The sequence below is a fragment of the Hibiscus syriacus genome, unplaced genomic scaffold, assembly GCF_006381635.1.
Source record: "Hibiscus syriacus cultivar Baekdansim isolate YM2019G1 unplaced genomic scaffold, ASM638163v2 tig00112349_pilon, whole genome shotgun sequence".
Classification (NCBI taxonomy): domain Eukaryota; kingdom Viridiplantae; phylum Streptophyta; class Magnoliopsida; order Malvales; family Malvaceae; genus Hibiscus; species Hibiscus syriacus.
This window is the reverse complement of record NW_024063310.1, coordinates 468,058-540,146: the sequence shown is the minus strand read 5'-3', so window position 1 is coordinate 540,146 and position 72,089 is coordinate 468,058. Positions and strand designations below refer to the sequence as shown.

General features: G+C 33.3%; 2 protein-coding genes and 1 pseudogene across 2 annotated transcripts; all 3 read right to left on the bottom strand.

Moving 5' to 3' along the window:
• Positions 1 to 29,770: 29,770 nt before the first annotated feature.
• LOC120178391 (probable receptor-like protein kinase At5g18500) lies at positions 29,771 to 32,931 on the bottom strand. Its single transcript, XM_039184247.1, has 8 exons — positions 32,658 to 32,931; positions 31,676 to 32,320; positions 31,482 to 31,586; positions 31,225 to 31,347; positions 30,967 to 31,137; positions 30,743 to 30,872; positions 30,428 to 30,640; positions 29,771 to 30,069 (listed from the first exon to the last, which is right to left on the bottom strand). Exons 2-8 carry the CDS (start codon positions 32,299 to 32,301, stop codon positions 29,953 to 29,955), a joined length of 1,485 nt encoding a protein of 494 aa, XP_039040178.1. The 5' UTR covers positions 32,302 to 32,320; positions 32,658 to 32,931; the 3' UTR covers positions 29,771 to 29,952.
• An 898-nt stretch (positions 32,932 to 33,829) lies between these two features.
• Positions 33,830 to 49,721, bottom strand: LOC120178418 (annotated as a pseudogene).
• Positions 49,722 to 52,926: 3,205 nt separating this feature from the next.
• Positions 52,927 to 56,702, bottom strand: LOC120178390 (putative deoxyribonuclease TATDN1). Its single transcript, XM_039184246.1, has 12 exons — positions 56,637 to 56,702; positions 56,515 to 56,535; positions 56,280 to 56,380; positions 55,339 to 55,396; positions 55,192 to 55,235; positions 55,030 to 55,110; positions 54,284 to 54,354; positions 54,062 to 54,172; positions 53,865 to 53,947; positions 53,567 to 53,783; positions 53,327 to 53,410; positions 52,927 to 53,181 (listed from the first exon to the last, which is right to left on the bottom strand). The coding sequence occupies exons 1-12, from the start codon at positions 56,656 to 56,658 to the stop codon at positions 53,112 to 53,114; spliced, it is 963 nt and encodes a 320-aa protein (XP_039040177.1). The 5' UTR covers positions 56,659 to 56,702; the 3' UTR covers positions 52,927 to 53,111.
• Between the last annotated feature and the right edge of the window lie 15,387 nt (positions 56,703 to 72,089).

Below are 72,089 nucleotides of genomic sequence, written 5' to 3'. Positions count from 1 at the left end.
ATCTGCATGATTGGTGATTGATATAGCTAGTAATTTTTGTGATATCTCATTCTTTTGTCGATAGAGATGAACTTGACTCAATGCATATAAACTTTGCTTGTGAGATTTGAGCCTAACGAGCATACATTTTCTTTCTTGCTCATTGTTTGACTTGTGTGTGCCGAACTAATTAGGATATTCTAGAACTTGTAATCACAATGCATATCGAGACTACATGTTGAACGTAATGTTTTAATGTGATATGGGCACCTAGGATAAACCCATTTTTCTCTAAAAGCCTACTCGTTTATATATCCACTGGTGAATCACGTTTGAGCCTATTTCCCTTTCTTTATTTTACACCTCATAATTAAATCCAAAGCCTTTCTTTTTATTTTTCCTCTCTTTTCACACCCTTGTCGAGACTTGAGATATTGTATCATTGTTGTTCCACAAAAAAAATTCAATGTCTAAAAAAATCGAAAAAAGTTGTTCACTGTTTCAAACAGCAAAAAACAAAGAGAGAAAAAAAGATCATTTATTCGGAAAAAAACAGAAAAAGGGAAGGAAAAATCGATCGATTCAATTGTCTTTCATCTATTCTTTTTCCTTGTTTTGTTCTTCATTACGCTTCATATTAATTCGTAGATTGTTCTTAATTATTTTGATCTATTGTTTTGGTATTTTAAACCTTTCTTTTAGCCTTTCCCTACCCTAACCTAAGCCGCGTTACACCTTGTTTAAAGACCCCTTGATTATTGCATTATGTTCATTTTTCGTAGTGGATACACGATTGGATTCCAAGCCTATGGTAATATTGTGGTTAGTTTTGGTTTGAGTGATTTCATTTACCCCAAACACTTTGAGAGGATATGTGTGAATCTTTATGAGGTATTGAGTCATGTTTCATTGAAGTTGACAATTAATTGTGATATCTTGCTTACTTTAAATTTTCTTGGTTGTATCTTTTCTTGATTGTAACTTGAATTCGAAAAATATCATGGACTTAGTTTGATTGAAAGTTTGAGGAATAAATTGAAATTGAAGATGACAACTTATGATTTTGATATGTTAATTGAGGAATGCTTGAGGACAAGCATTGAATAAGTGAGGGGGAATTTGATAAGTGTTTAATTTAGTTAATATTTTACTTTTAAATTACTCTTTAATCATTGATTTTTTGGCTTATTGTTTCATTTTAATTCATTTTCTGTACAAGATGTAGGATTCTGAAAATTGCACAAAAAAGACACAATTCTGCAGTTTTTTATTTTCGGAATCAAAGCGGCTAGAATTCAGATTTAAATTAAACTCAAGTTTAGGATAATATTTTAAACATTATATTTTATCTTTGTATTTTAGTTTAAATAGGTTTTAGTATTTTAATTAAGTTTTAGAATATTATTTTTATATTTTATATTTGTTTTAGGTATTTTAGTTTAAATAGGTTTTAGAATTTTAATTAGGATTTAGAATATTATATTATTTTTAGGTATTTTAGTTTAATTAGTTTTAAGTGTTTTAATTAGGATTTAAGATGTTTTAGCTTGTTTTTTAGGAATTTGAAGGCTATAAATACCCTCTAAGGGTGAGCCTATAAACATGTGTCTCATTTGAAAATAAAATTTCTTTTTCTCTTTAGCTTTCTCTATATTTTTCGCTTGCTTTTCTATTATGCTATGTATGACTTTGGTTATGCTTAGCTAATTTTCTTTCAAGCTGAAGACTAAAGCGAAGGCTCAATTCCAAACATGAGAATTGTAAGGTACTTAAATCGCTTCGATTTTTCTCTCTGTTTTTTTATCTTACTTTTCAAATCAAAACGATTTCGACATTGATCTGGATATTGTTATGGTTAACGTTTGAAGAAAGATTGCTTATTGAAGCATATTCAACTTCCGAGAACACAGTTAGCAAATTTTTTTGCTAAAAGGAAACTGAGATCGGAATCAGTTATTGTTGAAATGACACAATCCGAGTTGGCAGCGAAGAATTGTTCTTGCAGAAACTGACGTAAATCTTGAAGTAAAAATCAGTTTCGATTATCTGAGGAATTTGACACAAAGCTGAAGTCTGAGGCTTCTTTCACTATAATTCTCTTTATCTCAATCTCTTTAATTTATTTATTTATTTATTTTCTTTTATTTAATTATGATCTTTTATTTTAAAAACAACTTTTAAAAACCCCTTTTATCTTTACTTCTATTATTTATCATTTTATTATTTTATTTATTATTATCTATTTTATTTTATTAAATCTTTTCAACTTCACCTGGAACTCTATCTTCCTCTAAATCAAAAGAGTTTTACTAAATCACAAAAACCATAGTCCCTGTGGATCGACCCTGCTTCTCTATACTACATTTTCCTTTCTATTAAGAAGCCATGAATTATTTTGATAGCAAAACGACGGTTATCATAGCTTTTATACAAAACTCCTTCACAGCTATTACACATCCTTCTTACTCCCAAACTATAACCCAACTCCAAACTCTGCCCATATGTCATCAGAGGTCCCCTAGTGGGCTGCGCATATATCGGGCATATAAGGAATCTCAGGATTCCTCATGGAATCATAGTTTATCTTATGTATTACAATTGCTAGGGATTTATGGTGGATGTATTGCATTAAAAATAAAATCAAAATAAATTTGCCCCACATTATATTCAGTCAACTAGTGGACATCATAAACATTATTCCTTCAAAACATGTTGAAACATTGATTTATGGATATCTTCTTAGTAACCTCTTTATCAAACTTGGTTTAGACGTCTCTCTCGACAATCTTATCCCACTCCAAAATCAAATCAATCTTACTTCCTTGAAGAAAGTGGATTGGAAGCAAGATAAGGAAACCGATCTTTGGGTATTTCGACCCGGTAAGCAAACCCCGAGAGCTAGCTCTTCACGAGCTGCTCCTAGCTCTTCTCGTGCTCCTCCTCCTCCAACGGCACCGGCCGTTGACGATGATCCAGAGTTTCATCAACTTATGCAAGATATCGACGATCACGTTCCAGACGATGAGCCTGCACCGGAACCGACACGACAAAAAGATCAAATGCCACCATATTTTCGATCCTTCTTGGAGTCGTTTGATCTGAGGTTTGCCTCCATGGAGTCTCAGATTACTAAGTTTCAGCGGGAGATGCGTGAACGTATGGACGCTCTCACTCTTGAAGTTCGAGCTCATTATCCTCCTCCTCCCGACCCTCCTATGGATTAGACCTTTTTCATGGAGTTGTTTGTTTTGGATTGTTTAATGTTTGAATTTGTTATGGTTTGGATGATTGAATTTTGAACTTAATTTATATATATTTGGTTTGGTGGAATTTTCTTTTTTTTTTTTGCATCATTAGATATATATATGACCAATTATGCCATTTCACATTTACTTATGAATATTGTTTATGGAACTAATGGCTAATCTCTCTTTTGATTATGATCTTAGCAGCTTTTAAATCGTTTTTTAAGTCTTTTTGATTTAACAAAAAGGGGGAGAAATGTTAAGTGTTAAAATGTTTTAAAAGGGGGAGTAATTTTTCAAAATTGATTTCAAATTTTTAGAAAATCTTAAAATAACACAAATGTTTTGTTATATCAAAAAGGGGGAGATTGTTGAAAACATTTTTGTGTTTCGATATAACAAATTAGTTTAAATGAATTTTAAGATTTTACAAATGATTTTCTAAGTATATTCGATTCAATTAATCGAATAACAAATTATTACTCCAAGTCTTTTAAGATCAATTTCAAACCTTACTAAATGTGTAAAATTGTGTTTTATACTTAATATATTTTTGAAACAATTTTCACAAAGTATTTTGAACCAAAATCAAGCCTAAAATCAATTTTTAGAGTGATGCACCGATGCACCAATCCATGCAACGATGCACCATGAATTAAATTGAACATCAATTGCATTTCATGCATCGATGCACATACCATGCACCGATGCATTGAGGATTTTATGAAAACATCGAATGCATTTCATGCATCGATGCACCAGCCATGCATCGATACACTCTAGCTATTTTGAAACATTGAATGCACTTGATGCATCGATGCACTCTTAGTGCACCGATGCACTGAGAGTCCAACGATCAAAATATTTGAATTTTACATTGATGCACCTAGGGTATACATCGATGCACTGACGCTCCCAACTGCTTTAATTAATTATTTTCACACTTAAACGGATCTATTGACTCCACTAATCATCCCCAATGTTCATAATCATTTGAAGGTTTATTTAAACAAGCTTAGAAGCCATTGACAATAACAAGAAACAACAAGCAACTAGAATCAAGAGAGAATCAAAGAAAAAGCATCAAATCTCAAGTTTGAGCATTTCAAGCCTATTTTTCATTCAATATTCATTTTTTTTTCAAGAACACTACTTGTACTCAATTGTATTCATTCTTGAGTGTTCTTTTCTTTGTTCTAGAATTGTGCAAACAATTTACCTTGTGAGAATTTCCTTGTAAGTTTGCAAATTTGTAATCTTCTCTTTGAGAAAGAGTGTTCTCAAGAATTGGGTATATTCTTGAGGGTGTTGTAAGGTTATCTCTTTGACCTCAAAAGAAAGAACAAATTAGTGAATTTGTTGGAAAATTCTTAGTGTGGATAGCTAAGGTAGTGGACGTAGACTTTGGTTGAGAAAGTTGAACCATTCTAAATCGATGTGCAAATTTTTTCAATTTTCTGCAAAAGCTTCCACCGAAATTTTTAATTGCCAATTCACCCCCCTCTTGAACGATTCTGTCGATCGATTAACTCAACAATTGGTATCAGAGCTTGACTCATTTGAAGGTTTAACCGCCTCTAGAGTAGATCCTGGAAGAGTACATCGATAATCAAAGTCATCAATGGCCTCCACTTCAAACGTCAACTTCGGTCTCGATTCGATGCCCGTCAACAAGCCTCCTTTCTTCAATGGAGCTAATATGCCTATTGGAAGAATAGTATGATGTATTTCATTCAAGCAAGTGACATGGGAGCATGGAATATTGTAGAAGATAGATATATCAAACCTCTCACTCATCCAAGATTATGGAGTGAAGGAGAGACAAGAATGTTCCAACTCAACTCCAAAGCCATCCATATCATATTTTGTGCTCTTGGACCAGATGAATATGAAAGAGTTTCATCTTGTACAACCACCAAAGAAATATGGGATAAACTGCAAGTCACTCATGAAGGCACCGACGAGGTAAAAGAATCTAAAATAAGTCTTCTAACACAGCTATGAAAATTTCAGGATGAAACCAAATGAAGATATCAAAGCTATGACAGATAGATTTTCAACGATTGTCAATGGTCTCAAATCATATGGAGAGATCATTCCAAATGAGAAGCTTGTGAGGAAGTTAGTTTACTCTCTTCCAAAATCATGGCAATCCAAGAAGATAGCAATCATCGAGGCTAAGAACCTAAAATCTTTAACTCTTGAAGAGCTAATCGGTTCCCTCCTCAAATCCAAAATCATGGCAATCCAAGAAGATAGCAATCATCGATAAGATTGAAGAGACACCAAAGGAGAACGAGAAGAAGAAAAACCTTGGAGTTGCTCTCAAATCCACAAAAGATGAGAGCGATTCAGATGAAGATGATGATGACGAGGAGATGGCATTGTTTGCCAAACGGTTCAGAAAAATGATGAGACCTTACCGAGGAAGAAAATCCAAACGAAATGAAGGCCTCAAAAATGAACCAAAAGAGAAGGACCCAATCATTTGCTATGAATGCAAAAAGTCGGGGCATGTCAAATATGATTGCCCACAATTGAAGAGGAAGGGTCAATCAAAGAATAAACACAAGGCTCATGTGGCTACATGGAGCGATGAAGAAGGTTCCGATGAAGAGGACAAGAAGTAGCAAACTTGTGTTTGATGGCATTCGGGAAAATTTCTAAGGTAACCTCTAACTCATCTAAATTAGATGATTTGTCGTATGATGAGTTATTAGAGGAATATAATGGGTTGGCTTCGGTTTATGAGAAATTGTTTTTAAAATATAAAAATGATATTTCAAAATTGAAAAATGAAAATAAACTCATATCCAAGGCCAACAATGATATTGAAAGTAAAATCAAAGATTTGCAAATCAAATTAGAAGAGTTTGAAAAGAAAATTTGGATTTGCAAAATTTACTTTCAAAGGTTAATGATAATCATCAAAAGAAAATTGATGATCTTAAAGCTTCTTTTGATAAAGTTGGAACAAAACATTTTGAAAAAGGAGAAAATTAAAAAACCAACTTTGTTAGAAAAAGTTTTAAAAACTACAATCATAGAGGTCCCCGAAGAACCTCTAATGGAAAAATCGTTAGAAGTATGTGGGTTCCTAAAGAACTCATTACTACTAAAGATAAAGATATCCTACACAAATGGATACCTAAGGGGACTAGGATTTTGGAAACTAATGAATATGGACCCAAAAAAATTTAGGTGCCAAAACTCAAAAATTAATCTATGTTTGTAGGAAAAAGAGCATTGCTACAAGGCACGAGAAACAAATTCAAATTCATGGTACCTTGATAGTGGATGCTCAAGACACATGACTGGAGACAAAAGCCGGTTCATAGAGCTTAATGCCAAAAATGGAGGAGAAGTGACTTTTGGTGATGATTCAAAAAGTCACATTGAAGTATAGGTACTATAGGTAATACCTCTTCCATACAAATTAAGAATGTTTTATATGTCAATGGATTAAAGCATAATCTTTTGAGTATTAGTCAATTTTGTGATAAAGGATTCAATGTCATGTTTGAAACTAATGGTTGTAAAGTTATTGACATTGCATCTAATCGGATTATGCTTGTTGGTCATAGAATAGGAATCATTTACATGGTGAATTTAGATTCTATTAATGTGACTAATTTATGCTAGTTGCAAAAGATGAGCATGATAGTTGGTTATGGCATAGGAGACTAGGACATGCTAGCATGAGTGTTTTGCAACGGTTAATTCAAGGAGACTTAGTAAGAAGGCTGCCTAAACTGAAATTTGATAATGATAAAATCTGTGATGCTTGTGCTAGAGGAAAATAAAAGCGAGTTTCTTTTAAATCCATTAATGACGTATCAACTAATAGAGTATTACAATTGATCCATTTAGATCTTTTTGGGCCATCTAGAACTACTAGCTTGGGTGGAAAACAATATGCATTTGTCTTGGTAAATGATTATTCTAGATATACTTGGGTTCTATTTTTAAGTACTAAAGATGAAGCATTAGAAAAATTCATCACGTTTTCAAAAGTAATCCAAAACGAAAAAGGTCATTCTATAACTAGTGTTAGGAGTGATCATGGAACTGAATTTGAAAATCTTGGATTTACTGATTTTTTTTAATTCTAATGGTATTAGCCATACTATATTAGCACCTAGAATGTAACATCCCAAATCAGGGTCAGTGACTAAATTGCAAATTTCATGAATTATGTGCTCGATTTTAAAACAAGTTAAAAGTTCAAGGACTTAATTGAAAATGTTATTTAAGAGGATTATCTGGTAAATATGAAAAGAGTGGAAGGGTATTATGGTCTTTTTCCTTTAAAATATTTTTCTCCTTTTATAAGAGTGAAAAACGTGGGAAGAGAGCTATCTGGAAGCTTTCTTCTTCTTGCTTTCTCTTCTTCACTTGGGGCTTAGCTACAATAGGTAAGTTGGGTTTTTATAGTTATTTACTTTAAATATTAAGTGGATTTTGATTCTTTGGGTATTAAATAAGCTTAAGGAAAGCTTATATGGGATTTAAACAATAAGATAAAGGAATTAAGAAGGAATTTGTAATATGAGTTTTAAGATGAAATTTTGATATGGTATGGTTGTTGAAGTTTTATGGATGAATTTGACTTGTCATCAATCTAATTAAGAAGTATAAGTGTTAGAATTGGAATTAGAACACATTGAAAATTTAGTGTGATTCTTGAATGCCATGTAAATGATGGAATTTTGGGTTTAAAGAAGTGATTATGGAATAGAAATGAGTTTAAATATGTGTATGGAAGTTAGGAATATTAAAGGAAGTAAAATATGAAGGTTTAAGCTGAAATGAAGTGAATTTCGAGCTCAAAATAGGATTTCTGGGCTAGGGGAATCGATACCCATTCAAGGGGAATCGATACCCCCTCAAACAAACATGGAATTCCAGAATGCCAGAGGGGAACCGATAACCCCCACAGTAGGGAATCGATACCCCCTAAAGTAAAATGGAAATGTTGATTTCTTAAAGTCGTTTAAGCTATTAATATCAAGTTATAAGGTTAGATTTTGATAGATTGCCTTAAATTGTATATTTGTGTAGATACCGAGCCTAAATCAGTTCCGGAATATTTGGCAAATAAGACCGATCAAGGGGAAATATGAGAGATCGGTATTAACTTAGTGAGGCCCAGGTGAGTGCATCTTATTTTATAGGATTATAAGGAAATTGGACTTGTGATAAGTCTATTTCCGATAGTTATTTTATTATGCATGAAAATGCATGAAGTGTGGATTATAAGTAGGTGAATGACATGAAATGTATGTATGATTGATTATATGAGTTGATATGTTTGTATGTGTTATATAATTTATGTAAGTATAAAGAATATGTCATATGATAAGATCTACATGATATATATAGAATTGAAAATATATGTCTATGAAGAGTTATAAGAGAATCTACATAATTCATATGATAAAGGGAGTATAGGATTATGAAATAAAATATGAAAAAAATAATAATAAAAGAATATGATGAAAGTGAATCCACGAGAAACGATAGAAACTAGGTAATTATGTGGAAAGGTTATATGAATAATAGGATTATGAGTTGTACATAGTGGTATAATTAATTATGAGAATTTAATATAATAGTGTTATATGATTTAATGTGAATTGAAAGAAACTAAATAAGATTGAATTATAGAATGAAATGAGAATGATGTATCAATTAGGAAACTTGAATATGGAGTGATATGAGAAAAATTATAGGAGTTATATGAAATTGAATTAAGTAAATTGATTAATTGGTATATAAAAGAAATAATAGAAGTATATATATATATATATATATATATATGTTTATCAGTATAAAATAGGTTATGTAATATAAGTACATACCAAGGAATAAAGAATAAGATAGATGATGCGATGTAAATTATATTATGAATTAGTGATATATGAATGTGATATAAGTATGTAATAAAACTTATGTGGTGTATGATAAATATGAACATATGAGAAGACGAGATAAGATAAGTGACTTGTAATAGGAATTATATGACCATAAATTATGTAAATTAGAAATGATTTTTGTAAACATGTTTGATATGTATTACATGTATGTGAATATAAGAGAATAGAACATAAATCATATGAAAAGATATAAGTCCTATGATATTATCTATGTGAATATATGAGAATATGAGTGAGTTTATGTGTTATTGATAGGACATATAAGAATATATAAATGTATGATGATATGAAAAAAGGGAACTAAGTTTAATGATGTTGAACCCTATGAGTAGAAGTTATGTGATTATAAGTAACATGATTATATGATCACAAGATATGATACATGATATGAGATATATGAAAGAGAAAATATATGTTATATGAAATATTATATGACTACGTGATTATATGAAAATGTTCTACGTGTAGGTAAACCATGTGTTTATATGTATATGGAATATGTGATTTATATGACAATGAGCTATGTGAAAGGATTACATGACTATGTGTATATGTTAATGTATGTTAACATAAATATTAATGCCCATGTTATGTGTCATGAGAGCTAGGGGTATAGTTGGCATGCCAAGAGTCGAGGGTCTATGTGGTCTTTCGGGACATATATGTATTCTTTGGAACATGTGTGAAGTCTAGTGAGACACATACTTGATCCTTGGCATATGTATATGATTCTTAAGGAATGATATGTGGTCCTTCGGGACATATATGTATTCTTTGGAACATGTGTGAAGTCTGGTGAGACACATACTTGATCCCTAGTATATGTATATGATTCTTAAGGAATGATATGTGGTCCTTATGGACATTATTATATGGCACTACGGTGCAATTCTATGCGGCACTCCAGTACAATTATATATGGCACTTCGGTGCAATTATATGAGCTGTGGTGACAGCATTAGTGCACAACCTCTATGTACTCGCATATCTTTAGTTCTCACATGTGTATCATGGGCTAGTAAATAGATAATATTAATAAAAATGAAGATGATATTATAGTTGCCTGGGTGTACGTGTTTTATGATAGTATATATGGTATATGTTATATGATGTACATGAGTACATGTTAAGGTATATGTGAATGAGTATAATTGATTGAAATGATGATATAATAATAAGTTTATAAGATATATGATATGAACATAAGAGATCATAGGAACATGATATAAGAGATATGAATGATAATGACATATATGTATGTATATATATTTGTTACATGTAAAAGTATGAGTTGTATGAAATGATAGTAGTAGTTGTTTATGTATGATTATTAGTTACCGTTTACCTTATATGTTTATTGCCTCACTAAGTCTTCGACTTAGCGTGTGATTGTTTCACACGTAGGTTACAGAAGCAAGAAGAGTAAGACAGGTCAGCACCTCCCTTACAAAATTTCAGATCAGAAAATAGAGAATTTAAATGTTTTTGGTTATTTTGAGTATAGTTGGCATGTACTAATTGGTTGAATTAAATATGCTCTGATTGATTTTGGTTATTGTGGTCAGTTTATATAACTAAACCGCTTTTACTTTAATGAAATGTTTAAAAATTTCTTTGAATTTTGTCAAGAGTCAAAGTTTGAAAAGTCAATGTGACACCTTATACTCGTATCCGGGTCGGATACGGGTTGGGGTGTTACATAGAATCCCTCAACAAAATGGAGTTGTTGAGAGGAAAAATCGAACTTTAGAAGAAATGGCTAGAACCATGCTTTATGAAAACAATTTGCCAAAATATTTTTTGGCATAAGCCACAAATACCGCTTGTTATGTTATAAATCGAGTAATGATTAGACCTATTTTAAAGAAAACTCCATATGAACTTTTCAAAAACAAAAAGCCTAACATTAGTTATTTTCATCCTTTTGGATGTAAATTTTTTGTGTTGAAAACATTTTGATATTTTGATATAACAAATTAAGTTAAATGAATTTTAAGATTTTCCAAATGATTTTCTAAGTATATTCGATAGAATTATTCGAATATCAAAACATTACTCCAAATCTTTCAAAGATCATTTTTAATCCTTACTCAAAGTGTAAAATTAAGTTTTAATCTTAAAACAATTTCAAAATAATTTTACAAAGTATTTCGAACCATTTCAAAGCCAAAAATTCCAGATTGCTCAGAGGGAACCGATTCCCCCCTAAGGGGGTACCGATTCCCCCTGAATGGTTTGGCTCTGAGAATTCCAGTATGCTTGGAGGGAACTGATTCCCCCCAGGGGGTACCGATTCCCCCTTGTATAACGGTCGAAATATTTGAATTTTACACTTAGGGAACCGATTCCCCCCACGCTCCAAACTGTTTTATTAATTGTTTTCACACTAAAACGGCTATATTATTTTCTCTAATTATCGCCAACGTTCAGAAGTGATTCAAGGTGTATTTAAGCAAGCTTAGAAGCCATTGATCAACAACAAGAAACATCAAGCAATTAGAATCAAGAGAGAATCAAAGAGAGCATCAAACCTCAAGTTTGAGCATTTCAAGCCTATTTTTCATTCAATATTCATTTTGCTTTCAAGAACACTTATTGTGCTCAATTGTATTTATTCTTTAGTGTTCTTTCTTTGTTCTAGAATTGTGCAAACATATTTGCCTTTTGAGGTTTTTCTTGTAAGTTTGCAAATTTGTATTTCTCTTTGAGAAAAGAGTGTTCTCAAGAATGGGGTATATTCTTGAGGGAGTTGTAAGGTTATCTCTTTGGCCTCAAAAGAAAGAACAAATTAGTGAATTTGTTGGAAAATCCTTAGTGTGGATAGCTAAGGTAGTGGACGTAGACTTTGGTTGATAAGGTCAAACCACTCTAAATCGCTATGCAATTTCTTTCAATTTTCTGTAAAAGCTTCCACCAAATTTTTAATTGCCAATTCACCCCCTCTTGGCCAATTCCGTCAATCGATTAACTCAACAATTAGTATCAGAGCCTAACTCATTTGAAGGTTTTATCGCCTCTTGAATCGATTCAAGAAGAGTTATATCGAAAATCAAAGTCATCAATGGCCTCCGCTTCAAACTTTGACTCCGGTCTTGACTCGATGCCCGTCAACAAGCCTCCTTTCTTCAATGGAGCTAACTATGCCTATTGGAAGAATAGAATGATGTACTTCATTCAAGCAAGTGACATGGGAGCATGGAATGCTGTAGAATAAGGATACATCAAACCTCTCACTCATCCAAGGTTGTGGAGTGAAGGAGAGACAAGAATTTCCAGCTCAACTCAAAGCCATCCATATCCTTTTTTGTGCTCTTGGACCAGAGAATACGGAAGAGTTTCATCGTGTACAACTGCCAAAAATATGGACAAACTTCAAGTCACTCATGAAGGTACCGATGAGGTAAAGAAATCTAAAATTAGTATTCTAACGCATAGCTATGAAAATTTCAGGATGAAACCAAATGAAGATATCAAAGCTATGACTGATAGATTTTTAACGATTGTCAATGGTCTCAAATCATATGGAGATATCATTTCAAATGAAAAACTTGTGAGGAAGTTAGTCTACTCCCTCCCAAAATCGTGGCAATCAAAGAAGACGGCAATCATCGAGTCTAAGGACTTAACGTCCTTAACTCTTGAAGAGCTAATTGGGTCACTCCTCACTCATGAAATGATGCTCGAAGATGAGGTGGACCTCGACAAGATTGACGAGACATTCAAAGGAGAAGGAGAAAAAGAAAAACATTGGAGTTGCTCTCAAATCCACAAAAGATGAGAGTGATTCGAATAACGATGACGATGACGAGGAAATGTCATTGTTTGCCAAACGGTTCAGAAAAATGATGAGACCTTATCGAGGAAGAAAATTCAAACGAAATGAAGGCCTCAAAAATAAACTGAAAGAGAAGATTTGCTACGAATGCAAAAAGCCAGGGCATGTCAAATATGATTGCCCATAATTGAAGAAAAAGGGTCAATCAAAGAATAAGCACAAGGCTCATATGGCTACATGGAGCGATGAAGAAAGTTCCGATGAAGAGGAACAAGAAGTAGCTAACTTGTGCTTGATGGCATTTGGGGAAGATTCTAAGGTAACCTCTAACTCATCCGATTTTGATGATTTATCCTATGATGAGTTATTAGAGGAATATAATGGGTTGGCTTCGGATTATGAGAAATTATTTTTAAAATATAAAAATGATGTTTCAAAATTAAAAAAATGAAAACAAACTCATATCCAAAACCAACAACGATCTTGAAAGTAAAGTCAAATATTTGCAAATCAAACTAGAAGAGTTTGAAAAGAAAAATTTAGATTTGCAAAATTTACTTTCAAAGATCAATGATGATCATCAAAAGAAAATTGATGATCTTAAAACTTCTTTTGATAAAGTTGGAACAAAACATTTTGAAAAAGGTGGAAATTCAAAATCCAACTTTGTTAGAAAAAGTTTTAGAAACTACAATCATAGAGGTCCCCAAAGAACCTCTAATGGAAAAATCATTAGAAGTATGTGGGTTCCTAAAGAACTCATTACTACTAAAGATAAAAATATCCTACACAAATGGATACCTAAGGGGACTAGGATTTTGGAAACTAATGAATATGGACCCAAAAGAATTTGGGTACCAAAAATAAAAATTAATCTATGTTTGTAGGGAAAGGAGCATTGCTACAAGGTACGGGAAACAAATTCAAATTCATGGTACCTTGATAGTGGCTGCTCAAGACACATGACCGGAGACAAAAGCCGGTTCATTGAGCTTAACGCCAAAAATGGAGGAGAAGTGACTTTTGGAGACAATTCAAAAGGTCACATTGAAGGTATTGGTACAATAGGTAATACCTCTTCCATACAAATTAAAAAAGTTTTATAAGTGAATGGATTAAAGCATAATCTATTGAGTATTAGTCAATTATGTGATAAAGGATTCAATGTCTTATTTGAAATTAATGGTTGTAAAGTCATTGACATTGCATCTAATCGGATTATGCTTGTTGGTCATAGAATAGGAAACATATACATAGTGTATTTAGATTCTTTTTATATGACTAATTTATGCCTAGTTGCCAAGGATGAACATGATAGTTGGTTAAGGCATAGGAGACTAGAACATGCTAGTATGAGTGTTTTACAACGGTTAATTCAAGGAGACCTAGTAAGAGGGTTGCCTAAGCTTAAATTTGATAATGATAAAATTTGTGATGCTTGTGCTAAAGGAAAGCAAAAGCGAGTTTCTTTTAAATCCATTAATGATGTATCAACTAGTAGAGTTTTACAATTGATCCATTTAGATCTTTTTGGGCCAACTAGAACTACTAGCTTGGGTGGAAAACAATATGCATTTGTCTTGGTAGATGACTATTCTAGATATACTTGGGTTCTATTTTTAAATACTAAAGATGAAGCATTAGAACAATTCATCACGTTTTCAAAAGTAATCCAAAATGAAAAAGGTTACTCTATAACTAGTGTTAGGAGTGATCATGGAACTGAATTTGAAAATCTTGGATTTACTGAATTTTGTAACTCTAACGGTATTAGCCATAATTTTTCAGCACCTAGAACCCCTCAACAAAATGGAGTTGTTGAGAGGAAAAATTGAACTTTAGAAGAAATGGCTAGAACCATGCTTTGTGAAAATAATTTGCCAAAATATTTTTGGGCGGAAGCCACAAATACCGTTTGGTATGTTGTAAATAGAGTAATGATTAGGCCAATTTTAAAGAAAACTCCATATGAAATTTTCAAAAATAAAAAGCCTAACATTAGTTATTTCATCCTTTTGGATGTAAATGTTTTGTTTTAAACAACGGTAAAGAAAACCTTGGCAAATTTGATGCTAAAGGTGATGAAGGAATTTTTCTGGGTTATTCCTTAAATTCTAAAGCCTATTGTGTATTTAATAAAAGAACTTTAGTTGTAGAAGAGTCTATACATGTTGTTTTCGATGATAATCCCCTTCCGAGGAAGGATTCTTGTGTGAATGATGATGTAGGTGTTATAAATACAAATGACGTTAGACATGACGTTGGAGAACCATCATCAAAGGAAGAAACGAAAAATGAGGAAACTCATGATCCTCTTGAGAATCCAACCATTAAGAAAGGGAAGTATCTTATCCAAGAGAGTACAACTATGTCAAGGATGGTGAAATTATAGGTGATCCATCCAAAGGGGTAACAACTCGATCTTCTCTTAGAAATATTTGTAATTATGTTGCATTTATCTCATGCATAGAGCCTAAGAATATTAAAGAAGCATTAAATGATGAACATTGGATTATGGCTATGCAAGAAGAGTTAAATCAATTTGAGAGAAGTAAAGTATGGACATTAGTTGAAAGGCCTAGTAATAAATCTACTGTAGGTACTAGATGGGTATTTAGGAATAAGCTTGATGAGAGTGGTAATATAGTGAGAAACAAGGATAGACTTGTTGCTCAAGGGTATACTCAAGAAGAGGGCATAGACTATGATGAAACATACGCTCCCGTAGCTAGGATGGAAGCAATTAGAATGTTATTAGCATTTGCATGTTTTAATGAATTTAAATTATATCAAATGGATGTTAAAAGTGCATTTTTAAATGGTTTTATAAAAGAAGAAGTGTATGTGGAACAACCTCCAGGTTTTGAAGATTCAAATTTTCCGGATCATGTTTTAAAATTGAAAAAAGCTCTTTATGGTTTAAAGCAAGCTCCTAGAGCTTGGTATGAAAGATTTCAAATTTTTTAATTGAAAAAGGTTTTTCAAAATGGAAGGTTGACACTACATTGATTTTGAAGCATAAAGGTAAAGATTTATTAGTAGTTCAAATTTATGTTGATGATATAATATTTGGTTCTACTAATGATGTTCTTTGCCAAGAATTTTCTAAGCTAATGCAAAGTGAGTTTGAGATGAGCATGATGGGGGAGCTCTCATTTTTCTTGGGACTCCAAATCAAGCAAAGAAAAGATGGCATCTTCATCAATCAAGCTAAGTACGTCAAAGATATGCTCAAGAAGTTTGGACTGAAAAATGGGAAACCTCATGACACTCCAATGAGCTCGCTTGACTTAGATGAAGGAGGTAAATGTGTAGATGTTAAATTATATAGGTCAATGATTGGATCTCTACTTTATCTAACTGCAAGTAGACTGGACATTATGTTTAGTGTTTGCTTATGTGCTAGATTTCAATCATGCCCTAATGAATCACATTTACTAGCTGTTAAGAGAATCTTTAGATACCTTAAGGACACTCCTAGTTTAGGACTTTGGTATCCAAGAGACTCTAGCTTTAGCTTGCATGCTTTGTCTGATGTGGATTATGGAAGATGCAAATTAGATAGGAAAAGCACCTCCGGTACTTGTCAATTCCTTGGAAATATGCTAATTTCTTGGTTTTCAAAGAAACAAAATTGTGTTGCATTATCTACCACTGAAGCCGAATACATTTTAGCTGATAGTTGCTGTGCACAAGTTTTATGGATGAAACAACAACTTTTTGATTATGGAATTGAAGTAGGTACCATTCCTATCAAGTGTGACAACACTAGTGCTATTTGTCTCACTAAAAATCTCATCCAACACTCTATAACTAAGCACATTGAAATAAGACATCATTCATTAGATACAATGTCACTAAGGAATATGTAGTTCTAGAATTTGTTGATACTTTGCACCAATTAGCGGATATCTTTACAAAACCTTTAGACAAGGAACGATTTTGGACACTTAGGAGAGAATTAGGTTTGACCAATCTATCTTCACTGAGTGTTTAAAATAATTTTAGCACTTTTAATAATAAATGAAAAATGCTTATAATAGTAATTTTTGATTGCATTCATTGCTATTAGTTAGGGGGAGTTTATGATTCTTGATGAAAATTTAATTTTATGTTCAAATATCGTTTAAAGATTAATTGAATTGTTTGAACATGATTAATTTTCAATATATGAGTTGCCAAAACCACTAGAGGAAATTAATTTAGCATTTTGGATGTTTAAAATCGGATTTTAGTATTTTGGTGCAGAGGGAATCGATCCCCCCTTGAGGGAACCGATTCCCCCTTTGAAGGGGAACCGATTCCCCCCACAGGGGAATCGATACCCCCTGGGGTTCTGGTTATACATGGGCAGAACCCTTCAAAATCCTCACAAAAACCCTCTATTTTCTTCCTTCCGCCGTTTCTCACCCTCTAAGCATTCAAATCTCCATTTTTGCCTCAAATCAGCATTTTTAATCGGAATTCACTTCAAATATCATCCTCTAAACCTGTTGGAATCATCAAAAACGTGCAAACTTCATCAATCTCACTCAAATCCGAAATCATTCAAGGTATTTTTCAAAACTTCTTTTTATCAATTTATGAAGATAGAATTAGTTTTAATTAGTTCTAGGTTGAATTTTTGATCGGGCATTGATTATTTAGTGATTAGAAACTAGATATTACAACTAATTTCATCAAAAACACAAGATTTTTTCAAAATTTTCTAAATTTTCGAAATAAAAAAAATTTATTAATTTTCAAATTATTGTGTTTTGATTAAATTATGTTGTTATTATGAAAACTATACATTTATTGTTTCTCAAAACCATATTTTTCAAAAGTTTTTCAAAAACTTTGCCCATTAGGATTGATTTAGAGAACCTTGAAATATTGAGGACTCAATTGAGTTTTGGGATTGGGTTGAATTGCATACATGTGTTTTCTAAATTGCAGGTTATCAATTCTATTCCGATTTCCTAAACCATGTCCAATCCTAAACGTCTTAGGTCATCATCTAGTCGTTCACACCGTCAACCAAATCCACCTCCAAATCCTCCTCCTATTCCAATTTCTAATCCTAATCCCAGTGATCCTAACTTCACCATCCAAAATTCGTGTTTCAATCATCCTGGTCCTAGAAATCATCGTTTTTTATATTATCAATATTTTGACTCTTACAAAATCTGGGAAGAACGTATTCCTTCTCGTCAAGCTATGTTAGCTAACAATTTTAAATATCTTCCTCTTTTACAAGAGTGGAATTTTGATAAACTCTTTGACCTTGAACCCATCGTTTACCATCAACTTGTTCGTATTTTCTATTCTAATGCCGTTTGTGTTAAAAACCAAACTGAAACCGAAACCATAGGAATTTGTTCCTACCTTCTAGGACAATTCTTATATATTGACTCGGCTTACATAGTCAATAAATTCGGATTAGATAATGATGGTATTTCAAATGAAAAACAGGTTTTAGGATCTCGTTATAAAAGAAGGGATAGTGCAAGTGTCCTAGACCTTCATGAACATTTTCTTCATCTAATGATTTCTTGGTGGTTTCGACCATCCGGAGGTCGTTATTCTACTCTTAGAGCCTTAGATCTTTGGTGGTTACATTGTTTCGAAAATAATATTAAAATCAACCTACCTCAGATTATTTTTACTGAAATTGTTGAAACCGTAAATCTTGTTCCTAACAAAAAACTATGTTCATCTCTTGTTTACGGTTGCATTTTGAGTAATCTGTTTTCCAAAGCTGGGCTTAGAGTCGGTCTAGATGTCGTTTTTCCCCTTAAGAAACAAATTAACCTTCTTTCCTTAACGAGAGCGAGATGGATTAAGGATAAGGAAACCGGTGAATGGGTTCAATCTTCTGCAAATACTCTGGGACCTAGTTCTTCACAAGCTCCACCCGAAGCTGACGAAGATCTCGAGCTTGAGCAATTAATGCGAGATATCGATGAAGCCGAAGATGAGCCTGAGCAGCCCGAGGAGCAGCCCGAAGAGCAAGCACAACAAACGCATCCAATGCCTCCATATTTCCAATCCTTTATGGAGACATTTGATTTTCGATACGCTACTATGGATTCGTGCTTTACTTCTATAGAGTCTCATTTATCCACAATGGGAGCTAAACAATTAGAAATTCTTCGGGAAATGCGTGCAAATAATGAAGCAACCAACGCACGTATTAATGACCTCACTAACGAAATGGCCGCTATGCGAGCTCGTTTTCCTCCTCCTGATCCGGATATGTGATTCAATGTTTTTGCTTTGAACTCCAAACTTATTGTTTTAACATTTTGAATATTTTGGAATGTTTAAATTTGTGGATTGATTGACTTTGAATTTGTTTGGATTTATGAATGGTTAGAAATTATCTATTTGGTGTGATTAAATTTATTCATTATTGCATCATTTACTTCATGATTAGATATATGACCAATTTCGCCATTTCAAATTAATTATGAATATTGATTATGAAACTAATGGCTAACGTTTCTCTTGCTTGTGATCTTAGCAGCTTATATTATAAATAATCAATTGGCTAAATGATTTCAAAATCTTGTTTAAATTCTTTAAAATGTCTTTTTGATTTAACAAAAAGGGGGAGAAGTGTTAAAGTGTTTTTAAATGATAAATGAGAGAAGTGTTAAAGTAAGGGGGAGTAATTTCAAAACTTGATTTCAAAATCTTAAAATTACTAAAATGTTTTGTTAATATCAAAAAGAGGGAGATTGTTGAAAACATTTTGATATTTCGATATAACAAATTAAGTTAAATGAATTTTAAGTATATTCGATAGAATTATTCGAATATCAAAACATTACTCCAAATCTTTCAAAGATCATTTTTAATCCTTACTCAAAGTGTAAAATTAAGTTTTAATCTTAAAACAATTTCAAAATAATTTTACAAAGTATTTCAAACCATTTCAAAGCCAAAAATTCCAGATTGCTCAGAGGGAACCGATTCCCCCCTAAGGGGGTACCGATTCCCCCTGAATGGTTTGGCTCTGAGAATTCCAGTATGTTCGGAGGGAACCGATTCCCCCTCAGGGGGTACTGATTCCCCCTTGTATAACGATCAAAATATTTGAATTTTACACTTAGGGAACCGATTCCCCATAGGGGGTACCGATTCCCCCCACGCTCCAAACTGTTTTATTAATTGTTTTCACACTAAAACGGCTATATTATTTTCTCTAATTATCCCCAACGTTCAGAAGTGATTCAAGGTGTATTTAAGCAAGCTTAGAAGCCATTGATCAACAACAAGAAACATCAAGCAATTAGAATCAAGAGAGAATCAAAGAGAAAGCATAAAACCTCAAGTTTGAGCATTTCAAGCCTATTTTTTATTCAATATTCATTTTGCTTTCAAGAACACTTATTGTTCTCAATTTTATTTATTCTTGAGTGTTCTTTCTTTGTTCTAGAATTGTGCAAACATATTTTCCTTGTGAGGTTTTTCTTGTAAGTTTGCAAATTTGTATTTCTCTTTGAGAAAAGAGTGTTCTCAAGAATTGGGGTATATTCTTGAGGGAGTTGTAAGGTTATCTCTTTGGCCTCAAAAGAAATAACAAATTAGTGAATTTGTTGGAAAATCCTTAGTGTGGATAGCTAATGTAGTGGACGTAGACTTTGGTTGATAAAGTCAAACCACTCTAAATCGATGTGCAATTTCTTTCAATTTTCTGCAAAAGCTTCCACCAAATTTTTAATTGCCAATTCACCCCCCTCTTGGCCAATTCCGTCAATCGATTAACTCAACATTTTGTTTTAAACAACGGTGAAGACAATCTTGGTAAATTTGATGCTAAAAGTGATGAAGGGATTTTTCTGGGTTATTCCTTAAATTCTAAAGCTTATCGAGTATTTAATAAAAGAAATTTGGTGGTAGAAGAGTCTATACATGATGTTTTTGATGATAATCTCCTTCGAGGAAGGATTATTGTGTGAATGATGATGTAGATGTTATAAATACAAATAACGTTAGACATGACGTTCGAGAATCATAATCAAAGGAAGAAACGAAAAATGAGGAAACTCATGATCCTCTCGAGAATCCAACCATTGAAGAAAGGGAAGTCTCTTACCCAAGGGAATACAACTATGTCAAGGATGGTGAGATTATAGGTGATCCATCCAAAGGGGTAACAACTCGATCCTCTTTTAGAAATATTTGTAATTATATGGCATTTATCTCATACATAGAGCCTAAGAATATTAAAGAAGCATTAAAATATGAACATTGGATTATGGCTATGCAAGAAGAGTTAAATCAATTTGAGAGAAGTAAAGTATGGACATTAGTTGAAAGGCCTAGTAATAAATCTACTGTGGGTACTAGATGGGTGTTTAGGAATAAGATTGATGAGAGTGGTAATATAGTGAGAAACAAGGCTAGACTTGTTGCTCAAGGGTATACTCAAGAAGAGGGCATAGAATATGATGAAACATACGCTCCCGTAGCTAGGATGGAAGCAATTAGAATGTTATTAGCATTTATATGTTTTCATGAATTTAAATTATATCAAATGGATGTTAAAAGTGCATTTTTAAATGGTTTTATAAAAGAAGAAGTGTATGTGGAACAACCTCCAGGTTTTGAAGACTCAAAATTTCTGGACCATGTTCTTAAATTGACAAAAGCGCTTTATGGTTTAAAGCAAGCTCCTAGAGCTTGGTATGAAAGATTGTCAAATTTTTTAATTGAAAAAGGTTTTTCAAAAGGGAAGGTTGGCACTACATTGTTTTTAAAGCATAAAGGTAAAGATTTATTAGTAGTTCAAATTAATGTTGATGATATAATATTTGGTTCTACTAATGATGTTCTTTGCCAAGAATTTCTAAGCTAATGCAAAGTGAATTTGAGATGAGCATGATGGGAGAGCTCTCATTTTTCTTGGGGCTCTAAATCAAGCAAAGAAAAGATGGCATCTTCATCAATCAAGCTAAATATGTCAAAGATATGCTCAAGAAGTTTGGACTGGAAAATGGGAAACCTCATAACACTCCAATGAGCTCATCAACAAAGCTTGACTTAGATGAAGGAGGTAAATGTGTGGATGTTAAATTTTATAGGTCAATGATTGGTTCTTTGCTTTATCTAACTGCAAGTCGACCGAACATTATGTTTAGTGTTTGCCTATGTGCTAGATTTCAATCATGCCCTAAGGAATCACATTTACTAGCTGTTAAGAGGATCTTTAGATATCTTAAGGACACTCCTAGTTTAGGACTTTGGTATCCTAGAGACTCTAGCTTTAGCTTGCATGCCTTCTCCGATGCGGATTATGGAGGATGCAAATTAGATAGGAAAAGCACCTCCGGTACTTGCCAATTCCTTAGAAATATGTTGATTTCTTGGTTTTCAAAGAACCAAAATTGTGTAGCGTTATCTACCACTGAAGCAGAATACATTTCAGTTGGTAGTTGTTGTGCACAAGTTTTATGGATGAAACAACAACTTTTCGACTATGAAATTGAAGTAGGTACCATTCCTATCAAGTGTGACAATACTAGTGCTATTTGTCTCACTAAAAATCCCATCCAACACTCTAGAACTAAGCATATTGAAATTAGACATCACTTCATTAGAGACCATGTCGCTAAGGAAGATGTAGTTCTAGAATTTGTTGATACTTTGCATCAATTAGCGGATATCTTTACTAAGCCTTTAGACAATGAACGTTTTTGGACACTTATGAGAGAATTAGGTTTAACTGACCTATCTTCACTTAGTGTTTAATATAATTTTAGTATTTTTAAGAATAAATAAAAAATAATAATATATGCTTATAATGGTAATTTTTTATTGCATTCATTGCTATTAGTTAGGGGGAGTTTATGTTGCTTAGTGAAAATTAATTTTATGTTAAGATGAAATTTAAGAATTAATTTGATTTATTGAACATGATTAATTTTCATTATATGAGTTGCCAATACCACTAGAGCTAATTAATTTAGCATTTTGAGTGTTTAAAACAGATTTTTGACATTTTTGTGATTCATGCATCGATACACCTAACAGTGCATCGATGCATCCTTGAATGTGCATCGATACACCATAAAGGTGCACCGATGCACACCTTGAATGTGCATCGATGCACAAGGCCATGCATCGATGCATCCATCGTGTTTTTGGATAAAAACCCTATTTCTTCCTTATTTTCTCAAAACTCTCTTAAAACTCTCTCTTGGTCACCGCTCTTCTTTCTCTCTTCACTATCAAAATTGCTCCAAATCCTTGGTTTTTTATCGAAATCTTCAAGATTTTCAATTCCTTATCCTGCTTCTATCATCAATTCATGCAAAACAACATCTCATTCTCATCAATCCGAAATTTTCAAGGTAATATTTTAAAAACCTCTATTTCATTTATTTTTGATCTTAGGACTAGTTTAGGTTAGTTCTAGGATGAACATTATATTGGGCATTGATTGTTTGATGATTATAAACTAGATTTTACAACCAATTTCATCAAAAACTCACAAATTTTCAATAAATTTTTGAATTTTCGAAATTAAAAAAATCGAAAATCTAAATTTAGTTTTTAAATTTGATCTTTTTGATTTAATGATGTTGACTTCATGAAAAAACTATACATATTATAATTTTCAAACATTGTTTTCTAAATAGTTTTTCAAAAACTATGTCCATTAGAATTTGGTTTAGAGAACCTTGAATTGTTGCGGACTCAATTGAGTTTTGGGATTGATTAAATTGCATACATGTGTTTCAATTTGCAGGTTATATTTCTTATTTCGATTCCTAAACCATGTCTAATCCCAAACGCCCTAAAACTTCGTCGAGTCGTTCTCGTTCAAATCAACCTCCTAATCCCATTCCTCAACCTCCTAATCTCATTCCTCAACCTCCTAATGGCTATTAGGATCTTGCTTTAACATGCCTGAGCGTCGTAGAGACGAATTGTACTCTAGGTACAGAAATTCTTTCCAAACTTATAGAATCTGTGAAAAGCGTATTCCTTTGCTTCAAGCCATGGTTGATATTGACTTCGAATACCTTCCGATTCTTAAAGCTTGGAAGTTTGATAAATTGTTTCAGCTTAAACCTATCGTCTATCAACAATTGGTCCGCATTTTCTATTCCAATGCGGTGTGTATTCAAAATGAAACTCAATGTGGAACTATAGCCATTAGATCATATCTTTTAGGCCAATATATTAATATTGACCCCAAGACTATAGCTTTCTGATTTGGGTTAGATGATAGTGGTATATATAATGAGAGTGAAAATGTTGAATATCTCTATATTGCAAACTCCAGTGTTAGTACTCTACGATCTCATCACGATTGTTTTCTACATTTGATGATCTCTTGGTGGTTTAGACCATCCGGAGGTAGGTACTCCACACTTCGTGCTAGGGATTTATGGTGGATGTATTGTATTAAAAATAAAATCAAAATAAATCTGCCCCACATTATATTCAGTCAACTAGTGGACATCATAAACATTGTTCCTTCAAAACATGTTGAAACATTGATTTATGGATGTCTTCTTAGTAACCTCTTTATCAAACTTGGTCTAGACGTCTCTCTCGACAATCCTATCCCACTCCAAAATCAAATCAATCTTACTTCCTTGAAGAAAGCGGATTGGAAGCAAGACGAGGAAACCGGTCTTTGGGTATTTCGACACGGTAAGCAAACCCCGGGAGCTAGCTCTTCACGAGCTGCTCCTAGCTCTTCTCGTGCTCCTCCTCCTCCTACGGCACCGGATGCTGACGATGATCCTGAGTTTCATCAACTTATGCAAGATATCGACGATCATGTTCCAGACGATGAGCCTGCACCAGAACCGGCACGACAAGAAGATCAAATGCCACCATATTTTCGATCCTTCTTGGAGTCGTTTGATCTGAGGTTTGCCTCCATGGAGTCTCAGATTACTGAGTTTCAGCGGGAGATGCGTGAACGTATGGACGCGCTCACTCTTGAAGTTCGAGCTCATTATCATCCTCCTCCCGACCCTCCTATGGATTAGACCTTTTTCATGGAGTTGTTTGTTTTGGATTGTTTAATGTTTGAATTTGTTATGGTTTGGATGATTGGATTTTGAACTTAATTTATATATATTTGGTTCGGTTGAATTATTTTTTTTTTTTTGCATCATTAGATATATATATATGACCAATTATGTCATTTCACATTTACTTATGAATATTTTTTATGGAACTAATGGCTAATCTCTCTTTTGATTATGATCTTAGCAGCTTTTAAATCATTTTTTAAGTCTTTTTGATTTAACAAAATGGGAGAGAAATGTTAAGTGTTAAAATGTTTTAAAAGGGAGAAGTGTTATAGTAAGGGGGAGTAAATTTTCAAAATTGATTTCAAATTTTTAGAAAATCTTAAAATAACACAAATGTTTTGTTATATCAAAAAGTGGGAGATTGTTGAAAACATTTTTGTGTTTCGATATAACAAATTAGTTTAAATGAATTTTAAAATTTTACAAATGATTTTCTAAGTATATTCGATTCAATTAATCGAATATCAAATTATTACTCCAAGTCTTTTAAGATCAATTTCAAACCTTACTAAATGTGTAAAATTGTGTTTTATACTTAATATATTTTTGAAACAATTTTCACAAAGTATTTTGAACCAAAATCAAGCCTAAAATCAATTTTCAGAGTGATGCACCGATGCACCAATCCATGCATTGATGCACCATGAATTAAATTGAACATCGAATGCATTTCATGCATCGATGCACATACCATGCACCGATGCACTGAGGATTTTATGAAAACATCGAATGCATTTGATGCATCGATGCACCAGCCATGCATCGATGCACTCTGGCTATTTTGAAACATTGAATGCACTTGATGCATCGATGCACTCTTAGTGCACCAATGCACTGAGAGTCCAACGGTCAAAATATTTGAATTTTACACTGATGCACCTAGGGTATGCATCGATGCACTGACGTTCCCAACTGCTTTAATTAATTATTTTCACACTTAAATGACTCTATTGACTCCACTAATCATCCCCAACGTTCAGAATCATTTGAAGGTGTATTTAAACAAGCTTGGCAGCCATTGATCAATAACAAGAAACAACAAGCAACTAGAATCAAGAGAGAATCAAAGAAAAAGCATCAAACCTCAAGTTTGAGCATTTCAAGCCTATTTTTCATTCAATATTCATTTTGCTTTCAAGAAATCTACTTGTACTCAATTGTATTCATTCTTGAGTGTTCTTTTCTTTGTTCTAGAATTGTGCAAACAATTTATCTTGTGAAGATTTTCTTGTATGTTTGCAAATTTGTAGTCTTCTCTTTGAGAAAGAGTGTTCTCAAGAATTGGGGTATATTCTTGAGGGTGTTGTAAGGTTATCTCTTTGGCCTCAAAAGAAAGAACAAATTAGTGAATTTATTGGAAAATCCTTAGTGTGGAGAGCTAAGGTAGTGGACGTAAACTTTGGTTGAGAAAGTCGAACCACTCTAAATCGCTGTGCAATTTTTTTCAATTTTCTGCAAAAGCTTCCACCGAAATTTTTAATTGTCAATTCACCCCCCTCTTGGCTGATTCCGTCAATCGATTAACTCAACAGTTTTTAATTTTCATATTCATTTGCCCATGACTTACATTTGTCAGGAGCATCATGTTCACGGGATTTTGTGACATGAATTGAACACCATCTTCAATTTCAACAGCTTGTCCATTAGGGTGGACGATTGTGAGAAACTTGTTTGCCATCTTCAGTTTCAGAAAGATATTGATTTTTTTTGTTCAATACAATTGAAAAAAGAAGAAGCCTTGTGAAAATTCATCTGAAGTGAGCCAATTTAAAACAAATACGACCCCACATTAATTACCTTCCAACAACTCTCTAGTGAAATGTCATCTCAGTATTCCATGATTCAACTACTTTTCGGTTCTCAATCAATGCACCATTTCAGCTACTTTTCAGAGTTCATTCATTGCAACATTTATGCACCATTTCAGTTTTTTCAGAGCTCATTCAATGCATAATTTAAACAATTATTCAGAAAACGGGTGAAAATAGTGGTGCATTATCATCTTCTGCAATTTTTTAGTCATATATCAACTCAAATCAAAAACTTTTCAGTGTTGAATTATTACTTAAAATCATTAAAATGTGTATTTTAACAAGGCCAAATGTTTCACTGATTCATCTACTTTTCGCTGCTCAATCGATGCACCATTTCAGCTATTTTTTTAGAGGTCATTCATTGCATCAATAATGCACAATTTCAACTTTTTCATAGCTCATTCAATGTAGAATTCAAATAACTATTCAAAAAAATGGGTGAAAATAGTGGTGCATTATCATATTCTGTAAATTTTCAGTGATATACCAACTCAAAGCAGAAACCTTTTCAGTGTTGAATTATCACTTCAAATTATAAAAAAAAATCGTGTATTTTAACTAGGCCAGATTTTTCAATGTTTCACCTACTTTTCGGTGCTCAATCAATGCATCGTTTCAGCTACTTTTTAGAGGTCATTAATTGCAGTAATAATGCACCATTTCAGCTTTTTCAGAGCTCATTCAATGCAACAATAATGCACCGGTTGGCTTTTTCAGAGCTCATTCAATGCAAAATTCAAGCAACATTTCACCAACTATTCAGTGCTCATTTAATCATCTTCAGCAACTATTAATGTGTTAGTTGAATGCCACTTTACTATGATATTGAAGCAAAAAAAACCTTCAAACTTTCACTTCAAAAAACATGTCAGTTGTTTGTGCAATTGTTTTTTACGATTGCAAATCTATAACCATGTGTTTCCCAAAAAACATTCAACTACACGAGTTGAAGTTTAGCATAGAAACAAGAGTTCTACTTGGAAGCAGTAGAAAAATATCTTCCTTATATTATAAATTTCCAGTATCATGCACGAAATTTCATCTAAGCGATGATGTAAACCTTGTTGGCATAATTAAGACATATTTCTATTTATTTGTTTGTAGAGTTCAATGATCTCAACCTTCCTCGTACCATTGAGGATGTTTCTTCCAACTTGAATATCCCACAAACTCAGACAAACGACCAAGAAAAAGACATAGATGATAGAGACCTTGAAGCATGACTCCAATTCGTACGTGAACGACAACAACAAACAGAATGAGGAATTGAAGAATTAATCTTACTTCTAATGAGTATATTGATTACGAATATTAAAACTTCTTAATCAATACTGCTATGTTAATGATTTTATTTAATGTTTATGGTGTTCGTAAGGTTAATCTTATTTATGTCCTTATGTTAATGTATTAAGTTTGTAGTTTTTTCTTACTAATGTGCATTTCTGAAGGTCTACTATAATGTTCATAGTTTATTGTTCTTTTCAGCAAACAAAAAAATATTTTAAATAGCTCGTCACCTCAGGGTGACGATTTCCGCTATATTTTTTTAAAATAAAAATTCACATATTATTTAAAATTTTTAATGCAATTCAAATAAGCGGAAAAATTTTTTGTGCGGAAGTTACAAAGTTCTCTGTGGAAGTTTCAAAGCGGTTTCCAAAATCTCTTCGTTCATGGCAGCAGTCTCCGACCACCACCCTATCATATTTAGTTCTAGTTTATCGTATTTACAATAATAATTTCTCTTAGCCCTTTTTCTTGTAAAAAGTATCATGGTTACCATTTTTTTGGACTCTCGGTGCAGTTTTTCATTGGTCTTCTTCTCTGTTTTTTATTTTCCCTGCATACATGGTTGATTGCTTTCCCGATGTCTGGTTCCTTTGTTCGTTTGTGCAAGACGGTTCGTTAGTTGTCACATATATGTGCTTGATGAGATTGTTGTTAAGGGGAGATCGTTTTTTTCCATTAGCCATTAAAGATTCTCTTTACCCAGAATGTCTTTAACCCGAAAATATATCAATACTTTCTTAAACTCCACTTTAAAAACTCCTTTCATGCCATTAAACTCAACTACACTTAACAAAATTAACTCATATCTCTTTAACATACTTAAACATCCAAAATTCCACATAATCGCTTGAAACTAAAAATCTTACCAATTATTCAACATGTTCTAAATTCAATTCTAATACTTTAAATTTCTTATTTCAGCTCATGACAAGTCAACTTTAACTTAAAAATTCACTTACAAACTTTTTCTCAACAATTCACTCAAAAACCTTTTATATTCAATATTTCCTAACTTATCCATCTTTGAATTTTAAACAACCATAAGCTTTCCTTAAGTTTTTCTAACACCTCAAGAATCAAACCCATTTATAAAGTGCAAGAAATAACCCATTAGAATCATCCTTACCTTAGCTACGGAGTCACGATATAGAGAAGGAAGAAGGATAAAGAATTTTCTAGATATCTTTTGTTCTTTCTTTTTCCCACGTGTATATAAAATATCCTACTATAAATTTTAAATTCATTTCCTTGCTAAATGACTATTATGCCCCTTTCTCTTTCAAATTTTGCAAATCAATCTACATCAATAATTTCAAATTAACTGCCTATACTTTTCAATTTTTCCAAAATTAGACACAATTTTAAAATCTTACACTTTAGTCACTAACCCGGTTTTTAGGATGTTACAAAAAGATCCAAGCACATGGAAACACAACTTAGATAGTAGATTAGTACTTAAGACCATAGGAAGAAAAGATATTGTAAATCTGCACATGGCCGTTCCCATAGTCAAGCAGCATGCTCCATAATTTTAAGCTTCAATTATTAAGCACACAACATAACCACAGCCATTATTCGGACATATATTCGTATCCAACACTCGAATTTATGCGACCACACACACATGTAAGATCCGAGCTCTGCAACACGAGTTCATAAATGAAAACACTAAAACAGCGGGTAAAAATTTATATTGAATCCATATGATAGACCCTGTACATAAAATCTCATGACTGAACAATGCCATTTATGGAAAATAATCTAATCTTCACTACAATCTACAAGTAGATACGTAAATCGAATTTCCATAATAATTTAAAAAGGGGAAAAATCCCTCGCTTGCCTCGTCTCTCATACGGCATTCCAAGTCTAGGTGGGGTTGTGGTACATTCTGTTGTCCGACCTTGAATCCGGATTGTCACTCCTATCAGCGTCTGAGTTTCTTGGTTCTGTGTTCGCTGTCTGATTCCTTCTGCGCCTTCTATCCTGAAAATTTTAGCCACGGTTACAACCTTAAACCGGACATTCTCCTAAAGACAATCTAACTAAAAGCAAAGAAGTTGTGAGAAAGGGGCCATTGATGGCAAGAAATGAAGAACAGTTGGTGTGCGTGAAGAAGTGATGAGCGGCGGTGGTTGTGTTTTTCTAAATGTGAAAATGAAATACAAAAAATGCTTGATTTAATCCACTACATTGCTAGGCTTATATAGCCCACTAATAATATGCTAACCAACTAACTAAAATCCTAACAGAATAACAAATACTAACTAATTGTATTAACATTCTAATATTCTAACAGAAGTTAATATACTTATTAACTGGTTTTAAGGTATCACAATCGAACCTCCCGAGGAACTGGATACTCCTCCGATTCAAGCATCCGAGCAACCTGACTCATCTTTGGTCTTTTATCAGCATCGGGATCGACACATCTCAAAGCAGTTAAAAGAGCCCTTTTAAGAGCACTGGTCGATGGTCTAGCCTCTATGTTAGGGTCAACTACTTCCTCCGAGCGGAATTGTTGAACCATTATCTTTAGCCACTCGATCATATTTACCTGAGAGTTTACCATTCAAACAGATTACTTCAAATGAAATTTTATATCGAGCGTACTATTTCCAGAATAATTGGCAAAAGCATCAGACATAACATTGTGTACCTCAGGCTGAGGGCGACCGTAATCTATGGGGTATCTTCCAGTAATAGCTTCTAAGAGCACTACACCAAAGCTATAAACATCACTCTTCTCGTTCAGGAGGCCGGAGTTGGCATATTCCGGAGCAACATAACTGGAAAATTGTGCAATCGAAGAAAAAGACTTGATTAATATTTTTTTTAGACTCTGTAAGGATACTAGCAAAAATTAAGGCGGCCAAGGCTCACCCAAAGGTACCCATAACTCTTGTCATGACATAACTTTTCCCGTCGCCTAGCAATTTGGCTAGACCAAAATCAGATATCTTAGAATCATAGTTTTCATCAATTAATATATTACTTGATTTTATGTCTCTATGCACAACTTTCGGTTCAATAGCTTCATGCAGATAAGCCAACCTGCAACATATAGTTTTCAAGCAACAAAAATGAGATTAAACCAAAAGTTATCATTAACAACCAAGATTTAGTTAAATGCATACTTACGCCTTGGCTGTACCAAGAAGAATCTTTATACGAGCTTCCCAAGTAAGATATCCTTTCTGAGACATATCTCCACGAAGCCATTGCTCCAAATTGCCATTGTTGACATATTCATAAACCAACATCCTGGAGTTATAGCCGAAAATTTACAAAGCATTGGTAAAGATATCTTTGCTTTTTATTCAACCCGGATTATAAGAACCATGGCATAACAATTTATTAATCTTAATAATATGGACTACATAAAACGATAAGAGTACCTTTGAGTTCCCTCGATGCAGTACCCAAGAAGTCGAACCAAGTTTTTATGCCGCACATGACCAATGGCTTCAACTTCCACTCTGAAATCCTTGTCAGCTTGCCCCCTAAAAGAACATAGAACACATATGAGCGAACCTTAGAAGCAATAGACAACAAAACACGAACAAAAGGACAAATCTTCTATGCAACATACGGATTGTTAAGAAGCTTTTTGACAGCTACAGGGGTCCCGTTAATCAGATTGCCCCTATAAACAACTCCGTACCCACCATCACCGATAATATTATCCTTTGAAAACCGGTTAGTTGCGAGCTGTAGGTCTCTAAGAGTGAACCAATGACCCCAACCCACATGTGAAAATTCGGGTAGGCCTGACAAAGGTGAAGGAGCAGTTAACGGATGCGAAGAAGGCCTGAAAGTGGAAACCGCCCCCATGCCTCTCTCTTCTGCCGGTTGAGATCCTTTAACATCATTCCCCAAATGATTAAACGAACCAGACTGGCCACTCTCATCTCCGTTCTCGGCATTAAACAAAACCTTCTCCGAATCCCTGTCACTGAATTTAGCATCGAGTGTGTTCATTCCACTGCTGTTCGCCGAAGCTTGATCAACTCTTATCTCCTTAATCTCCTCCGAAACATAAGGCGCTCGCCTTACGAGAAGCAAATCATTACCCGTTTTGGTTTTCTTTCGAAAGCTAAGCCATAGAGATATGCCAAGAATAACTAAAAAAGCCACTCCTAAGCAAATTACAATAAGTACCCACAGCTGCAAACCCATGTATGTTTTAGACAGAGTTTTGTTCAGATCAGATGCCATTTCACCAACACCGATATGCCTGGCAAACGATAATCAAAAACAGCATAAAATCACAATTAATGCATATCTAAGCATTAATTCAAATAAAATTGATATTCCAATCAAATCTGATTTCTAATTACACAAAACATAGCATATCTCATACTTCACAGTTCACACTAAACAAGTGCGGTGGGGAAGCAAGATCTTAAACCAAAATCAAGTACCCAAAAACAAACCCTTAGATCTTAAATAGAAGTACTACTTTTCCCATCACAAGACAAGTCAATCGTTTGACTAGATCAATCAAAAAAGTCAAAGGTTCGAGCTTTAGATGGCATCAAAATACAGTGAAGAGCATAAAAATCAGAACAAACCTGGTTTAAGCAGTGCTGATTAGAGACAAAGAAATGGAAAAAGGGCTAAACCCCGAAGTGAAACCACATTGATAGGCTACAAACTGGGTGCAGCATCTTCCAGCGAAGAAAAAGAAAGGATTCTGTGTTTAGGGTTTCAACGCTTTTTCTTTTCTGGGTTCGGGTTTTGGGCATTGGGTAATGAGAAATTAGGGTTTTCGGAGGTAGGTGATGAGGGAAGAAAACAAGCCCTTTTACGATTAACAGTGTAAGTGGAAGCAGCTAAGCTTTGCTGTTGTCTTCCCCTTTTTCTATATACATTATTGGAAACAATTTTAAAATGGGAATTGGGAACTAAAGAAGAGCATTTGTTCTTTCTTTATTTTTTTTATCAACTCTGACCATTTTTTACAATCAATGTTCAATCATCATCTCATGCAGTAGATAATTTACGGAAATTGTTCTCAATTTAGTGTTGGAAGTCGCCTATTAACCTACTTTCACCTTATGCATATGAAAATAGGGTTTTATTGTTGTTGTTCAATCATCATCTTACAACAGTCATTAATGCTTGTGATATATAATAATAAAAATAATTTTTTTAACCACTGAAATAAATTAGTTTGTATTTTTTTTATCTTCTTAAGTTAGTAGTTTCTTTCTCTTTGAATAATTTGACTTAAAGTGTGGGTTGTAAAGGTTTGATTTAAAATTGATATTGGATTTATTAAATCGAGTGATAAAAAATTCAATATTATTGGGACAAGCTTATATTAGTATAGAGATATGAACATGAATCAGTGTCGAATTAAGTTTATATTAGTATAGAGATATGAACATGAATCAATGTCGAATTAAGTTTTTGTCCTACTTAAATTCGATATGAGTATTATACATTTTATCCATCATCCGAATTGAGTTTAAAAATATTTCACTCTTACTCAAAATTTGACCCGATTTTTAAGATAAGACATGGATTTAAGATAAAAGCGGGTATACGATTCGTGATGTAGTTACAAAGTAACCAACTTGGTAAATACATCTCAGTTCAACCAAGAAGACGTTACATTGAGTTATGCCATGCTCCTACCTATTAGTTACCTCATCACCAAACTAAGTAATAAATGAGACCATAATTATTGATCCTTTTTTTTACAAATAAAAATCAAATAGAGGGCGGCCAGCCGGCCACCGCAGCTCCGATGTTGTGACATTACCCTGTTACTGCATCCGCATGTGCATGCTCTCGCTTTCTGATAGTCGAGTCGGCACTCGGAATGGTGATGAGGGATCAAAACATGACACAAGTAGTGAAAGAAAGCAATCCCCAAGAAATCATCCAAATATTCCACTGGTTTGCAACAAAGAACACATTCTTCAGCAAGGGATATTTTCTTATCACCAAATCACATGGTATGAAGTTCTTATATGGAAAGGAAGAGAATGCATGAACTGAGTCACAGCCTTGTCTAAGCATGAATCTTCGAAAACTACGGAAATCATGTGTTCGTCATGCATATGAGATGAATTACAGGAAGAGCCAGAAGCAAATCCGACTAAGATACATATGGCATTTTGTTCCCAGGTAAATGCAGGGAAAATAGCAGGCAAGCAATAGGAGCAACACTCATCCCACGGAAACTTCAATAGGAGCAATAGGAGCAATAGGCAGAATGAGTGAACAGAACGAGCAATTTTTCAAGAACGGAAGGCAAATGCAGCACATAGTGTCGAAAGTCGAAACCATACGCAATACAATATAAAAGTCTATTTACACTCAACATCACCAGGAACAGAAATAGTATTACAGACTCACAGTTTAACAAGCATGCTTAAAACCAGGAATCAAATTCACAACCCAAAATTTGTAGTACAAGCTGGATATATCTGTATATAGTTATTTCATAAACTACATTCAACAACTAAACCCTGCCACGGAACTATGTCCAAATTAATGTCGTTGAAGTTTCAGTGGGAGCATCCGATATATTTATTTGAGAAGGAAATGGACAACAAAATAAGGAATGAAACACGCTGAAAAAATTTAGCATAGAGTAGCAGAGCTCTTAACCAAGCAGCGTTGACTGGTAATAGGAAATATACGTTCAAAATAGAAACGGTGCTCGTTATAACCAGGAATCGGTGTGTTAACGGAATAAGATTGTCGAGTGAAACATCCGCCGATGATCACTAGTATAGTTACCAGTATAACACAAAACAGTCTAATTCTCAAAGACTATCTAGAAGTGCCATGGATGATGGAGATAGACATAAAATGAGTAAAATCTGATCAAATAGAATGATGGTAAAGGCATTATAAAAAGAAAAATAGAGAAGAAAAGTCGAGATAGCCGATCAAAACTATATAATCTTATATAGCTGTAAAACCATGAAGAATAGGTGCCTACTTACAGTGTCCTACATCTACACTAGGGTTCTTTGCAAGTTTTCTTGTTATGGCCAAGGCCCTTGCATTTGCTACACCGGAGCTGCCGTTTAATGAGGTCTATTGATTCCTGCTTCTTCTTTGGCCGACCTGGTGGACGTTTAGTTGGAGGAGGAGTTACAGTTACGGCTACCTCGAGTGATTCATCCTCAATTGGTCTGTCTATATTTGGAACAGGGTGAATGGATTCCGCGTAAGTTAAGTGGAAACTCTCAGTTGTGAAGTATCTAGAACAATACTCATAAGGACTTCTACCAACGCATTCAAAGACGGCAATAGCATGACGGCAAGGCAAACCAGTAACTTGTCATCCCTTACAGCTGCAGTCCCAAAGATCTATATTAACAACATTGACAAACGTCCCCTCGGCACATTCCCCACGAACTTCAAATATGCTATCATGTGTGAGTAACACTTGAAGTGACCGAGCCATTGCAGTTTCCTTCTGCAACTTTTCCTCGTTACTTGGAGTTAACTTTGTCATCCACTGACTCGAATCCACACGACGTTTGTAGATCGACTCCATCATCTTACTCCGTAATACATCAATCATCTGTGTTATAGGAAACTCATGTGCTTCTGATACCCAACTATAGAACTCCTGCCCAAAGCTAGAGATCATGTGGTTGTACCTTGCTCCTCCGAAAAAGGCATTTGCCCAGTGCTCTGGTTCACTTTGAATGACCCAGTCGTAAGCTTCAGGAGAAATGCATTTTATACTTTCAGCAGCCCGCTGAAATCCTTCAAGTCGCGGCGAATGAGCATCTGTGTAGAAGTCATTGATCATAAACCGTATTGCCTCGTGAGAAAACTGCCCCTTTAAATATCTGTTGAGTTTGTCAGCAAGATGGCGTAAACAATAGCTGTGGTAACATTTATCAAATACATCAGCCAGTGCCCGCTTTAAACCATTCTGAAAATCTGCAACAAATGTCAATTGGCTTGATGTAGAAACAGCAGATTTGAGTTCCCTTAAAAACCAAGTGATATGATTGCCAATAGCAAAGACTCGGATAAGTACCCAAGTAGCTACATCACACGAGCAAGGGCTAAGGAATTTCAAGCAGCCATGGAGAGTATGTTCACATCATGTTTGGAACGTGATGAAGAAGGAATAATAAACAAGGAACACTTTACTTTGCTTATGCATGAATTAGCATGAGAATTTAAAGTTTGCATAACATTCATTGCATTTAATAAGTGTGTTGTTCATTCAAGCATGCATTGCATTTAAATCATCTAGTTCTTTCATCAAATTAGTTCATTTATTAGATTAACTCCTAATTGTTTCATGCATGTTTTCAATTAATTATTGAATAAATGTAACATCCTCAATACCAGGTTAGTGACTAAATTGTAAAATTTTAGAATTTGAGGATAAAAGTAGAATAGTTGAATAGTTCAATGATTTATGTGGATATATTTCCTGAACGTTGTTAGTAATTATCAAAATAATGAAAGGGCAAAATGGCCATTTGACTTAGAAATGATAAAAAATGATATATATGTAGGTGGGGATAAGATGAAGGAGATATTTTCTCCACTTCTCTTCTTCATGTTCTTTCTTCTTCCTCTTCCACGTGAGAGCTCAAGCAACATGTAAGATTTCTTTGTTGTTGATTATTAGCTGAAATTTAAGTTGAGTTTTGATCCTTAGATAATAATTAAGCTTAAGGAAAGCTTAATTTGTCTTAAAATCAAAAGACGAAGAAGTTATGAAAGATTATAGAAAATTGGTTTTTAAGTGAAATTTTGAATAAGAATGTTTAAATGAATTTGGAGGATGAATTTGACTTGTCATCCATGAGAATAAGAAGTTAGAAGTGTTAGAATTAAGTTTGGATAACATGGAAAATTCGGTATAATTCTTAGCTTTAAGAATTTAGATGAAATATGGAAGATTATAAGGTGTTGGAATGATAGGAATTTATTAAAGTTGTTATAGATGAATTTAGTAGCATAATAAGGATTTTATACATGAAAATTTGGGAGAAGTGTTGATGATTTTCGGATAAAATAGCATATTCTGGGTAGGTGCATCGATGCACTATGAGTGTGTACCGATGCACTAAGATAAAATTTGAAGGTGCATCGATGCATTAAGGGGTGCATCAATGCATTAAGGGGTGCATCGATGCATGAAAATTTTGAAGCTATTTTGTGTACCAATGCACCCATAGTGCATCGATACACCCCTAAATGAAAAATGGAATTTTGGTTCATTAAACTAGCTTAAGTTATTAACAATAAGTTTAAGGTTTAGGCTTCTGATAATTGTTTTGAAAATTATATTTATGTAGATACAGAGCCTAAACAAGTTCCCAAAATAATCAAAGAATTAGGATCGAATCAAACCAAGGCTAAGGTGAGTGCAATTAAATTGTATTTATGTTATTGATCAAACATTGGCTTGCGATGAGCCAGTGCGGAGTTACTATGGTAAGAAGTAACTTCTAAAATGTTATGTGATTATTATATGTGCATTAGTACATAGAAATGGATGTATGTTCTTATATGTTACATGATATAACATGCGAGTTTACATGAACAAATGAAAAGTTGATATAAGCTAGGGATGTCAACGGGCTAGGTTCGGGCCGGGTATTGGTCCCCCCGCCCCCGTTTAAAAACCCCATACCCGTCCCCACTTAAAAAACTGCAGGGATTTAAACGGGGATCCCCATCGGGTAATCGGGGAAAACCGCGGGGAAACGGGTATCCCCGTTTAGCATAAACGGGTGATTTAATACTTCAAAATTGTATCAAATTAAAATAATTTAATATTTCAATAAATTTAAAATAAGTTAAACGGAATCGAAACACGAACCAAAATTGGGTGAGTAGTATATTACAGGGAGCTAATAATCTTCTTTACTGGTTGTCATGATTTCCAGGACGGGTATAAGGCCAGCTGATATAATGAATAATTCTCCATCATATTTGGCACATATCTAATTGTTCAGCAATGTACAGACAATTGAAAAATTGATTGATACTGGAGATAGTGAACAAATATTCCAGAAAGCAATTCAGGAGCAGGGACGAGGTCGGGTTTGTCTTAAGTTTCCTTTTTCTTAATTAATAGAATTTTCTTATGTGATTTCAGGAATCTTATAGTAAAATAATGGAAGGATGGTTGGGAAATTAAATGCAGAAAACAACAAACTCAAATCAAAATATAAAAACAAAGGGAAATGTAGTCTTAATATAAAGAAAACCAAACTGAAATAACAAAGAGCACTTCGTTGTTGTGACCCCAAATGATTGAAATAAAATTAGCAATAAAGCATGATAAATGTGAATCACTCCTCCGACTCAGACTCGACATTCTAGAGCCACTCAATGAAGGGCTTCACGCCACCACCGTCATCAAACAGTTATGACCCCCAATTGCTACAATTAGACAAAAAAATTATAAGCCACCAAAATTTATATAAAAAAATTAATGATATCACGTATAACTTGTATATCAATTTAGTACCTCGTCACCATCATCACGATCATATTCGATGCTTTTACAATATGCTTTGGACTCTTGTGAACAAGTTACTGTATTTATTAATTTATATAACATATCATATCAACAATACAATTGAAAAAATAAACTTATAAGTAAAAGAAATGATTGATTACCTCTTATTTCGTTTATTAACCAACTTTGGGCACACATTAGCGCTTCCAACGTCTTTGGATGAAGACGACTCCGATGAGGACTCACCAATCTACCACTTGTACTAAAGGCAGACTCAGACACAACAGTGGATATTGGAATTGCTAATATGTCTCGGGCAATTTTTTGTAATGTTGGATACTTGAAACCATTTGTTTTCCACCAAGACAAAATATCAAGCTCTGAATTTTGTGTCCTTACTGTAACACCCCCAACCCGTATCCGACCCGGATACGAGTCCGAAGTGTCACATTGTCTTTTCAAACATTTATTCATATAAAATAGTGAGTAATTTAAAAACTTTTATAACATTGAACTTATTCAAAACGTTTACAAAACTATTCAGAGCTTATACAATATATATTCTTTTGATTACATGCCAACTAAAACTTTATTTATTAAAATACGTATTATTCACCTCTTTTCTGATCTGACATTTGGTAAGGAGAACTGACCGGTCTTGCTCCATATTGCTCTTTACTCTTCTCGAAACCTACGTGTGAAACAATCACACGCTAAGTCGTTGACTTAGTGAGGCATATAAACATATAATAAAACCATAGAACATTTCATATAACAAAACACATACATGTACAAATACTATCATTATCATTAACATATCTATCATATAATATCATACATTTTCCAATCAATACCCATTTCATTCGATGAATATGTATTCTAAATATTTGATCATGACATTTCAATATGCATGTATCTATTACATGATAACATATATAATCATATCATGCACATACGAAACTTACCTTCTTGTACCACTTTCACTTTAAAGTTTGTATTTCAATTGCCCATGTATATTATTGAGAATAGAGGTATGTGAGTACATTGAGGTTGTGCACTAATGCTGTCACCACAGCTTGTATAATTGCACCGAAGTGCCACGTAGAATTGCACCGTAGTGCCATATAATAATGTCCATAAGGACCACATATTATTCCTTAAGAATCATATACATATACTAGGGATCAAGTATGTGTCTTACAAGACTTTACACATGTTCCACAGAATATATATATATATCCCGAAGGACCGCGTAGAATTGCACCGTAGTGCCATATAATAATGTCCATAAGGACCACATATTATTCCTTAAGAATAATATACATATACTAGGGATCAAGTATGTGCCTTACAAGACTTCACACATGTTCCACAGAATATATATATATCCTGAATGACCGCGTAGAACCCTCGACTCTTGGCATGCCAACTATACCCCTAGCTCTCATGACACATAATATGGGCATTATCATTTATTTCATTTCAAATATTCACATAAACATGTAATTCACTTTCACATATCACGTATCACATAGCTTCTTTTCATATTATCACATAGTCACATAGTTCACTTACACGTAGATCATTTCCATATAATTCACATGTCACATATCTCATGTTCTTGTATTCATATAACATATAATCACATAGATTACTTTCACATCACATAATTCATAGTTATGATTTCATATATTACCTAATTACAAAGCTAATTCACCTATACATGTTTTCATATACTTTCTATCATTTCTCACCCAATCACATTTATTCATGTAAACATACTTATCATATCTTGTTCACATATGATCATATACTTCATATAACATATAGAAACACCTAGAACACTTTTACATAGCTTATATCGTATTTCTAAATATATATATCATTTAATAGTATTTTTATTTAGGTAATAATTTAATCTATTTACTTAATTCAATTTCATAATTTCATTATAATCTTTTCATATAGCTCCATAGATATTTAGCATATAACTTATCTTGCATATTCGTATCGTCCCTTTATATTCAAGTTTCTTAATTGATATATTATTCCCATTTCATTCTATAATTGAATCTTATTTAGTTCCCTTAACTCTCATTAAATCAAAAGCTCTATTATACTAATTCCCATGATGGATCATATCACTATGTACTTGTCCAACTCATGTTTACCTAGTTCATATCACTTCTCATGAACTCACTCTCATCATATTTTCCTATTCTTACATCTTTTATCTCATAACCATGTATTCACATAGTCTTATATTTCATTATCATATTACTTATATTTGTTCTCCTATGACTCTTTATAAACATCTATTTCCATTTCCCTACATCTCTTGACTTATCTTCTATATTCATATAATTTCATAACTTATTTTATATTCTCTCATTAACACTTAACCGTATTTTTTTTCATAAATCACATAGCACATACCAAACAAAACATATAAATTCATATAATCAAACATACATACACTTCATATCGTTAACATACTTATAATCAAGACTTAATGAGCTATTACTATAAGAATAGACTTATCACAAGTCCAATTTCCATATAATCTTATACAATAAGATGCACTCACCTGGGCCTTGTTGTTTTGAATCAATCATAATCCTTAGTTTGTTCCGGAACAAGCTTTCATTCTATATCTACATAATAATACATTAATACTTATCAGTATACTGATTGATATATTCGAAACTATCACTCCTTAGGCTCATAGAAAAGCCAATTTCATCTTTTAATGAAGGTATGCATCAATGCACTACTGATGCATCGGTGCATAAAATGCATTCGATGTTGTATTATTACTGGGATGCATCGATGCATGCCTTATGCATCGATGCACTAATTGCATTCGATGTTTCTATTTTAAAAGAGTGCATTGATGCATTACCAATGCATCGATACACCTTCAAGTAATTTCTGGGTTTTAACCTTGATGCATCGATGCACTATGAATGTACATCGATGCACTCTGCCCAGAATCCTCTTTTATGCCCGAAAATCCACTCTTTTCAGCTTAATACTTCATATATCATCCCCTTTCTTATTATTAACTTAGATACTCATATTCAAACTCATTCCTATTCATTAATCACCTCTTTAACATCAAAATCCTATTCTCCATATGTAATTCAAGAATTACACTAAATTTTCAACATGTTCCAAATTCAATTCTATTGCTTCTAGCTTTTTAATTATACCCTTGACAAGTCAAATCCATCTTTAGAACTACAAAAACCTTTCTATAACAAAATTTCATTTCTACACCCTTCATATCATTTCCTTTCTAATTATCTATTCTTGATGTTTAAAGCTTATATAAGCTTTCCTTAAGCTTATATAATACTCCAAGAATCAAAATCAACTTATAAATCCAAGAATTAAACAGTTGAAATTAAACTCACCTTTAAATGAGGCTTACGGGGAGAAGAAGAAGCTGGAGAAGAAGACTCTGGATAATTCTCTCCTTTCCCACGTGTTTTATAACCCTAAAAGAAAGATAAAAAATCTTTCTGGTCAAATGACCAATTTACCCTTTATTTCCTTTAATAATTACTGAATAACCTTCATCATATTTCCAATAAGTCATTGAACTATTCAATTATCCTACTTTAATCACCAATTTCTGAAACTTTATAATTTGGTCACTAACCCGGTATTGAGGATGTTACAATTACTTTCTCTTGAAGATAATGATCAAGCTCCAACATGATACCTACAATAATAATTTTATACATTTAAAACATAAATAAAACAATCAAAAGATAAATAAAACAAACTCATATAGTGATACCTGTATGATTATCATCTTCAATGAATGTAAAATAGTCGTTGAAAAACTCCCCCTCCACCTGAACCTCCATGTCACTAGTGTTGCGACTTGAATCAACATCCTGATTCCTTGAACTTTCATAATTACAAGTTTCATAATCTTGAAACAAACGAGACACAAGCACCTTTAGTTTTACAATTTCAACATCAGACTTTTCAAAACCATAAATCTTCGGGAAAGCATACTCCATCATTTTGAACTTGTATCTTGGATCTAATACAACTGCAACTCCCATAACTCCATGTATAACTGACCAGTATGTATCAAACTTAACAAGCATCCTCTCCCCCATTGCTTTTATCACTTCATCTCGATCTTCACTCCACTTAATGCAATTCTTATCTCACATATGGATGAGAAAAATACATTAGCTGTAGGATACTTGGTACCCAAAAACATCAAAGTCACCTTATAAAACAGTTGCAATTTTCCAAAAATACTTGAAGCTAACTCCCAATCTCTATCTGTAGGTAAACTTCTATATTATGCTTCTCGTTACTTTAAACGTTTGAAAACATCCTTGTACACTATAGCAACACTCAACATCAAATATGTCGAGTTCCAACTTGTTTTACAATCAAGAGACAATTTTTTTGAGCAATCAATTGTCAAGTGACGAGCCGCTTCTTCAAACTTTTCTATTCTTTTTTGTGTTGCGCTCCAAAAATAAATAATATCCCTAATTCTCTCAATTCCATCCCCAATAACAGATAAACCATCTTGAACTATCAAGTTCAAAGACAACTTGTCTAATAATAAATGAATCATCAGATCATTTGTGCTACAATTATCAACTGTAACTGTTGATTTTTTTCTATCAATGTTCCAATCACATAGAGATTCATACAACACATCAACAAGAACTTCAGCAGTATGAGGACAAGGCACGTATATAAACCTAGTAAATAAGTAATTAGAATCAATTTAGTTCTTATATTTAGTACCTAGCTAGCAAAGGTAAGTTTAAAGTACCTCATTATTCGGCTTTGCATCTCCCAGTTATCATCGATCAAATGCAATGTGATTGACATGAAACCTTTTTTTTGATTACTTGATGTCCACATATCTGTCGTAATGGCAATCTTGCTTCGATTCTTCTCCAATAGACTGAAATAAATACAACATACAAATTAGAAACCAAATAAATAAAAGATACAAATTAGAAACCGATTAAACAAATAAACATACCGCATTTTTTTCTTTCTCGAAGTCATAAATCTTGAGAATATCATTTTTTAAGGTATTCCTAGATGGAACCTTAAATAAAGGTTAAAGACCAACCACAAACTTTTAAAATCCATGATGTTCCACCATTACAAGTGGATATTCATGCACTATTACCATCTCTGCAAGATCTTTTCTTGATTTTTTGGGGTCAAAATTTAAACATGATATTTTTGTTTGTCCATCTGTTGTTTTTTGTCCCATCCCAATCCCAATCACTTGTTGACGTATATCTCTACAAATTCGCCTTGGACAACTCTTGAAATGATCATGCAAGTTTCGTGTCCCATTCTTACTATTTGCTCCTAATATTTTCTTGCAATAACGACACTCTGCCTTATCCTCACCGTTAACATTCACCTTCTCAAAGTGATTCCATACAACTGAAATAAGTTTCCGCTTTCTACTATTTGTACCAACATTGCTATCATCGATTTGTGTTTGTTCTTCTTCTATTGGTGAAATGGATGGGCCTTGGTTATTTCACATCAGAGATGATTGAGTCATGTTATTGCTTTCAACCTGTGATTGTGCTTGTGCCCATGCATTAGAATTATCATCTATGGAACGATGACCTTCCATTATTGCTATGAAACAACCTTCATTAAGAAAAGTAACTATTAATGATCAGAAATGGTATTAGCAATTAGCAGGTGATTTCTATGGTTTGAAGTAGTAATAATTAGATAATTAATGTTCTCAACTATGAACAAGAACTTCTCATCAGGACAAAGCTATAAAAGGTAAAAGGAAGTCATCTCGAAAATAGATCAGACATTCACATTCGCTTATTTGATCAGCCTATCAAAATAAATAGGGAAAGAAAAATATTTTCATTTCGAGTTCTATGTGTCAAATCACAACCACCCTACATGTAAGAAAATTAAATTGATTAAACTTGTTAGGGGATGCATAAATGGACACATAAACGTTGCGCTTTTACAATGGAAGACACAAGGCTAAATCATTCTAAGTTTCTTCACTTGCTTTGTAATACCCTAAACCAAGCAATATCACCTTCCTAGCCCCTGGTTTGGAAAGGAACCAGCAGAGTTTTTAAATTTTACTAATGATATCCTCAACATATCTATGAATGGCTCCTCCGTCTGGATGGATGATATATTCACATATTAGGAAGTATGTTTACAATTTCACTTTAAAGGTCTATGGAGGTCACATCAACTGTATTATTTTTACCTCATTATTGATATATAAGAAATAACAATGTAAAACCGTAGATTTCAATAACCTACCAAGTAAGATTGAAGAATAACATAAATGGAAATTATCATAAGAGTGATGAATGTCATATTCTACATTACTTTATTGACAACCACCCAGTACACTGGCCAGATAACAGCAGGATGGTAATAGGCCAGAAATAATTTACATTTTAAGATTCTAGTGTTTCATCATGATGAAACAAAAATGCTTTTCCAATATATTATACTTCTAAGGATGTTTTCTTTTTCCAACGATGAGAAAATTGAAGTATTAAATCCTAAATATCTTGTTCCACCTCAGTTGACATGCATGCACGCAGCCTTCTTTGGGAATTTACAAGTTGCTTTTTGTCATTATATGTCAACAAAAACACTAAAGGGAAGTGTTTCACAGTCCTAAGCTGGCTTATACTGAAAAGATAGATTTGCAAGGCTAATATTTTGATCAGAAGCTGCACTAATTACACCCACATGATAAATGCAATCTATAATAAGAGAGACGGAAATGCATGAATGTTTTGCCTATACATGTAAAGGAAAGCCATAGAATCATTAGAAACTAGGACATAATGAAAGAAATTAAGAACACTTGGGAATAAAAGGATCGAAATACATAAATAATAATTATGGGCTAAACAATAATACTAACAATAATCTTAACCATCAAAATAAAAATACAAAATGAGAGATAGCAAGCATCATAACAAAAATTATCGCAATACAAACCATGCATGCAGGACAGATTGTTTAGGAATCATAAAAGAAAATTATTTGTGTCATAAATGGGTCCAACGTTCCTATCAAAGGCAGACCAAATCCTATTGAGAAATCTGACTCTTCATATCTTAGTAAAACAAAGCCAGTAAAAATTGATAATAACTTGCTGTAAAATCACCTCAAAAGAAGGGAAGAAAGGCATATCACAATCTCAAATCCGTCTAAAAAACGGGACAAGAAAACAAAACAAAAAAGAATTGAATTATCCTATAAAAAAAGAGCTAACATCCATTAATTAAGAGTTGATTAAAAGTATGAACATTATTTAACATCCACCAAGAGTGCATTAATTATAATAATAATAATAATATCAAAACAGTAATGAATAAGAAAATTTGAGAGGAGAAAATACACCATAAACAAAAGTTGTGGCAAAGTGAAACCCTAAAGAGATCTTGAGAAAATATGAAAGACGAAGAAAAGGGTTATGGTGCTGAGAGCCTTAGCGGGTCCGTAGACTTCAGCTTATTGGGCTATTTGAGTCTGAAACAAATTAAGTATGAATACCCGGGTATCGGGTCGAGTATCGGGCCGGGTAATCGGGTAACCGGGTAACCGGGCCGGGGATTACCAAACCCGTCCGCGTCCTCGTCCCCATTTATCATCCCCGAACTTTCCCCATTTAATTCGGTTTTCGGGTTTCCCCGTCGGGTTCGGGTTTTTTTGCCATCCCTAATATAAGCTATGCAAAGTGATACAAGCTATGTGCCATATGAATATGAATTCATATGAAAAGTGATATGAATTACATGAAAGTAAACTATGTGATTATATGCACATGTGATATGTGATCATAAGAGCAATGATATGAGTACATGAATATATGAAGCAAAAGAAAAATGCCCATGTTATATGATACGAGAGCTATAGGTATAGTTGGCATGCCAAGAGTAGAGGGTATACGCGATCATTCAGGATAATTCTATGTGGTCCTTCGGGACATATATGTAATTCCGTGGAACATGTATGTGGTACTTCGGTACACTTATTTGGTCCATTTTATTATGTATATGGTTCTTAAGGAGTGGTCCTTCAGGACATATGTGATATGTGGCCCTTCAGGACATAGTAGTCCTTCGGGACATTTCTACGCGATTCTTCGAGACAAATATTCAGTGCCCCTAGTGGGAATTTATACGAGCTATGGTGACAGCATTAGTACACAACCTAAATGTACTCACATACCTTCAGTTTTCAATAGTGTACATGGGCTAATAAAGAAATTTAATAAGTATACTGAATATGATATGTATATGTGATTTGTTATATGGAATAGATCACAGGATTTATGTAATGGTGTATTGCTTGGTTAATCCATGATTTGTATAGAAATGCTTAGTATATGTTTATATGATAAAAAGAATTAGTGACAAGTGTACATGGGTTAATAAAAGATAATAACAAATACACTATATGTGATATGTATATTTGGTAATATGAAATATGTTATAGAAATTACATGATAATATGTTTATTACTTGGTATAGTGATATATGTGTTATATGATGAATATATGGTAAGTAAAAGGGATTAATGATAGTATTTACAGATGTATGCTGTTTGTTTATATGAAATGATTATATTATATGTTTTATATGCCTCACTAAGTCATCGACTTAGCGTGTGATTGTTTCACACGTAGGTTTGGAAAGCGAAAAAGAGAAGTAAAGAGGAACAAGACAGGTCAGTTCTCCTTACCGAAGAACAGATCAGAAATGTAAATAGAATTGCATGTATTTTGTTTTAGTTAGCATGTAATAAATAAAAGATTTGTATTGGATACGCTCTAATCGAGTTTTGGAATGTTTTAAAAGTATTTATGTAAATGTAAATGTATAGTAATGAACGGTTAAATTTTTACGAGTTTTATGAACGTTTTACGAATGTCACTGTAGCAGTATTGTTCATAAATACGTTTTTGACTTGAATTTTTATACCGAAACATAATTTAATAGAATATTGTGGTATTTTCTTAAAAAGAGTTCAAATGTTTTGATATTTTGTAAGATAATTGTTTTTAAAAGTTAATGTGACATCTCGAACTCGTATCCGGGTCGGGTACGGGTTAGGGTGTTACAATAAAGTTCACCTTTGTGTCTAGGTGCATGAGAGAAGTTGAATGGTTTCATCATATGCAAGAATGTCAGTCAGAATGTCTTCTAATTCTGGATGTGATTTATTGAAGACAGTGCATGCTAGAATTTTGTTACGGGAATTTTATGCATGGATGATTTGGATGGGTTTGAGCCAAGGGAGAGTCTTTTCAACTTCAGCCAAGTGACAAGCCATTGAAGGACTCTTAATTCACCCATTAAATGCATTCAAAGCTGATTGTTATCATCTAAGTTCAAGGGTTGTTCATATTCTTCAAGGGAGCATGCAATGAAGGGTGATTTAATTCACTTATCAAGACAATTTTCAGCATGGAATATCAAGTATTCCACCCCTTGGACGAAATTAAGGCCAAATTCAACTTCAAATTGTCTAGATTCATCCCAAAAATGATCTAGAATATTCATCCAACTTTGAAGATAAGAAGACAAAGCATTCAAGTGCATTTTATTGCTAAATTGATGAGAATGTTTTCATCCTTTGAGTCTTTTCATATGCTTCATAGAAATACTATAAATAAGCACCTTTGGGATCATTTGTAGACACACATTTGAATATATAAAACATCTTTGAGAGGTTGCTTTCATTCTTGTTCTCTTGTAGAACTTTATCGGCTCCAAGATAATCTTGTAGTCTTCATCCATTTCCTTTTGTTATAGCGTTGGTTCCTAGCTCATATATAGCTAGTGGGTCACGTTTCATACCCTACCATTTCGATTCCATTTTTTTATATTGTTGGTTCTTAGCTCCAAATAGCTAACGGGTTACAATCCGCTAACCTTACAACACTTACCACGACAACACCATTTGCCACGACAACGCCATTTATATTTCATCATCTATTTTCATTATCATTAAACCACAACAACCATCACTCTTCCATCACCTTCAAACAACTTCCTCGTTCTTTTCATTTCATCATTTCAATTATTATTTCATATCATTTCCTTTTTATGTTTATATTTATGTAATTTCAGAGTTCAAGCTATCATTATGAGGCTTCTTATTAGAAACACGATCGGGCATTCACATAAATGACTCGAAACATATAATCGAGATCATATCACCAAGTCCAATTGTCTTCAGTCTCATCATCAACTACAGCAAACGCTACAGGAAAAATACCATTCTCCGCATTTGCAGATGTTGCAGCCGACAACATCCCTTGGTATTTAGAATTCAAAGTAGTACTGTCAAGAAAAAATAGAAGTCGGCAACCTTGTAAAAAAACAGATATGGAGGCATGAAATGAGACAAATAGTCAATGGAAGCTTGAGTCATCCTTGGTATTAAAAGTGACAATACTGCCCGCGTTAGTCTCTTTTATCTTCTCACAGAAATAAGGTAAAAGATTATATGCGTCCTTAAAGGATCCTTGAAGCTGTTCCCTGGCAATCTCTTTTGCCCGCCACGCCTGAGAATAATTCAGTTGGATTACATATTCTCGTTTGATGTCATTGGCAATGTCTTTTGGCTTGTAGTTGGGGGAAACTTACAATTTCTCCTTTACAATACTTCCCACCCAACCCCTCGTCGCCCGGTACCCAGCTTTTAAGGAAGCTCCTTCACACGTATGTGTTGTGTTCATTCTCTTGATGCAAATCAACCAGGTTGTAGACAGCCTCGATGCATATATCCTCCAGGGACAGCCTTTAGCTTTGCATTTAACAGTAACACGGTGGTTGTCGTTTTTCTTATACGTATAAGCAAAACCATGTGCAATCGAATATTTATGCAAAGCTTCTCGGAATTCATTAAAACTATTAAATCTTTGGTCGACGCCGGTGATCGTATTCTCCCAAAGTTGAGCAGCTTTAAGATGCCTCCCATCAATCATATTAATGGGCATACAGTCCAAAGGAGTTTCGTCCGGCATGTCCATATCAATTTGGTCAATGCCATCGTTCATCCCATCAACATTAGCACTAGCAGGAGCAACAATAGGAACCCCAACTTCGGAGATAGTCGTCCTCCTAGACCTGCGCATTTAAGCATATGTAACCATAATAGCGAGGGCCGCACTTGGACGGTAAATTCAGAAACACAAACAGTAACTACCTACTAGCAGGCATGATGGAAATGTTAGGAGCAACAGCTTCCTCTGACATGATGAAAACATCAACCGTCGAAGTTTCGCCTAAAAAATTAAGCATGAGCTGCAAATCCTTGTCCTTGGAGATGGTAATGCGGGTCTTCTTGTTTCCGGGGAGGAAGTACTTGATAGACGTTAGCAGAACTAAAATTAAATATATCTGCTATCTCAGACTTGAAATCACTTAACTTGGTTTGCTCATCGACATCGATAGCATAGGCCTCGCCGCCATTGTAGGACAATGAACCATCTTTATTGGTGACAAAGTCACCAGCAGACTGACAAATTGCTATGATTTTCTTCCCAGACATGGCCTAACCAGGAGAAAAACAAATTAACCACAACAAAAGCTACATTAACAAAACATGTAACATAAAAAAAGATATTTTTTCCAACACAATTTAAAATAAAAGAAACCATAAAATTCTATTTCTAAAGCAGTAACTAGACGAAGCTAAAAAAACCAACAATCCAGAATCGAAAGAAAAGAAAAAACTCGGGAAAAAAAAAGGGGAAACGCATAGTTGAAAAGGGAAGAAACCCTAAAAACTATGGAATTTGAATTGGGGAAGGGAAAAAAAGAATACGGGTAGTTTGTTTTATGTAAAATATTTTTCGGAAAATATTTTTTTTATTTTTTAATATTTGGTTGGAGTAAAAGTAGTTGATAAATATAAAACATTTTTCTTATCAACATAATTTTCTTTGTATTTTTTGAAAAATGATTTACGGTCTGATTTTTTATAAATCATTTTTCGAACTTTTCATTTCAAAGAATAAATACTCAAAATAATTTTATTTTATGAATTTAATATTAATAAAATATTTTAATATCATTTTAATCAAATATTAATTATTAAATATTTAAAAATATTTATTAATATTTCTAATAATATAATATTATATTTTTAATATTATAATAAAATAATCAATTATATATAATAATATAAGATATTATATTTTTATTTTAATAATATATAATAATTATTAATAAATTTCATATTATTTATTAATTTCATATAAATATTATTAAATTATTAATAATGAATAATATTATTTATATATTTATATTAATATAATAATCTAATAATATTTTAATAAATATATTTAAATATATTAATTAATATTTTTAAAATATATAACACTATTACTTTAATAAATAATTTATATAATTTATAATATTTTTATTTCAATAAAATACCAATATTTTTATTTTTATTAATAAAATATAAAAATAATATTTTAATAATAAATAAATTATTTTAATATTTTAAAAATAATAATATTATTTTTATGATAAATAATATTATTTATTGTATTTAATATTTGTAATAAATAATTTTTAAAAAATTCATCAACTAGTGGAAAAAGGGTTTAAACAACATCTTACAAATATCGTAAAACATTTTCTAGACAAATTTTTCCAAAAAATATAATTCAATTTACGAAAAACATTTTCCGGAAAAATATTTTCAGTGAAACAAACGGAATCCTACCTTCAACGGAGAAACATCATAAAGGTGGGAATTTTAGTTTTGGATTCGTTATTGGGAGGTTGAATCCTTGAATTTGAAGGAAATCCCAGAAACCCAAAGCCAATGTTGGAACCCTAAAGACACTCAAAAACTCAAAAGAAGAAAGAATGAATTCAACACAATCCGCAGTGTATGGTGAGGTGTGCTAATGCTATGCTCATTTCCTCTTGCAATCCTTTGATTTGTTCGACACTTCTATTTTAGGTGTTAAAAATGATAAATTAATATCACATACAAATAAAAATAATAATATGATACATGTTATTAAATATGGCGACATATGTCACATATTAAAAGAAATGGTAAACTATTTCAAATACCACTCATCTTTAATTTTGGGTTCGTTTATATCACTGACGTTTTAATTTTATCAATTTTAGCCCTCATGTTTATGTTTAATTGCAATTATGTCACTCAGCCGTTAATCCATTAACGGCACGATGACATGGTATCGATGGTGATGATGTGACTCCTTCACTAAAACGACTTCGTTTTGGAGTAAAGGTTTTGACGCTCAGAAAACCCAAAACGAAGTCGTTTTATTGGAGTCATTTGATGAAAATTTGCTTTTTCATGAGATTCGAATCAAAGTTCTTCATGAACCAATACTAGACACCCAACCACAAAACTAACTTAAGAACTTATTAGAATCTCATGAAAAGCAATTATTCATCAAATGACTCTAATAAAACGATGGTGTTTCAGGTTTTCTGAGCATCAAAACAGTTACGCCAAAACGGCGTCATTTTGGTGAGGGGACACATCATCACCATCGCGGCATAGAGATGTCATGTCACAGAGTCACATAATTGCAATTAAACATAAACGTAAGGGCTAAAATTGATAAAATTAAAACGTTGGTGGCATAAATGAGTCTGAACTTAAAGGTGAATGATATTTAAAGTAATTTACCCTAAAAGAAAAATATATTACTATTAATACATGTCACGCGTTGAAGATGATACACAACATATATATCACGTGACATTTTGAATACGTAACAGCTAACGATATATATTGACAATTAATTAACTAATAATTTTTGTCTAATCAACAATCATTTTCTTTTAAAACTAAACATTAAGATCGAAGTCTTTAAAAAAGTAAAATTTAAAATGATTGTTGAATCGAGCATTTGAAACATTTTGTAATACCATTTCTTTTATTTTTATTTATTTGTTTATTTGTAGATGTTTGATTTGTCATTGTGGTTTGGACTTTGTATGACCATTCAGAGGGACGGGTTATACCTTTTAATTGGGTGGTTCGAGTTGGTTTTGAATAGAGTGAATTTGTTCGATATAAAATGTATTTATTTTGGATTATTATATGTAGAAAAACTTTTTTAATGAACTATTTTAAGGTCGAATCAATTTTGAGTTCGAAAAATTCGAGTTGTGTTATTTTGGTGGTCAGCTTGAATCAGATTTGGAAACAATAAATTATTGGTTCTAAGATGAAGCATCAACCAAATGGAGAGGAATTTTGTTGCATAACAGGCTTTGCTTGCCTCATTCTCGGCTCTTCTTCGCCGTTTCCTGGTACGGTCGATAGAAGTCGGAAGATGCTTAAAGCGTAGCGATACGTAAGAAAACGGGTTTACAGATCGGATTATATAAATGGGGCGTTTCGGTTGATCCGTCGTAAACTCGAAAGTAGCTATGCCATGTGCTAGCAATCCTAAAATACGTAGGATTCTGGTTCTCTCTAAATCTTAGTACATTAAACCCCATAAAATCATGAAACTGTATCATCGACTTTCATGTCGGCCGGTGAGAAGAGCATCCGCTGCAGCGTCCAAGTCTTGAGGGAAGAAAACCCTGCAAAGCCCAGAAAGTCTTTCAGTAATTATAAAGATGAGGATGATGATGGCAAAGAAACAAAAGATTACTTGATCTCTATGTAAGCACTTTGCCGAAATCACCGTTAAATTCGGGAAATTCCGATGATTGCAAATTTAAGTACCTGCAGGTGTTCTGGTACAATGTAGCACTCAACTGATCTATGTCACTGATTCCTTTACAACCAGCTAAGACCTTGAGAACTTGCCTAGAACGATTACCACCCAAAAAAAAAAAAGAAGATAAACAGAAACGAACTGATTAACATCGAGGACCATTTTCTATGTAGTATAAAATGAAAGAAAACATTATATTCCTCGATGTTACGATACGACACCGCACCGGAAAGAGGAGTTTCACTCACCGGACTAAACAAGGTTCGTTCCGTCCTTTAACAAGACTTTCTTGATCATACTTCTCTTTCTTCTTAGAAGGCCAGGAAGATTGAACAAACTTGATCCCTGCATGAGTACTCTTGATTTCACAATATGGAGAATCGGTCTCGATCATCATTCTATCGACGAGTATGTCCCTCACAACATCAAGATTTTCAGCCATCTTCAGAGAGCATCCATTTATACCTTTAAATAACCAAAGTTGAAAGACACTGTTAAGCATTTCCAGGAACCTCAACATATCCATAACCACCAATAGCTTCTCACCTATATACATGTTATGAAATGAGAGAAGCTTTTCACGATCTTCGGCCGTACCGGTAAATGAATGCGTAACCCCACCCGAGAACCTTTTTAAAGCGAAAAAAAGACAGAAAACCTCAGCTTTTCATAGATAAAGTGTGTTATCAGAGACAAAAATAAAAACGATTTCGACTGGTGTAAGAAAGATCCAGAAATCTAACTTGTTGATATTTCGTTCCACGATTTCGCAGAAATCTTCTGCAGCTGCACGCATATGCAGAAACATAGGCAGTTTTGCTGCATAAGCTAATTCAAACTGCTTCTCGAAATATCTGATTTTAGCATGAAAAAAGTTGCAAATATTTGATCATCAAAGCAGACAAAAACAACCCGATATATAATAAGGAACAGGAACACAATCCTAACAAATGGTAACCACTTACTTCTTTTGAGTTTCTGCTGGGCAAAAGTGAAGCCTGTCGTAGTCCAATCCACATTCACCAATCGCAACCACCTAGATTAAGGCAAAATTCACAGTATCTAACTATAGTAAGACAGAATACAATCCTATACGGTGTAAATAAACAATGCGTTCGACGAACTGTTCGTGAATCATTCATATAACATTAGTTTATATTCATTTATTAAGCTAAATATGAGTATGAACAAAATTTTTATGTTTATTTTAATAAGCGAACAAAGACGAACAGAGGTGTGTTCAACTCGTTTATGTTCATGAATAAGCTCGTTTATTCTCTACCTTCAACTCGGTTATGAGCTCATTTATTCGGTTCTTTTTTCTTTATAATTTTTTGCATTTTAAATATCGGTAAAGGTAGAGACTAATTGAACAGATAGTAAATTTTGGAGTTCAGACGGTGAAACCTAAAGGCTAAAGAGCTTAAAGTCTTGTGGCATAATTTCACCATTTTTCTTTGGTTTGCAAATAAAAGGGTAAAAAGAGAGTGTTGGTTGCTAAACATTAAACGAACATATTCGCGAACTTTAAATGAACCGAATAAGAACAACTTCAAAATAATTAAACGAACACAAATATGATATTAAAAATTTAAAAGAACACAAACTGATCATGAACACCTTCAAAAATAACAAACGAACACCAACACAATCTTATTCGTTCAAGTCCAATTAATTTCACCCCAACAAGCCTGATAAAAAAAGTAAGTACCTTTCCTCTTTGAATTCCCTCCTTAGCCAATGCCAAAAGATCTTGAAAATGCTTTTCAGGATCCCCACTCTCTTCAAACTCCTAATTAAAACATAAGAGACCAAGTTGAAGAAAAATCAAACAAAAGGACTAAAGACAACAAATTTCAAGAAACGAACTAACATTGCATCGAGTCGGGTGCACACCAACTGTGCAGAAAAGCCTCCCTGTGATGAATAACAAACTTCAGATAATATCCAAAAGAAAACATTCTAAAGCATGAGCAATGCCAAGGCAGATGTGGCAATAAATAAAGAACGATGAATAGACCATCGGTTTCTGCAATGGCAAGAGCTTCCTTTGACTCCTCAAGGGAACCGCCCGTAACCTATAACAACAAACCTATTAACATGAATTATGCATCCATAGCAATATCAAAAATTAGAACTCATTATGCTTTTATATATGCTGAAAATAACTGGTATAATGTCAAAATTAGTTCCCAACGTTTGTTCGAATGGTTATTTTGGCTCTTATTCTTTTTTTCTGGAACACTTCAACCCACAACGTTTCAATTTTTGGTCAAAACGATCCATGTTGGATGAAAACCATTAGTTGACTAACGGTTAAAACTTGTTGTTGTTATGGCATTTCTCCATGTGTTAAATCACTAACGTGTCATATATCGTCACCTAAGGTGATGATGTGGTATGTGCCCCAAGGTGATAACGTTGTATGTGTTGTCACTTAACGTCATTTTAGGTGATTACATGACATGTGTCATATCACTCAAAATGATAATTTGAAATATATTACTTCATCTAAGATGATGATATAATATGTATAATGTCATTTAAGGTGATGAAGTAACATGTACTACGTCATTAATCAAGCACATGTAGAAATATCATGTCAGTACATGCATTACCGTTAGTCATCTAACATTCTATCCGACATAAATTATCTTATTGAAAGTTGAAACATTGGGGACAAAACTAAAAAAAATAGAAATCAAAGTCGCAAGTTAGAGCTAATTTTGATATTATGTCAAAATTATTTCCAAAAGCTTCAAAGCAAATACTTTCATCCAGGGCTCACAAGATTAACATATTATTCGGTAATTCCATAAAGAAAAGGAAATTTGGACTCAAATTTTATCCAATTCCACGAGTTCACTAAAAAAAACTAAAGCTTCCTATGAAACTGAACGATTATAATAAATAAATAATAGAGTTAAATGCAAAGATAATACAAGAGGAAGGGTAACTGACGATAATTCGATCGACGCCAGCATTCCAAGCTCTACTCAAAACAGTAGCAATATCAGAAACGTGATGTTGCTTGCTATTATAAATGCCTTTAAACATGCCATCTATGTGCAACAAAAATCGATAACCCAAGTGAAGAATAAGAAACCCAGACCGGAAAATAAAGGGAGAAAAATGAATTGAAACCAAAGAGAAAAATCGAGCATGACCTATTCGTTGAAATGTGTGAAAGCGTTACCTGTGAAGTTGACGGCGATATCTGTGTTTTGGAGAAATCAAAATGGAGAGATTGTTAATGGAAAGAGAGAATATAGAAGAGAATCGAGTTATATGTAAGCGTAATCAGACAGATTTACTTGCCTATCATCTTTATGGGCGCCATGGTAGAGATCTTGCTCACTTTGGAAGAACTTGCTTCGCTTCTCCACTTCAATTTTTTTTTTTTGTATGACTTCGTAGAAGGCCGACAATTAAATAAATAAATCAAAGGATAAAACAACTTTTACTCCTCGAATTTGATAATATCTTTCAACTTAGTCCTTAAAATGTCCATATCATGGAATGTTAGGGGTTTAGAGGAGAGGGTTAAAGCTCACGCCACAAGAAGGTTTGTTAATGAGAAAAATCCTATAATTTTATTTCTACAAGAATCGAAAGTGGAAAATGAGGGGGGGGAATCTGTGTGCTTCGGCAATATCACATTCTGAAGGTTTTGCTGGTGGTTTAATTACCTTGTGGAATGAGAAGGATTTTGTTGTGAAGGAAGAATTTATTCATAAGAGATTTGTGGCAGTTAAGGGGATTATAGAAGGGAGTCCATGGATGTGTTGTTTCATAAATGTTTATGGTCCTGCTGTGGATGCAGACAAAAAGGTGTTTTTTAAGGAGTTATTATTATTTTTGGAAAATGTTGATTGCCCAGTATGTTTAGGAGGAGATTTTAATGTTGTTTTGTCACATGAAGAAAATGATGGAGGTCCTGTAAATATGATTTCAATGAATATTTTCAGAGATTTTGTGAGCAAAGCTAATTTGATTGATTTGCCTATGTCTGGAGGTCAATATACATGGTGTAATAATAGGGAAGTCCCGACGTATGTTAGGTTGGATCGTTTCTTGGTAGATCAGAGGTTCCTAACTTTATTTCCCAAGGTAAATCAAATACTACAGTTAAGGTCTGTCTCATATCATAATTTGATTCTGTTGGAGCATAGTAACTATAATTGGGGCCTTAAACCGTTCAAGAAGTTCAATTATGTTTTGGAGGAAGATGGGTTTGCTGAAATAATGGAGGGGGAGTTGGTTAATCTTTGGAAAGCATAAAACAGGGTGTCCATTTTTGGTGTGCTAAAAGGGGTGAAGGATGCGATAAAGAGATGGTCAAGGAAGGGTTATCTTGAGCTGCCAGGAAAAATCAGTAGGTTGGAGGAACAAATTCAGGGGAAGGAATTTGCTATGCAACAAGGACTATACTCGGTGTCAATGAATTCACTTCTTCGAGCAAAAAAGAATTGTGGGACCTTTACAAGAAAGAAGCATCTATTTGGTTTCAAAAATCAAGATTGAAGTGGAACTCGGAAGGTGACAAAAACATAAGATTCTTTCATCAAAGTGTTGGAGCTAGAGGGAGGAGGAATTGTATTAGAACCCTCAAGGTGGATAATGATTTTACCTCTGATCCTAGATTAATTAAAGCTTCAGTGGTAGAGGTGGAGGATTTGGACTTGGATTTTTTGAAACTTTCGACAGATCATTGTAGGGATCTTGAGAAGCCTTTTTCTGAAGAGAAAATTTAGACAACAATTGCTCATTCAGAAAGCAATAAAGCACCTGGCCCTGATGGGTAGAATCTTGGGGTTTTCAAGAAATTCGAGAAAAATATGAAAAGAAATATCATGCTATTTTTTAAGGAATTTTATGAGGGGAATGAGTGGGACTTGGAAGTGAACCATTCCTTCATATCTCTTATACCTAAGAAGGCTAATCCGGAGGGACTAAAAGATTTCAAGCCAATTAGTCTCGTTGGAGGACTATATAAAATCCTTTCAAAGGTCTAAGTTAGAAGGTTGAGTTTGTGCATCAATGAAGTAATAAGTCCGTCACAATTGCTTTCATTCTGGGGCGACATATATTGGATTGTTCTTTTATTGCAAATGAAGGAATTGATTTTTGGATGAAGAAATGATTAAAGGGGGCAGTCTTTAAGGTGGATTTTAAGAGAGCCTATGACTTGGTGGATTGGTCGATCTTAATGAAATAATGGCCAAAATGGGGTTTGGTGATAAATGGTGTTCGTGGATTTATCAATGTATGTCTACAGCTTCTATTCCGGTTCTAGTGAATGGGACACCGAAAGAGAAAATTAACACTACAAGAGGATTAAGACAGGGATGTTCGCTATCTCCTATGTTGTTTAATTTGGGGATGAATTGTTACACTTGTTGTTAGTTAAAGCAGTGAATAAGGGGTTGTTTTCAGGTCTGAAACTATGTGTTAATGATCGGTCTTTCATGTTATCGCATTTGCAATTCGCGGATGATCTTATAATTTTTAGCAAAGCATCCATACGTGATCTGTTGAATGTAAGAAGAGTGTTGTTAATTTTTGAGTTATTGGTAGGGTTGAAGTTAAATCTGGTGAAGAGCAGATTATTTGGAATTAATGTTGAGGAGGAGGAGATTATTTCTTGGGCTGAAGAAATTGGTTGTTCAGTGGGATATTTTTCATCCGAGTATTTAGGCTTACCTTTGGGAAACAAGAGGAATTCTATTGCTTTGTGGGAGCTAGACGTACAGAGATTTCATAACAAGTTGACTGGGTGAAAGGCAAATTCTCTATCGTTGGCCGGAAGGGTGGTGTTGGTTAAATCAGTGTTTTGTTCACTGCCCATTTATTATCTTTCAATCTTTCGAATGCCTTGTTCTGTGGTAAACAAATTAAATTCAATTATTGTATCCTTTCTTTGGGGATATCGACAGGAAATTCATTGGGTAAATTGGAACTTGGTGTGTAAGCCTAAGAGATTGGGCTCTTCTCGGGAAATGGATATGGGAATTTGCTACAGACAAGGTTTCTTTATGGAAAAGAGTGGTGTGTTGTTTGTATAATTTGAATCCCAATTCAAGTATGATTGGGAATTCATTGACAGTTCATGCCTCTTGGATTTGGAAATGAATAGTTAAAAATTTCTTTTTGACTGATGGTTTTTGTAATATCCCAAATCAGGGTTAGTGACTAAATTGCAAATTTTGAAAGTTTTATGCTCAATTTAGAAATAATTAAAAGTCTCAGGATTTAAGTAAAGAATTTTAATATTGTTGAAAACATTTTGATATTTCGATATAACAAATTAAGTTTAATGAATTTTAAGATTTTTCAAATGTTTTCTAAGTATATTCGATAGAATTATTCGAATATCAAAACATTACTCCAAATCTTTCAAAGATCATTTTTAATCCTTACTCAAAGTGTAAAATTAAGTTTTAATCTTAAAACAATTTCAAAATAATTTTACAAATTATTTCGAACCATTTCAAAGCAAAAAATTCCAGATTGCTCAGAGGGAACCGATTCCCCCCAAGGGGGTATCGATTCCCCCCTGAATGGTTTGGCTCCGAGAATTCCAGTATGCTCGGAGGGAACCGATTCCCCCCCAGGGGGTACCAATTCCCCCTTGTATAACGGTCGAAATATTTGAATTTTACACTTAGGGAACCGATTCCCCATAGGGGGTACCGATCCCCCCTACGCTCCAAACTGTTTTATTAATTGTTTTCACACTAAAACGGCTATATGATCTTCACTAATCATCCCCAACGTTCAGAAGTGATTCAAGGTGTATTTAAACAAGTTCTGAAGCCTTTGAAAGATAAGAAATCATAGAGAAACAAGAGAGAAAGCATCAAACACCAAGTTTGTGCAAATCAAGCCAATTTTCCTTCCAATATTCATTTTGCTTTCAAAGAACACCATTTGTGCTCATTTGTAATTATTTGTGAGTGTTCTTTTCTTGTTCTAGAATTGTGCAAACATCTTACCTTGTGAGGTTTTCCTTATAAGTTTGCAAATTTGTAATCTTCTCTTTGGGAAAGAGTGTTCTCAAGAATTGGGGTATATTCTTGAGGGTGTTGTAAGGTTATCTCTTTGGCCTCAAAAGAAAGAACAAATTAGTGAATTTGTTGAAAAATCCTTAGTGTGGATAGCTAAGGTAGTGGACGTAGACTTTGATTGAGAAAGTCGAACCACTCTAAATCGCTGTGCAATTTCTTTCAATTTTCTGCAAAAGCTTCCACCAAAATTTTTATTGCCAATTCACCCCCCCTTGGCCAATTCTGTCAATTGATTAACTCAACAATTGGCATCAGAGCCTCACTCATTTGAAGGTTTAATCACCTCTTGAGTCGATCCGGGAAGAGTTAAATCGATAAAGATGGCTTCTACTTCTGGTTCATTCTCCATGGAAGAATCCAGACCTATTGACGTGCCTCCACACTTCAATGGAACAAATTATCGTCATTGGAAGAGGTGTATGATGATATTCATCAAAGCATTTGATATGGAAGCTTGGATGATAATCAAGAAATGATATTCCTCTCCTACTAAGAAGGCAAAGAAGTGGAGTGTTCAAGAACGGAAGGAAGCTCAACAAAACTCAAAGGCTATGCACATGTTGTGTTGTGCAATTGATCCTAATGTATATAAAGGAGTTTCTTCTTGTTCAAGTGCCAAGGAAATGTGGGATAAGCTTGAGGAGATCTATAGAGATAAGGAAGAAGAAGAACCAATAAAAGTGATGTCTCTATTAGCTCTCACAGAGCCAAAGTATATTCTAACTCAATATATCAAATTCAAAACTTTTAATGAGTTACAAGATGCTTATGATAAATTATTTTCGGAGTTTGAGACCATGAACTCCAAATACAATAAATTGATTTCTAAATTTATTGCTAAAATGATCTTCTTTTGAAAGCTAAAACAGACTTGGAAAATCAAAATGAAATGTTGAGAAAGGAGTTAGAGCTTTCAAAAATAAAATCTGAAAACTTTGAAAAAGAAATTTTCAAATTAAACAAACTTCTTCTAGAAATGAAAATGGATTTTTAAAATCAAAATGAAATCTTGAAGAAGGATTTAGAACTCTCAAAAATGAAATTTGAAAGTATTGAAAAAGAAAATTTCAATTTGAAAGATAAACTTGAATGTTTAACAAGAGAAAAAGAGATCATTCTAAATAATTCATCTAGTTCAATAATGACAATATGTTCACATTGTCATTATCATGGTCATAAGGAACATACTTGTCCTTTAAAGAAAGGAAAACAATTTAAAATTAGACAAGTATGGGTTCCAAAAGGAACAAGAGGCATTGAAACTAATGTTCAAGGATCCAAAGCAATTTGGATACCAAAATCTACTTAAATGTCTCTTGTAGGTGTGTGAGAGCAATTGTGATAAAGATGATGATATTCAAGATGCTCTAAGCCACACATAAAAAGGGAATGGGTAACCTCTAAACTTAATGTTTTTATTATTTGGTTGCTCATTTAGTATATTGTATGATGAACATGGTAAATTTTGGTAATGTTTTATAAACTATAGTTCATCATATTAATTTTTGGTCAAAATTGTTTTTAAAAAGTAATTGATATCTCTTTAACAATTGATATCGATTTTTCAAGAACTTTGGTTTTGCAAAATTTTGACCTAAAATTTTTTCTTAATGTTTATACATAGATTTTTTGTTTAAATATTATAAAGTTTTAATGCATAACATTTTCAAAAACTTTATGCATGTTCTCTTAATCTCTATAATCAACATTGCATAATGTTTTATATGTGAATGGGTTAAAAGCATAATCTTTTGAAAAATAAATTTGATAAAAGATATAATGTTTTATTTTAAATGATTGCAAAATTGATTAACATTGCATCTATTTTCGATTATGCTTGTTGGTCATAAAATAGGGATATATATATACATGATGCATTTAGATTTTATTAATATGACTATTTTGTGCCTAGTTGCTAGGGATGAGCATGATGATTTGTTATGGCATAGGAGACTAGGACATGCTAGTATGAGTGTTTTACAACGGCTAATTCAAGGTGATTTAGTTCGAGGGTTGCCTAAGCTTAAATTTGATAATGATAAAATCTGTAATGCTTGTGCTAAAGGAAAACAAAAGCGAGTTTCTTTTAAATCCATTAATGATGTATCAACTAGTAGAGTTTTACAATTGATCCATTTAGATCTTTTTGGGCCAACTAGAACTACTAGCTTGGGTGGAAAACAATATGCATTTGTCTTGGTAGATGACTATTCTAGATATACTTGGGTTCTATTCTTAAGTACAAAAGATGAAGCATTAGAACATTTCATCACATTTTCAAAAATTATCCAAAACGAAAAAGGTTACTCTATCACTAGTGTTAGAAGTGATCATGGAACTGAATTTGAAAATCTTGGATTTATTGATTTTGTAATTCTAATGGTATTAGCCATAATTTTTCAGCACCTAGAACCCCTCAACAAAATGGAGTTGTTGAGAAGAAAAATCGAACTTTAGAAGAAATGGCTAGAACCATGCTTTGTGAAAATAATTTACCAAAATATTTTTGGGCGAAAGCCACAAATACCGCTTGTTATGTTGTAAATCGAGTAATGATTAGGCCAATTTTAAAGAAAACTCCATATGAAATTTTAAAAATAAAAAGCCTAACATTAGTTATTTTCATCCTTTTGGATGTAAATGTTTTGTTTTAAACAACGGTAAAGAGAACCTTGGCAAATTTGATGCTAAAAGTGATGAAGGATTTTTTCTGGGTTATTCCTTAAATTCTAAAGCTTATCGAGTATTTAATAAAAGAACTTTAGTTGTAGAAGAGTCTATACATGTTGTTTTCGATGATAATCCCCTTCCAAGGAAGGATTCTTGTGTGAATGATGATGTAGGTGTTATAAATACAAATGACCTTAGACATGACGTTGGAGAATTCATCATCAAAGGAAGAAACGAAAAATTAGGAAACTCATGATCCTCTTGAGAATCCAACCATTGAAGAAAGGGAAGTATCTTATCCAAGAGAGTACAACTATGTCAAGGATGGTGAAATTATAGGTAATCAATCCAAAGGGGTAACAACTCGATCTTCTCTTAGAAATATTTATAATTATGTTGCATTTATTTCATGCATAGAGCCTAAGAACATCAAATAAGCATTAAAAGATGAACATTGGATTATGGCTATGCAAGATGAATTAAATCAATTTGAGAGAAGTAAAGTATGGACATTAGTTGAAAGGCCTAGTAATAAATCTACTGTAGGTACTAGATGGGTATTTAGGAATAAGCTTGATGAGAGTGGTAATATAGTGAGAAACAAGGCTAGACTTGTTGCTCAAGGGTATACTCAAGAAGAGGGCATAGATTATGATGAAACATACGCTCCCGTAGCTAGGATGGAAGCAATTAGAATGTTATTAGCATTTGCATGTTTCAATGAATTTAAATTATATCAAATGGATGTTAAAAGTGCATTTTTAAATGGTTTTATAAAAGAAGAAGTGTATGTGGAACAACCTCTAGGTTTTGAAGATTTAAATTTTCCGGATCATGTTTTAAAATTAAACAAAAGCTCTTTATGGTTTAAAGCAAGCTCCTAGAGCTTGGTATGAAAGATTGTCAAATTTTTTAATTGAAAAAGGTTTTTCAAAATGGAAGGTTGACACTACATTGTTTTTGAGGCATAAAGGTAAAGATTTATTAGTAGTTCAAATTTATGTTGATGATATAATATTTGGTTCTACTAATGATGTTCTTTGCCAAGAATTTTCTAAGCTAATGCAAAGTGAGTTTGAGATGAGCATGATGGGGGAGCTCTCATTTTTCTTGGGACTCCAAATCAAGCAAAGAAAAGATGGCATCTTCATCAATCAAGATAAGTACGTCAAAGATATGCTCAAGAAGTTTGGATCTCTACTTTATCTAACTGCAAGTAGACCGGATATTATGTTTAGTGTTTGCTTATGTGCTAGATTTCAATCATGTCCTAAGGAATCACATTTACTAGCTGTTAAGAGAATCTTTAGATACCTTAAAGACACTCATAGTTTAGGACTTTGGTATCCTAGAGACTCTAGCTTTAGCTTGCATGCTTTTTCTGATGCGGATTATGAAGGATGCAAATTTGATAGGAAAAGCACCTCCGGTACTTGCCAATTCCTTGGAAATATGCTAATTTCTTGGTTTTCAAAGAAACAAAATTGTATTGCATTATCTACCACTGAAGCCGAATACATTTCAGCTGATAGTTACTGTGCACAAGTTTTATGGATGAAACAACAACTTTTTGATTATGGAATTGAAGTAGGTACCATTCCTATCAAGTGTGACAATACTAGTGCTATTTGTCTCACTAAAAATCTCATCCAACACTCTAGAACTAAGAACATTGAAATAAGACATCACTTCATTAGAGACCATGTCACTAAGGAAGATATAGTTCTAGAATTTGTTGATATTTTGCACTAATTAGCGATATCTTTACAAAACCTTTAGACAAGGAACAATTTTGGACACTTAGGAGTGAATTAGGTTTGACCAATCTATCTTCACTGAGTGTTTAAAATAATTTTAGCACTTTTAATAATAAATGAAAAATGCTTATAATAGTAATTTTTGCATTCATTGCTATTAGTTAAGGGGAGTTTATGATTCTTGACGAAAAAAAATTAATTTTATGTTCAAATATCGTTTAAAGATTAATTGAATTGTTTGAACATGATTAATTTTCAATATATGAGTTGCCAATACCACTAGAGGAAATTAATTTAGCATTTTGGATGTTTAAAATCGGATTTTAGCATTTTGGTGCAGAGGGAATTGATCCCCCTTGATTCCCCCTTTGAAGGGGAATCGATTCCCCCCACAGGGGAATCGATACCCCCCTAGGGTTCTGGTTTTAACACGGGCAGAACCCAATATTTGCTCAAACCTCTCTTATTTTCTTCCTACCGCCGTTTCTCACCCTCTAAGCATTCAAATCTCCATTTTTGCCTCAAATCAACGTTTTTAATCGAAATTCACTTCAAATATCATCCTCTAAACCTGTTGGAATCATCAAAAACGTGCAAACTTCATCTAATCTCACTCAAATCCGAAATCATTCAAGGTATTTTTCCAAAACTTCTTTTTATCAATTTATGAACATAGAACTAGTTTTAATTAGTTCTAGGTTGAATTTTTGATCGGGCATTGATTATTTAGTGATTAGAAACTAGATATTACAACTAATTTCATCAAAAACACAAGATTTTTTCAAAATTTTCTAAATTTTCGAAATAAAAAATTATTAATTTTAAATTATTGTGTTTTGATTAAATTATGTTGTTATTATGAAAACTATACATATATTGTTTCTCAAAACCATATTTTTCAAAAGTTTTTCAAAAACTTTGCCTATTAGGATTGATTTAGAGAACCTTGAAATATTGAGGACTCAATTGAGTTTTGGGATTGATTGAATTGCATACATGTGTTTTCTAAATTGCAGGTTATCAATTCTATTCCGATTTCCTAAACCATGTCCAATCCTAAACGTGCTAGGTCTTCATCTAGTCGTTCACACCGTCAACCAAATCCACCTCCAAATCCTTCACCTATTCCAATTTCTAATCCTAATCCTATTGATCCTAATTTGACTATCCAAAATTCGTGTTTCAATCATCCTGGTCCTAGAAATCATCGTTTTTGGTATTATCAATATTTAGACTCTTACAAAATCTTGGAAGAACGTATTCCTTTTCGTCAAGCTATGTTAGCTATCAATTTTAAATATCTTCCTCTTTTACAAGAGTGGAAATTTGATAAACTCTTTGACCTTGAACCCATCGTTTACCATCAACTTGTTCGTATTTTCTATTCTAATGTCGTTTGTGTTAAAAACCAAACTGAAACCGAAACCATAGGAATTCGTTCCTACTTTCTAGGACAATTCTTATATATTGACTCGGCTTACATAGCCAATACATTCGGATTAGATAATGATGGTATTTTAAATGAAAAACAGGTTTTAGGATCTCGTTATAAAAGATGGGATAGTGCAAGTGTCCTAGACCTTCATGAATGTTTTCTTCATCTAATGATTTCTTGGTGGTTTCGACCATCTGGAGGTTGTTATTCTACTCTTAGAGCCTTAGATCTTTGGTGGTTACATTGTTTCGAAAACAATATTAAAATCAACCTACCTCAGATTATTTTTGCTGAAATTGTTGAAACCGTAAATCTTGTTCCTAACAAAAAACTCTGTTCATCTCTTGTTTACTGTTGCATTTTTAGTAATCTGTTTTCCAAAGCTGGCTTAGAGTCGGTCTAGATGTCGTTTTTCCCCTTAAGAAACAAATTAACCTTCTTTCCTTAACGAGAGCGGGATGGATTAAGGATAAGGAAACCGGTGAATGGGTTCGATCTTCTGCAAATACTCCGGGAGCTAGTTCTTCACAAGCTCCACCTGAAGCTGACGAAAATCTCGAGCTTGAGCAATTAATGCGAGACATCAATGAAGCCGAAGATGAGCCTGAGCAGCCCGAAGAGCAAGCACAACAAACGCATCCAATGCCTCCATATTTCCAATCATTTATGGAGACATTCGATTTTCGATACGCTACTATGGATTCACGCTTTACTTCTATAGAGTCCCATTTATCCATAATGGGAGCTCAACAATTAGAAATTCTTCGGGAAATGCGTGCAAATAATGAAGCAACCAACGTACGTATTAATGACCTCACTAACGAAATGGCCGCTATACGAGCTCGTTTTCCTCCTCCTGATCCAGATATGTGATTCAATATTTTTGCTTTGAACTCCAAACTTATTGTTTTAACATTTTGAATATTTTGGAATGTTTGAATTTGTGGATTGATTGACTTTGAATTTGTTTGGATTTATGAATGGTTAGAAATTATCTATTTGGTGTGATTAAATTTATTCATTATTGCATCATTTACTTCATGATTAGATATATGACCAATTTTGCTATTTCACATTAATTATGAAAATTGATTATGAAACTAATGGCTAACGTTTCTCATGCTTGTGATCTTAGCAACTTATATTATATATATTCAATTGGCTAACTGATTTCAAAACCTTGTTTAAATTCTTTAAAATGTCTTTTTGATTTAACAAAAAGGGGGAGAAGTGTTAAAGTGTTTTTAAATGATAAATGGGAGAAGTGTTAAAGTAAGAGGGAGTAATTTCAAAACTTGATTTCAAAATCTTAAAATTACTAAAATGTTTTGTTATATCAAAAAGGGGGAGATTGTTGAAAACATTTTGATATTTCGATATAACATATTAAGTTAAATTAATTTTAAGATTTTTCAAATGATTTTCTAAGTATATTCGATAGAATTATTCGAATATCAAAACATTAATCCAAATCTTTCAAAGATCATTTTTAATCCTTACTCAAAGTGTAAAATTAAGTTTTAATCTTAAAACAATTTCAAAATAATTTTACAAAGTATTTCGAACCATTTCAAAGCCAAAAATTCTAGATTGCTCAGAGGGAACCGATTCCCCCCAAGGGGGTACCGATTCCCCTCTGAATGGTTTGGCTCCGAGAATTCCAGTATGCTCGGAGGGAACCGATTCCCCCCAGGGGGTACCGATTCCCCCTTGTATAACGGTCGAAATATTTGAATTTTACACTTAGGGAACCGATTCCCCATAGGGGGTACCGATCCCCCCACGCTCCAAACTGTTTTATTAATTGTTTTCACACTAAAACGGCTATATGATCTTCACTAATCATCCCCAACGTTCAGAAGTGATTCAAGGTGTATTTAAACAAGTTCTGAAGCCTTTGAAAGATAAGAAATCATAGAGAAACAAGAGAGAAAGCATCAAACACCAAGTTTGTGCAAATCAAGCCAATTTTCCTTCCAATATTCATTTTGCTTTCAAAGGACACCATTTGTGCTCATTTGTAATATTTGTGAGTGTTCTTTTCTTGTTCTAGAATTGTGCAAACATCTTACCTTGTGAGGTTTTCTTTAAGTTTGCAAATTTGTAATCTTCTCTTTGGGAAAGAGTGTTCTTAAGAATTGGGGTATATTCTTGAGGGTGTTGTAAGGTTATCTCTTTGGCCTCAAAAGAAAGAACAAATTAGTGAATTTGTTGGAAAATCCTTAGTGTTGATAGCTAAGGTAGTGGATGTATACTTTGATTGAGAAAGTCGAACCTCTCTAAATCGCTGTGAAATTTCTTTCAATTTTCTGCAAAAGCTTCCACAAAAATTTTTATTGCCAATTCACCCCCCTCTTGGCCAATTCCGTCAATCGATTAACTCAACAAATATTGGATTAAATAGCAAAGATGGATGAACTAAAGGGGCAAAATGGTCTTTTTACGGTAAAGATTTTTATCTTCCCTTTTTGAGTATTATAAAACGTGGGAAATATGAGAGAGTTCCAGACTTCTCTTCTTCATTCTCTTCTTTTCCACCGTGAAGCCATAAGCAAAGGTAAGATCTCTTATTAGTTGATATTTAGCTGAATTTAGGATTTGGTTATGATCATTGGATGATAATTAAGCTTAAGGAAAGCTTAAATCATCTTAAAAAAAAAAGATGGTGGAATTAGGAAGATTAAAGATTAAGAGTTTTTGAATGAAATTTTGGAATAGAGTTCATTACTCAAATTGGAAGTTGAGTTTGAATTGTCATCTATGAGAATAAGAAGCTATAAGTGTTAGAATTAAGTTTGGGTAACATGGAAAAATTGGTATGATTCTTGAATGTTATGTGGAGGAGTGGATTTTTTAAGTTAAAGAGATATTGAATGAAAAAGTTTAAGTATATATTTGAGTTAAGAATATTAAAGGAAGTGAAATAGGAAGTGTGGAACTGAAAATGAAGTGATTTTCGAGCTCAAAATGTAATTTCTGGACTATGGGAATTGATACCCATTCAAGGGAACCGATACCCCCTCAAACGAACCAGAATTTACAGAATGTCATGGGGGAACCGATACCCCCACAGGAGGAACCGATTCCCCCCTAAAGGAAGAAATGAATATTAGTTTATTAAGTTCGTTTAAGTTGTTAGTATTGAATTACAAGATGTAGGTATCTAATAATTGTCTTGAAAATGTATAATTATGTAGATTCAGAGCCTGAACGAGTTCCGGAATCATTGTCAAGTAAGATCGATCAATGGGAAAAATAAGAGATTGGATTGACTAGTGAGGCCAGGTGAGTGCATATTCAATAGTATATGATGGGTAATGGGAAGAAGACTTGCGATGAGTCTATTTCTTGAAATGTTACATATGAATTCATGATTAAAGGCATGAGTTGAATATGAGTGTATGTATGCTTGATTATATGAATTGATATGTTTTGTATGTGCTATGTGGTTTATGTACACACACTATTAAGTGTTAATGAGAGAATATCAAATAAGTTTATGAAATTATATGAATATAGAAGATAAGAAAAGATGTAGGGAAATGGAAATAGAGGTTTATGAAGAATCATAGGAGAATAAATATAAGTAATAAGATAATGAAATATAAGACTATGTGAATACATGGTTATGAGAATTAGTAAAATAGAGTTATTTGATTTAATGAGAATTGAGGAAACTAAATAAGATTGAATTATAGAATGGAATGGGAATAATATATCAATTAGGGAACTTGAATATAAAGCGATGATGTGTATATATATAGGATAAATTATATGCTAAAGATCTATGGAGTTATATGAAAAGGATATAAGGAATTTATGAAATTGAATTAATTAAATGGATTAAAGTCGTATATAAATAAAATTCGATTAAGTGTAATATATATGTTAGAAATACGACATAAGTTATATAATCTAAGGGAATACAAAGAAATAAAGCATAAAGTAGACGAAATGAGATAAGTTATTATATACCTATATGATATATGTTAGCAGGTAATATGAAAGGATTCAGGAAACTTATATAAGCTATGTGAAAGTGATCTAGGTGTTTATATGTGAATTATTTGATAATAAGTTATATGACATAAGTGTAGTGATTACCAGATCATAAGAGATAAGTAAGAGAATGTGAATAATATACCAGAAACTATGAGCCTGTGTGATGAAATGAATATATGAAAACATGACTATGAGATATGTGAGAATAAGTTATGATTAAATGATCAAGAGATATAAGCTAAGGGATATCTGTGAAGTACATGAAAATGTGTTATGTGTAAGTGAATTACGTGATTATATGAATTTGAAATCATATGAGAATTGATATGAACTACGTGATTACATGTATGTGTGAATGAAGCTACGAGCTTATATGAATATTTGATATGTTACATGAATATGTTCAAGGATATAAAAGATAGTGCCCATGTTTGGAACATCTATGAGGCCTTTGTGACACGTATTTGGGTCCTTAGCAGTGTATATGATTCTTAAGGAATTTTCTATGTGGTTTTCGGGACGTATATTATTCTTTGGAGCATGTATGAGGTCTTTTGAGACTACTTGATCCTTGTATAGTATATGGTTCTTAATGGAATTTTATATGTGGTCCTTATGGACAATCTATATGGCACTACGGTGCAAATTCTACGCGGCACTTCAGGCAATTATACGAGTTTGTGTGATAGCATTAGTGCAACATCTATAGACTCACATACCTATATTCACATATTCCATGGGCTAATCAGGAGATATAACAAATATATGTTTGTGATATGATAAATGTTTAGAAAGATATGAGTTGTGTGTGTATATGTTTGATTAAGGGTTTTAAGTATAAAAGTTGTGATTAAAAGATAAATTGTTAATGATGTTTTATGTGTATGTAGGTATAATTTGTTAAGTAATCGGATATGATTTTGTATGCTATGATGAAATAAGGTGATTTAGTATAGCATGATAGAATGAAACATGCATGCATTGTTAAATGTTATTAAGTGCATTATAAGTATTATTTGCCTCACTAAGTCATCGACTTAGCGTGTGAGTGTTTTACAAGTTGGTTCTGGAAAGCTAGAAGAAAAGCTAAGAGAGTAAGACAGGTCAGCATCTCCGTTACAAATTTCAGATCAGAAAAGATGATTTACATGATTTTGGTTATTTTGAATATAATTGGCATGTACTAAAGGATTGAATTAATATGCCTCTGATTAATTTTAGTTATTGTGGTCAAGTTATGTAAATAAGCTACTTTTACTTTAATTAAAGTTTAAATTTTCTTTGAATTTTGTCAAGAGTCAAAGTTTGAAAAGTCAATGTGACACCTCGGACTCATATCCGGGTCGGGTACGGGTTGGAGGTGTTACATTTAATGGTATCAGAGCTAAGGCTTAGCCGATTCTAGGCTTAAACTGAAGGTAAAAGAGTTTTAAAATGTGTACATGCCAACATAAGGTGAAAATTTCTGATCTGATAGTGTAAGGAGTGTTTTGCTTTGCTAATAGAATTAGATTGCTAAGTTATAATAGAAGTATGATTATAGTAATTTCGAAGTAAAGTGAGATGCGATATTCCTGATTGGGATAACAATTCACCTGCCCTGGCCAGGCAGGATGAAGAGAGGACACCTCAAGAAGTGCCTCTTAAGATCAAAGATCGATTTCAGAAAGTTGAAATCATAGCAGAATAGTGATAAAAGATCTTCACTGTTTGAATCGAAAAGTGATATGGAGTAGTTTTGTTATTATGTGAATAAATAAATATGGTGAATAAGTGTCACCATAATAACGTTAAAGAGTTTCCACTGTTGAAGTGAAGAAGTTAGATGAAGTAGTTTAGT

Excerpts from the sequence above, each read along its gene's own strand:
- LOC120178391 (XM_039184247.1), bottom strand. The coding sequence starts at position 32,301 with ATGGCATCTGATCTGAACAAAACTCTGTCTAAAACATACATGGGTTTG. Across the intron at positions 31,587-31,675 it reads AAAAAGCTTCTTAACAATCC|GGGGCAAGCTGACAAGGATT; the intron begins GTATGTTGCATA and ends ATGTTCTTTTAG. Across the intron at positions 31,348-31,481 it reads TGCATCGAGGGAACTCAAAG|GATGTTGGTTTATGAATATG; the intron begins GTACTCTTATCG and ends CTATAACTCCAG.
- LOC120178390 (XM_039184246.1), bottom strand. The coding sequence starts at position 56,658 with ATGGCGCCCATAAAGATGATAG. Across the intron at positions 54,355-55,029 it reads AGGGAATTCAAAGAGGAAAG|GTGGTTGCGATTGGTGAATG; the intron begins GTACTTACTTTT and ends GCCTTAATCTAG. Across the intron at positions 53,948-54,061 it reads GTGGAACGAAATATCAACAA|GTTCTCGGGTGGGGTTACGC; the intron begins GTTAGATTTCTG and ends CGCTTTAAAAAG.